General features: G+C 38.2%; 4 protein-coding genes, 1 non-coding gene and 1 pseudogene across 8 annotated transcripts; 3 read left to right on the forward strand and 3 right to left on the reverse strand.

Moving 5' to 3' along the window:
- The first annotated feature begins 1,323 nt into the window (after positions 1–1,323).
- PHT4;1 (phosphate transporter 4;1) lies at positions 1,324–6,631 on the forward strand. The gene is made up of 10 exons (XM_016310037.3): positions 1,324–1,815; positions 2,426–2,533; positions 2,646–2,801; positions 2,995–3,210; positions 3,540–3,749; positions 4,093–4,230; positions 4,734–4,835; positions 5,162–5,227; positions 5,585–5,669; positions 6,094–6,631. Exons 1-10 carry the CDS (start codon positions 1,408–1,410, stop codon positions 6,189–6,191), a joined length of 1,587 nt encoding a protein of 528 aa, XP_016165523.1. The 5' UTR covers positions 1,324–1,407; the 3' UTR covers positions 6,192–6,631.
- Positions 6,632–7,205: 574 nt separating this feature from the next.
- On the reverse strand, positions 7,206–9,198 carry LOC107608237 (cytochrome P450 86A1). The gene is made up of 2 exons (XM_016310113.3): positions 8,363–9,198; positions 7,206–8,283 (listed from the first exon to the last, which is right to left on the reverse strand). Exons 1-2 carry the CDS (start codon positions 9,137–9,139, stop codon positions 7,477–7,479), a joined length of 1,584 nt encoding a protein of 527 aa, XP_016165599.1. The 5' UTR covers positions 9,140–9,198; the 3' UTR covers positions 7,206–7,476.
- A 15,185-nt stretch (positions 9,199–24,383) lies between these two features.
- Positions 24,384–24,949, forward strand: LOC107608346 (uncharacterized). The gene has a single exon (XM_016310185.3). The coding sequence runs from the start codon at positions 24,452–24,454 to the stop codon at positions 24,731–24,733; it is 282 nt and encodes a 93-aa protein (XP_016165671.1). The 5' UTR covers positions 24,384–24,451; the 3' UTR covers positions 24,734–24,949.
- Positions 24,950–25,699: 750 nt separating this feature from the next.
- On the reverse strand, positions 25,700–32,890 carry THIC (thiaminC). 4 transcript variants are annotated; one of them, XR_002358091.2, is made up of 8 exons: positions 32,623–32,890; positions 31,338–31,652; positions 31,065–31,192; positions 29,587–30,413; positions 28,717–29,393; positions 28,175–28,281; positions 27,828–28,021; positions 25,700–26,341 (listed from the first exon to the last, which is right to left on the reverse strand). XR_002358091.2 is itself a non-coding variant. In XM_016310261.3 (6 exons), the coding sequence occupies exons 2-6, from the start codon at positions 31,646–31,648 to the stop codon at positions 28,272–28,274; spliced, it is 1,953 nt and encodes a 650-aa protein (XP_016165747.1). In that variant the 5' UTR covers positions 31,649–31,652; positions 32,623–32,890; the 3' UTR covers positions 28,068–28,271. The 4 variants fall into 4 exon arrangements, 2 of the variants coding, with proteins under 2 accessions (XP_016165747.1, XP_016165825.1); XR_015902194.1 differs by having other exon boundaries at positions 25,700–28,021; XM_016310261.3 differs by lacking the exons at positions 25,700–26,341; positions 27,828–28,021 and having other exon boundaries at positions 28,068–28,281.
- Positions 32,891–61,149: 28,259 nt separating this feature from the next.
- LOC148575606 (uncharacterized) lies at positions 61,150–61,613 on the reverse strand (annotated as a pseudogene).
- A 7,156-nt stretch (positions 61,614–68,769) lies between these two features.
- TRNAD-GUC (transfer RNA aspartic acid (anticodon GUC)) lies at positions 68,770–68,841 on the forward strand. Its single transcript has one exon. It is a non-coding gene; the product is annotated as a tRNA-Asp (tRNA).
- Positions 68,842–72,089: the final 3,248 nt, after the last annotated feature.

A 72,089-nucleotide genomic window follows, 5' to 3' on the forward strand; every position in this document is an offset into this window, starting at 1 on the left:
TCATTTTTATCCATACCTGCAATATAGGGAACATATTCTGGTGGCAAGCCATAAGGCGATCACCCCATAGTATTTATGTGAGTTGCATTTAACTCTGGATGGACATGACCAACGCCATCATCAAATGTACTTGACATGTTAATTGATACTGATTTTTCAGTCTCTGAAAACACGATTACTATGTAATCACATGCAAGGAAAAATGTAACAGCACAGACCACCTACTAGTACGATATTGTCCGTTTTGGCACACAAGGCCTCACGGTTTTGCCTTTGACGATAGGGATGATAGCCGAAACCCCCACAGTCACTCGCGTCAAAACACGTCATGCTAGGGAGAGCTATCCACACCCTTATAAGGCATGCTCGCTGGTACATTGATCCGGGCTCCAGCTCTGTTACCAGGCCTCACGGTTTTGTCTTTAACGATAGGGATGATAGCCGAAATTCCCCACACTCACTCGTCAAAACGCGTCATGCTAGAAAGAGGTATCGACACCCTTATAAGACATACTTCGTTCCCTTCCCCAACCTATGTGAAATCTTACAAAAAATCTGAAAGGATTTCGTTAGAATATTGTCCAAAAATCGCGTCAAGATTGAGGTCAGTCGTTATAATTCTTCTAAGGAACATATTGTTTATAAGCTTAGTAATAATAATTCGTCTTAGTATTAACATATACATTAACTTTTTGTGAAAATATCTTAATACACCCCAAATTGGATTCTTAATTTTTTATATGATTTGATAAGATAAGGATGGATTTATTAAACTAATATTTATTTCATTTCACAAATTTTTGTTAATTAAATGAATTATTTTGATATTGGAATATAGCTAACGACTTCACTCTAAAATTAACTTTTGGTTAGAATTATCAAACGAAATCAAATTTTAATTATTATATAGTTAATTTAAATTTTTGGTGGTTAATTTTGTTAAGATTCAGATTTTTTATGATCAAAAATAGTTATTTATTCTAAAAAAATTGTACAGTCATTTTTTTTGGTGACTCGTACAGTCATTTGATTAGCTTTATATATTTATATTTAAGTAATATTTTTAATAATAATTTAAAAATTAATTATTTATATACCATTAAAAAATATATATGTAGCAAGTAAAAATGGAATTCTTATAATGGTGGCAAAAGTGCAATGTTTTGCAATGCACACTAAGAGAGTTAATTAACGGTTGATACAACACACGTGGCATGACTAATGAGACTATGAGTCTATGAGAGTAAGAAACAGTATGTGATACGGACACGTGTCAGAACGTGAGCCAATGCTGATAAAATATCCCTCCCGCAAAAAAATCTTGGAAACCGTTTCCTTCTATCATGAAGTCCAAAAAAGAAGAAAAACGAAACCGAATAACAGAAACTAACAAACAACACTCACGCCATGGCCACCAGAGCTCTTCTTTCTTCTTTCTCCCCTCCTCCTTCTTCTTCACCCTCTTCTTCCACTTCACTTTCACGAAGATTCCCATTCAAGCACGCAACCGCAACTACTACTTCATTGCTGTTGTTTGTGTCGCATGCAGGCCGGAGGTGCTCTGTGTTTAGGGTTTCCGGCGGGAGGGACGGTGGCGGGAAGGTGTGGGCCGATGTGAGGTCGGAGAAGCAGCATCACGTGACTGAGCCTAGCAGGTTCGAGGATGAGGATGATGGTGACGTTGTGACGGCACGTGACTTGGATAATGTTGTGGGAGTAGGAGTAGAAGGAGCAGCTTGGTGGCACGTGTTCCCAAAGAGATGGGTCATTGTCATTCTTTGCTTCTCTGCCTTCCTTCTCTGTAACATGGATAGAGTATGCTCCTTCTTTCCCTTCTATCATTTAACTTGAATTTCCAATTTCCAATTTCCAAGTTAGTAGAACCTCTAGAATATGCGTAGGAGTGTCTAGGTATGTCTTGATTTTATGTTGATTTAGTTTGTTATTAAGTTGATTTTTCGTTATGATTTGATTGTATTCTTTAGCTATAAATAGGTTTTTCTAACAGAACCTATGTTAATTATGTGATTCATCAGTTGAAGGGCATCAATTATATTTGATTATCCAAATAAAATGCTGGGGTTGGTTTGTTGTCTTAGTGATAGACCTTTAATCACTCACTTCACACTGAAAAATGTTTATTTTGGGTACTCAATCTAACGCATATTCTGCCAATGATATGACCCTGTGTAAGTGTTTTACCTCTATTATCTATGTATGAATAGATGTTATATACGTCTTGGTTTTAGGTTTTTTAAAGATGTTTCCTACAGGGTTTACTGCATCTAACTATAGTTATCTTGGGTATAGAAAATATTATGGATTAAACAGAAAAAAGAATTGATTAGTATTTAGTAATACTTTCACTATAGCTGGCATTGAAGTGTTTAATGCTTAGGAACTTCCATCTGTTTCTTATTTTCAGGTAAATATGAGCATTGCCATTCTTCCAATGTCAGCTGAGTACAATTGGAGCCCCAGCACTGTCGGCTTGATACAATCCTCTTTCTTTTGGGGATACCTCCTCACTCAGGTGGATCTGATTTCACCTTGAAAAGCCTAAGTTTGATTAAAAACTTGTTTCACAGTTGACAATTTCGTACTTGAAGCCGCGCCTCTAAATCATAGATAGACATTTCTCGCAGATTGCTGGTGGAATATGGGCAGACACAGTAGGGGGAAAGCAGGTGTTAGGATTCGGCGTGGTTTGGTGGTCTGTCGCAACAGTCCTGACTCCTATTGCTGCTAAACTTGGGTTGCCTTTCCTACTTGTTGCTCGTGCATTCATGGGGATCGGTGAGGTGAGGAAAAACTATAGTTTCTAGTTTGTTGGAAATAAAGGATTATGAAGAAAACAATTGAACTGTTTATTTTGTTGTAATGAAAATTGTCTCTGATTTTAGTAATGCATTGATTTATCTGATTAGTGAGAACATAGTAGGATGATCCTTTTTTTTTTTGCATAAGGAGCTTACTTCTTTTGACCCTTCCTAGGGTGTTGCTATGCCAGCCATGAATAATATCCTGTCAAAATGGGTTCCTGTGGCAGAGAGAAGCAGGTCACTGGCACTGGTCTACAGCGGCATGTACCTTGGATCAGTCACAGGGTTGGCCTTTTCACCCTTTTTGATTCATCAGTTTGGTTGGCCATCAGTGTTTTACTCCTTTGGATCTCTTGGGACAGTTTGGTTTTCTGTGTGGCTTAGTAAGGTAAAATTTGCTCATATGAATTTGTTCCTTTGCATATAGATGCTTCCCTGCTGAACATGGAGATATTCATATACAAACATTTTCTTAATACTATTACTAGCTTTTTTTTTCCTTGATGATGCTTTACTAATGCCACCAAGGGTATGTTTGGTTGGGGAATAAGAATGAGGCGACAATTTTTCATGGATGAATTTTATTGTAATTTCACATAGAACTGCTCCATAAAATTTCCACCCGTTTTTTACATCCCAACAAAAAAATCCTGAATTTTGTGTCTCAGTCGTATTTTCACATTTTTCATATGCTTATCATGGGAGCTGCTGTTGTAGGCATATAGTTCACCTCTTGAGGACCCTGAACTGCGTCCTGAAGAAAAGAAGTTGATAACTACTAATAGTGTTTCAAAGGAACCTATTAAAATGATACCTTGGGGATTAATTTTGTCGAAACCACCTGTGTGGGCACTAATCGTATCCCATTTCTGCCATAACTGGGGAACTTTTATTCTTCTTACATGGATGCCAACATACTATAACCAAGTAAGCTTCTATTTCTTTCGGCATACTACATAGTACATACTTGCGAAATGTGTACAGCTACATCCATGTCCAATATCCTTTTTCTCAGTTTTTACATTTCCATGTAAAAATTTTTATTCGGTCTCGCAGAATATTATGTACGAGCATTGTTGTTGATAGTTGACATTTTAGCATCATACTTAGTAAATTTGTCAAGCATTGGCACTTGGCATGCATTCAAGTTACTATTGTATGTTAATACTTTGACATATAAAAAGATTTTTGATTTGTAACTTCCTCATAACCTGGAAAAAACACGTGACACAATTTGAAGTTGACATGCTAATTTCCAACATAATCCTAGGTCTTGAAGTTCAATCTTACAGAATCAGGGCTATTTTGTGTTTTGCCATGGCTTACAATGGCGGTATCTGCAAATGTCGGTGGTTGGATTGCAGACACTCTTGTGAGCAAGGGTGTGTCGGTTACAAGGGTCCGCAAGGTATGTCTCTTCAATCAATTGTTTTTCCTTATCAGTTCTTATAGTTTTGTATGTGAGTTCATCAGAAATTTCGAAGCGTATTTGGAACCTATCTCCTGTTATCTATCCTTCAATTCAAGTAATAAAACTAATGAAAGAAAACCAATCTCTAGTTTTGTCTCTGAACTACCTTGAGATATTTAAGTAGATTCTTCATTCTTATACTTTTCTTCTTTTTCTAAATAAGTTAGAACAAAATAATATTCTTTTTTTTTTTTTACATTAGTTTTTATTTGAGATTGTTCAAGAATGATAATTAATATTTTTGCTTTAATTCGTTATGTCCTATAAACTATAACGCACATTATATGTTACAATTTGATCTTTCTATTTTTGAAGAACAAAGTTTCAAATCATTTCTTTTTTTTTTTTTCCTTTTACATTTGGTGAAGGGATACCTTTCCCTTCTCTGTCCTTAACAATACCTTCCCATTCACTGTATATTTCAATGTTTTTATTTGCAGATAATGCAAACGGTTGGATTTCTTGGCCCTGCTTTCTTCTTAACACAACTGAGCCATGTTAATTCTCCTGTGATGGCCGTTTTGTGCATGACTTGCAGTCAGGTTTGCTTCTTGTTTCTATTTAATCTTGCATGGGATCTATTTTGTGTTTGCGTATGTCCTGTCCTCTTTAATATTTCTGGAGAAAGAGTCACTACTAAAGAAGTTTCTTAAATTTGACTATATTATCATATGGTTGTTAGTTCATAACTTTATGATGTGTAAATTTGATTGGCAAAGTTGAGTTTCTAGACAACAGCTAGTAATTTACCATATGAGAGCATAGCTAGAAAACTTTCCCCCCGTTTTGGTAATTTTTTTTAGACAATTAGAAATTGCTTGTTCGTTCATTGAGATTACTTAACTTGTTTTGTATTATTCCTTAATAGGGAACTGATGCGTTCTCTCAGTCCGGTTTGTATTCAAACCATCAAGATATAGCCCCTCGATATTCAGTAAGTGTTTCATTATGGTGAAGACTCACATGTAGTTGTCTTTATGTGAAATTGATAGTTGAGAACCGGTAGATGATTTGATATATTTGACTGAATTATCATCTAACCGTTCTTAGCTATCAACTTCTCATAAAGACAACTACATGTGAGTTTTTACTTTTTGTTATACCTAGATTTTTCGGCTGAAAATTTATGTTTGATATGATGCATAAGAGTGTTAGAGTAATCCATTTTTGTTTTTTTTTTCTTAATCGCTAATTCATGGCCATCTCTAATCATATCCTCACCATTTGGTTAAATTGTTACATCATTTAGGAACTGATGGTTTCTAAATTAATTTCGTAATGTGCTCCTTAGGGGATACTGCTTGGTCTGTCTAATACTGCTGGCGTATTGGCTGGTGTACTCGGAACAGCAGCAACAGGTTACATTCTACAGCATGGTAAGTACTTTTTTGCCTTTCTTTCTTGGTTACTGAATAATGACCGTTAGTTTGTGTAGTGCACAATCTGGAGAGTATCGGTGAAACTATTGGTATTGGTACTTGTAATTTAACAAGAAATTGGTGATGTGTTGATCATGTATTTATTAACTAGTAGTTTCATGTTCGAGAGCACTGCCCCTTTTGGGATATCCAATACTCTCGAAAAACATTGCTTCCAAAGTGGGATACATGTGGTTCTACCAAAAAAAATCAAACGATGATTCGAGCACATTTGATTGCATTCAATTGAAGTTATTAGCCACTTTGGTTGATTCGGAAATTAAGCAAGCTACTATAAAGTTTGAATGCCATCAATACTTGATGTAAGTCTGATCTTCTGGGTGAGAATCTAATAATGCCTTTCTATTTGATTTGTTTTCAGGTTCCTGGGATGATGTTTTCAAGGTTTCAGTTGGGCTCTATTTGGTTGGAACCGTGGTGTGGAACCTTTTTTCAACAGGCGAAAAGATCTTGGAATAACTAGAAAGCAGTTATTACAGACTATCGGTTATCGTCACACCTTATTCATAGATGAATCCTGCCCACGGAACAGGAAGGTCTATGAGAAGAAAATTAAAGGAGGTTAAATCAGGAAGCAATGCATTCTTTTGGTGCCTGACAAAATGGTAAATTTTGAAGATAGAGCATTGAAGATAGCTTATTCCTTGAAAGGTGAATTATCAAAATTTAATTCCCTGATGTTTTTCATCATGGGAGAAGTTCCTTATTTTTTCCCCATCTTTTTGGTGGGAAATTCATATTACTATATTAGCCACTTGATTTAACATCATACATGTAAATATAATTTCTATGCCATCACACCAATTTTGTGAAATTAATAGGGAAAAAAATGTGATTCAAATTCATGATGTAGTATTCAATATTCACAATTCAGCAAGCTTCTTTTGTCTCCTTTGCAATTTCCTATCTACCTTTTGTACTTGAATCGTTTAGGCAAAGTAGGCAGTGAGTATTACCAACTGATATCTTCTTTCTTTTCTTGTTGGGAACTGATTGATATATGGTTGGTTTTCTTTAGATGACTCTGTATGAATCTTGACATTTGTCCACCACCTTTCTGATTCCAAAATTTACTTCATATTCAGTACAGAAATATTTGTTTTTATTTGAAAATTTAATACGATATTATCTTGTGTTTATTTTTATATGACTGCCATGTTTATTTTTCACTATTTGTGCATATTTTTTATTTTTAGTATTAAAAATGATCAATAAAAAATAAGAGAAGATAAAAAAAAAATATTTTTTATACTATAAAAAGAAGGCCTGCAAAAAATACAAAAAAATGGTAAAAATATCATTCTTCTAAAATTATTACATGATAATAAGACGATATGAAATGTTCATGAGAAAATATATCATAGAGATTGGATATGATTACTTCTATATTGATAATACTAATTAACTGAACTAGCCCAATCATGTTTATAGATGAATGTATTTCAATAATTAAACAAGTAACATCTTTACGTTGTATAATTGTATTTATTGATGAACAATATGAATATGAAGAGAAGCCATATCTTCTGATATGGAAAACCAAATAAAACATAAACATCACAAAATGATACTTAGTTGACCCACCCGCCATCCATATGTTAATGACCCAACAAAAGCAATAAATAATACATGAAATTATAAGATTAAATTGACATATACACCCTTACAAGTATCATTAAATGACAACATTACCCTTTGTTCTGTATACTCCCATTGTATATGCAATGATCAAAACACCCTTCCTCTATGCGTACATGGCATTCTCTGGTAGAAGCTGACGCGGCTGTAAGTAAACACGGAGCCCATTCTTCATGAACAGCGTAAGCGACATCTTCTGCTCGACCTTGTGACCGGGAACCGGCAATATCCGGTACCTCAAAAGCACAGCCGCAGCCACAGACTTCATCTGAAGGTAAGCCAAGTCCTTGCCCAAGCAGGTTCTCGGTCCAGCATTAAAAGCAACGAACTTAAACCCATCTTTTGGCTGTTCGAATCGAACCCGGTTCTCCTGAACCGAAATCCAACGCTCCGGTTTAAATTCCATGCAATCCTCACCCCAAACACTCTTCATTCTCCCAACAGAGTAAATCGAATAAGTAACCGTCGAACCCTTCGGAACGAAGGTGCCATCTGGCAAAACGTCGTCGTTTAATGCGTACTTAAAATCCTCGGGAACTGATGGGTATAAACGCAGCGTTTCGGAGAGTGCGGCTTTGAGGTAAACAAGCTTCTCCGCCTCCTCGAAGTCGATAGCATTCTCCGTCCAGCGACAGCGATCCGAGCCGCGAGAGGCGGAGAGGACCGCCGTAAGCTCGCGGAGGATGCGATCTTCGACGGCGGGGTGGGAGGAGACGAGGTGGAAGAACCAGGAGAGGGCGACGGAGGAGGTGTCCCTGCCGGCGAGGACGAAGTTGAGGGCGATGCGTTGGAGTGCGGCGGCGGAGAAGGGGTTGCCATCGCCGTCACGCTTGCTGGTGAAGCGGGAGATTAGGTCGTCGGAGGATGACTTGTCACGATTGGAGACGACGACGTTCATGTAATCGTCAACGACCTATGCATGGAACAGTGAAACACATGCATATTAATTTTTCATAATAATAATAATAATAAAAAAAGTTGACTTGGCTGACCTTCAAACTGTCCATGAGCCTCTTTTCGGAACCAATGCATAGAAGCTTCTTGAACCTCCACAAGATCCCAGGGTAATACAAAAGCCTATGCAACGTAGCTTCAGTTGCAGAATCAAAGGCATTGCAGAAAGGGTTTTCAGGCAAATCCGGTGACAAAGTTTCTGGGTCCTTCCCAAACGTGAGTCCACAAATGTTATCAAAAGTCAACCTGAGAAGAAGGTCCTGAAGGTCCACCGCTACACCCTCCTTTGCTGCTTTATCCAAGATGCACCACAACCGGTTCTTGATTGTACGGTTCACCCATCGGCTCATGGCATGCTTTAGGGTTCGCGTCGTGAACTCCAAAGCCGCCGTCTTGCGCTGAATCAGCCACGTGGCACCGTCGCTGTTGAAGATCCCTTGGCCCAAGAGATCATGGAATGCTGTTTGCCAATTGGGCCCTTTCGGGTAATTATCAAATCTGACTTTGAGCACGTGCTCGATGTTCTTGGGATTGGACGTGACTGTGTAAAACCCTTGCTTACGTGCCAAGAAAGGAAAAGGGAGGATACAAGTCTGGTATGTGGCCGAACCAGAAACTTTGATTCGGCCTATTAAATTTAGGGTAATCCAATCATGAACCCGATTTCGATTCATGAAAAGGATTGGAAGGCTTCCAAGGAAAGGATACACTCTCGGACCGGTTAGGGTTCGAGAGAAAAGGTGGAACCAAAGTAAATATGCGAATAACAAAGCAATAAGAGTATAGAGTAGAGGAAGTGTCTCAATTTCAATCATGGTGATGGTAGCTAATACACCTTTCCTTAAGTAATATTGTTGATGATATATAAAGATTATGTTACTATATGGTGTTGGAAGGAAATAAAAGGGTGAGATTGTTGAATTTATAGGGGCGACATGCATGAGAGGAGTTTAGGAAGGGTTGTTAGGAATAATTAAAGGAGTACAGTGTGGTGTTACTTGTTAGGTTGTCAGAGTCACAAGAAAACTTGCAAGTGTAAGAATATATACCATCCATGCATGTACGCATTATTTTTCCTTTCATCTTTCGGTATATGCATGGGAGATTCTGATTTTAATAATTAATTTAAAATTAATTAATTTTTTAAGTTGTTTATATTGTTTAATCTTTGTGTTCTTGTCTTATATTTTCTCTTATGCTTTCTCTTTAAAAAAAATATGGTAGGCATGAAAAAATAAATCAAGTATGACGTATGTTGACAAGTATTTTCAGTGTCAACAATAGAGCTCCACCAATAATTAATTAAACTTCTTATCACTACAAAAAATACATTGAATATCGTCAGATTTAACGTCTCGAGTTACTGTCAGTTTTATCGATAGATTTATGGAGATTTTGTACTAGAATTTGTTATGTCAAATAGTTATCAACGGATTAACTTTTTCGACAATAAATTTGTGAGTAATACTTGGCGGAAAATAGAAGACAATAAGCGCGAACTTTAGCTTCAGATTTACTGTTGGTAAAATTCGATGGTAAGTCATTTTAGTTAAATGTTGCTTTTTGGTAATACGCAAGGAGTTATCGTTGGTAAATTCCACGGTAGTCATCCCTAAAATAGAGAACACGAATATCTCTTCCCCTTCATTTCGAAAAGCCTCTCTCTCTAAACTCCTCTTCTTCATTTCTCTCTCTACCCATTTCCGCCGCCGCCACTTCATCTCCCTCTGTCACCGTTAGGTTTCATGCATCTACTTCTTATATAAATTATAATTTAAATTTTATTTACATTAATTTTGGAATTTGAGATTTAATTATTATATGCTAATTTAGGATTTAGGGTTAACTTAACGTAGGATTTGCATTTTGGTTATCCTATGGTAATTTAGATTTTATTCATATTTATTATTAATTATTATAAAATAAAATTTGTGTTGATTATTCTAGTTATTAAAATTGGTTTGATGATGAAGGAATTAAAATAAATCATATGATTTAGTGTTTGTTTATTTTATAAAGTTAGATTACTTTAAATATCTATTAAATGTACTGTGAATTTGAGTTGATTAGTAAAAACGATTGAAGTCTCTTGGTGGGTGTATTAGTATTTCAATCTTTGCATGTTAGTTTAGATGAATATTTAGTTTGGATGGAACCTTGAAGGGTGAAAAAATCTGAATTTTAGCGGAGATTCTGTCAAAATTTTTATAAGATTTTGAGTGAAATTGAAAAATAAAAATTATATTTTTGAAAGTCTTAGAATTATGTTTAAGGTTGATAGATATTTGTGTTAATTGTGACATTAATTGGTTCCTCCTTAAAATTCTTATTTTAAGTGTTTTGGGTTATTTGTTATAATTATTTGTTATTCATATATACCTTTTCTTATATTTGTTATAATTATTTATTATTTCTTGAGTTTTTTCTAATATTATTATTTATTACTGTTTGTTATGTTATTAATATGTTCACTTTATTGAGTATATTAATATGTTTAGAATTGGTGAATTTAATTGTGTTTTGATTAGTGTTAGTAATATATTCGCTGTGCAGACATGACTACAGGTAGCAGAGGTAGGTCGAGTGGGTCACGTGGTCATGGTAGAGGGCGGGCTTCCACCAAATCTCTAATGACTACCCAGTCATCGCCCTCTACCCTGACTACTCCGTCAACCCCTGTGACGTCACAAGCGGGTCCTGCAGACCAGCAATTCATCATGGTCCTAAACTCAAACTACATGTCTCCTTCTGCTACACCTCCACAAATCTAGCGACGACAGAGCCCGTGGTGGGTGATTCCTTCAGTGCCCCCAGAAAGATGCCCTCCACCACTGCCCGTCATCCGACTGAGGATTTGGCCTAATGGCATGCAGGTGTGAGTACATACAATTTTTTAATCTTATGTTTGTTAATCTTAAGTTTATGTGTTTCTATGTATTTGTTATTGTTAGTTTTTTTCTTTGCTACGTTTGCACCAAACCCCAATGCTTGCACGCAGGAGATCTCCGACGTCATTAAGTCGATATACGACCACCCGTGGCCAACCTACACGCAGATCCCAACTAAGACAAGAGATCGATAGTTTCAGAAGTGGGCGGTAAGAACCCAATAATGTTAAATTAATTAACTGTATTTTATTCCGACTAACTAATGCTGGTGAATCACTTTGTGAAGTTAAAATTCATATGGGATTCAGAGCATAATCTCATGATCAGGAATATCTACAACCACTGGGCAGCTAAACATTTTCATCCACAGATGATGAGCGACGTTGTAATGACCGCGACCATCTAACGTCGTGGATCTGTCCAGCTATCAAGAAGGATCTGGAGGCCTATTTTACTCATGATGATGAGGGGTTCAAGCATCGCCATTTGACGAACGTCGCTAACAGGGTTTCGCCTAGGTTGTCAAAGTATACGGGTGGGTCGCCAACCTTCATGAAGACGAAGAGTAGACCGGTAAGAATTTTGTCATTGTTTAATGTTTTAGTAGTTACTTTAACTAGTTGTTTAATTTTTTATTTATTTTATTGGTTGATATATTAATTTGTAGTCTAAGTCGTTAGATTGTGAGGCGACACTGGCAGATTCCTTCAAGTATACCTATACTTTGAAGGCCAACAAGGAGAGATTTGCTAACGAGCAGTCAGCGGCCCATTATATGAGTTTAAATTAACTCTAAGTTTCAAATTTATATATTTGCTTGGTTTCAAGACAATTATTTAACTGTTATCCTAATCACGACGTGTGTGACACAGAAGGATTATATGCAGAGGTTGGAGGCCGTGACGTAACAAGCTCAGCCGCCTAGTGGGAACGACGAAGCCAGCTCCGAGACCTCAGTGGTAGATCCTAATAGGATTTGGCGTGAGACCACCTCTGAGCCTCACAAGAATCGCCGCTTCGGGTTGGGGTCGTTCTTCGCCAGTGACCTTCACTCCTCCGCGTTGGTGGCTTCCTCTGCCTGTACCTCTACTTCTGCCACCAGCCCTTCCAATCCCCAGAAAGTTGTCGACTTGAAGGAAGAAGTGCAGAAGTTGATATAAGAGCTTCACTAGCAAGCGAAGCAGTCTGAGCAGAGGTACAATGACCTTCTTGCACGCGTGGGAGGAGGCATTGCCATTATCTCAGAATTGAAGTTGGAGCAGCTAGATCAGTTGTGAGAGCAGATGGAGGTGTACAGCTAGCAGATGCGTGTTGGAGGTAGCAGCAACGCTGCTGGTGGGGCACCGACATTAGCACCTACTCCACTGCCTCAGCAGGGGGACCACGACGACGACGATTACCGGGATCTGTAGGGATTTCATTTCCTTGTTTTTCTAATTCATTGTATTCTACTTCTGTGATATTTTATTGTATTCAGACTATTTATTTTTAATAAAATAATTTGTTAATTTCTGCTACTTTTAGATTTCTGCTAACAATTTTGTTAATAAGAGTTTTAATTTGACTACTAATTATGGCTTAACTGTGCCAAAAAATTAAAAATATTATCGTAGGATTTACTGTCAGATATATCCGACGGTAACTTGTCGCCTAAGCACGAGAAATGGCGCCAAAGTTACTGTGGGATTAATCTGACGGTAATCATCAACTCAGTCTCGACAAATCCATTAAAAATACCGGCGAAAAGTTCGCCAGTAATTAGTATCGGACGAAAAAAATCTGCTGGTAAACAATTTCCAGCGATGTTTATACCGTCAACTAGGACAACAATAAATTCGACGATCACTTTATTATCGGCGGATTTATTTTTTGATGAATCCAACAGTAAATCTGATGATACTTAACATTTTTCTTATAGTGCAAGTATAACAATTGACTATTAAAAATATGATCTTAGTGATATTAAAAATGAATTCTGTAGTGAGTTAATTATGTAAACTTTTTAAGTAAAAACATTAAATACTAGTGCATCTATAAAACTAAAGAACTTATTATTTATACATATAATATTATATTTTTTTGAAAACTAAATAATAATTTGTTTTAAATTTAATTTGTTTATATTTATTTGATTAAACATAAATTTGATAAGTCACCAAAAAATATGGAGTCACAACAAAAAAACATAAAATTGATAGTATTTATTGGAATCACAACAATAAAAACGTGACGATCAGAGACTATAAAATATATGTTGTATATGTACAATTACATACAGTACACCTCTGAATCATTCATTTATGTAAAACATTATATATTAATAAAAGTATACAAAAATTAAGTGACATGGAGTGACACTGCAATAATCATTTTTGGTGTGGCAATATGTTACTATAATTATTCAAGCCATCCAAGATATATATATATATATATATATATAAGAAAGTCAACAAGTGCACAAACATGGCTACTTTGGTAAATATGCTTGCCAACCTTTTCTTTTTCTTTCTTTCATTGTTGTATTAGTAGCTGGCAAATATAGTGTAAAGTGCAAGAGAAAGAGTAGTTAGAAACGGTTTATCCAAAATGAGAAATTATGAGTTTGTTTCAAAATTTGGGAAAATATAACCAATAATAGAAAAAAAAAATTCTATGTACCAACCCATATACTATTATATGGACTTGTCAACCTGAGAGAAAAACATGTGCAAACCACTAAATAAAAAATAACATAGGAAACTTATCGTATATGGTCCCTTTTTCTATGGCAAACTACATGCACCAACCCATGATGTTCCTTTCTCAGCCCTTTTCTTCTGGAAGCTAACTAATTAATTCGAAATACAAACTAAAATACTATGTCCACGAATAGAGTTGGGCTGTAGAAATTTATGTTAAGAAATTGTATAGAAAATATTATGTGTCATAAAATTATTTATTTTTCAAAAATTTAAGTTGTTAAGTAGATTGATATATTATTATTATTATTATTATTATTATTATTATTATTATAAAATAACTTTTAAATGATGAATAGTAGTTAACCAATTATGATAAGTGTATATTAAAAATTAATCACAAAATTAATCACCTTAGATATTAAAAAATAAAATATATATTAAAAATAAGTTAAGCATTACCTATAAGAAAAAGATTAACGTATATAAATTGAAAAAAATAATCCTATTATTTTTTATAATCCTCCTCTTATTAACTATTGTTTTTTGTTTATTAACTATAATTTAATTTATTGATATTAACTATAATCAATATCCCTTTTTAGATATCTCATTTTTATATCTTATTTTTTCTAATGTTAGATATAATTGAAAGTTTACTAACAATGAATTAAAGCTTTTAAAAAATAATAATTTATATCCACTAATATTATTACAGTTCTATTTATTATTTTAATTTGGATCAATTTTACTATTATTATGAGTATCTGAATGTTTAAAAGCAAATTTATTATTGGCATGAGATTAATATATTTTTAAAATCTATTAATGTATTCAATAATATTAATAAAAATGAGATAAGAAGAGAAAAATGGGTAAAAGGTGAAGGATAACAGGTGAAAATTACGTTAAGGTGGTCAAGTGGAGTAATGAGAGTTTTTCATAAATGAATAACTGACATTAAGTGGAGAAGTTGATTAAAAAGGGTAATACTGGAAAGAAATCTTGGACACCAAATTCATATATTGCCATTATATATTGTTATAGATATTGGTACAAAATTATTGTGTAATTTAAAAAAAAAATATTGCCCTGTTAAACTATTTTACTTTTATTCTTTCAAAAGCATATCCATCGCAAAAATTCTGCATGAATAATTTACATCCAATAAAAAAATTTTAATGAAGCAACGATAAAAGATGCATAGAAATTTTTTTATTCAACATATTTGACGAATGTACGAATTTTTTTTTAATAATAAATCTATTTAAATTATTTTACTTTTATTCTTTAAAAATTCACAACAATGATTTACATCCAATAGAAAACTTTTGATGAAGTTGCTGTTTGAAATGGGTGGAAGTTTTTTTTATATTAACTGACGATTGTACAGGACAATTTCTTTTAATAACAAACCTCTCCCATCAAGAGCAATATTAAAACTTATCATTATACATGTCATGTTATATGTTACCTGTAACAAATTGAGGATCGTTAGTGACTCTGGTCATTTGTCTAATTGTAGTTAATCGGACTACACCTATATTTATAGTTAATCGGTAACTTTAACTGTGCTTGACAATGGAGTTGGGATAGGAGTTGTAGATATAGCAACTTATTTTCTTTGTCGAATCATCTCTCGATAAGTTGCACGTCTTCTATCTAGGTGTTGTTGTTGCTTATGTTTTGTCTTCTTCGCCTAGCATATTCTGTCCAAATGGGTTGACATTGCCATAATTGTTGATTTATTGAATTTTTTATTTCTATTTGTCTATCAAAACATAAGGTAAGAAACGAAAAGAAAAACAAACAATTGCAAGTGGAGCAGTTTTTATAATCTTACTTTACGATTGAAAGTGAGCAGTTTTTTTAAATTTCTCTCACAATTAAAAATGAAGCAGTTACATAATTCTCTCGTGGGTTAATGCAGAATTTACAGAACGTGGTTACGTGACTGAATATGTAATTTTAGATTCTAAAGATAAGGGTAAAATAGGAAAAAAAATTGGATACCAAACTTCTCTATTCGCTTTATATATTGTTATAGATAGATATGTTGTCAACTGCTGTCTAATTCAAATGCTATGTATATAAGCGGAAAAGTTTTCACACTTCAATTCACATATCATAGTGGCTGTAGGTAGCGGTTCCTGGAAACTTAGGCAGTTAGGCTGCATAAAGTTTAAACGAGTCTTGCAAACGAAAATAAAAAATTTCAACTAGTTAAATAGGGAGTTATAATTCTAATATTATTGCATTTAATTTGTGCATTTGTAAGATACTAAACAAATCATGTGTTGATACTAACCAAAAAATTGTTTGAAAACCATAGTCGTCTAAACCTTATTATTAAAAATCTGATTAACTAAGGTTGTACACTGCGAGACCCTGCCAACCACCGCTGGACCATCGTTGACGGCCGCCTAATTTCTACCACTAGTATTCACGTGTACGGATAATTTAATTACGGACTAAGATCGATCTGATTCGATTAAATCTGACCTTAATTGATTCAGGTATTGATTTTAAAATTGTAAAATTCGAATCAACTCGATTGATTCTCCAATTAGGTTTGTATTAATTTTAAAAAAAGAATAATAATATATATACAATTTTATTTCGTTTTAATCCAAATTATGATATATATTTAAGTATAACTTTGTTGATGTATTGCTCTTTTTTTTTTTACTATTACATATTATTTACATAATTTTTTTTCTATATGTTTTTCAGTTGGAATTTTAAATTTTATTTCAATCAGGTAGGTACCCGATTACCCAATGTGATCCAACTTGGATTCCTTACAAGAAAAACGTTGCGTGTCATCAGATTTACTAGCGAAATAACGAAAATATCCGCCGACAATATATTTATTGATAAATTTTCCATTGGAAATAATCCGACGGTATAACCCTCACCAGTAACAAATTACTGTTGGATTTTTCAATTTGTCGGTAGTTACCGTCGGATTCTACGACGGATTCTTTTTTTATTCCTCCGATAATTACCGACAAAAAATTTTCGCCGGTAATTTTGGCGCTCCACTATTTTCTTTCCCGCCTAATTACTGTCAGATTATTTTCCGGTAAATTCGACGGTAAATCTAGTTTTTTTTTTAATACAATAGGTGGTCAATTTTTTTATTTAAATTTGTTTTTCGCACAATTAGTGTTCAGATTTTAAATAATAGGAACCAAATATGGTAAATTAAATATCAATTGTACAAAAAAAATTAAAGGTCAAATAAATAAAATACAATGAAACAATCTAAAACAAAACTCTAATAAATAAATATCCTGATAGTCGTCGTCGTTGTTATCTCGCTGGTCCTGCTGAGGCGGCAGACTAGACGGTGATGTCAGTGCCCCTCTAGCAATGCCGCTGCCACTGGCATGCATCTAATCTTGGTACATCGCCATCTGTTGCTCCAACCGCTGAAGCTACTCCAGCTCCCACGTCCACTCCAGCCTGAGGGAATGTGTGTCTAACACGCATGTGACGAACTCCTGATACCTCTTCTCAGACTGCTGCAGCTGCTGAGCCTGTTGGTGAAGGCTCCGGGTGAGCTCCAGCACCTGCTCCTTCAAATTGACGTCGTCCTTGGGATCAATGGGTCGGCTGGTGGCAGAGGCAAATGAAGGTCTCATTGTGGAGGTGCAGAGGTTGTCAGCGAAGAACGATCCCACCCCGTAGACATGGTTCATGTACGGCTTAGATGCGGTCTCGCGCCAAACTATGTCAGGATTGACTTCTGATGCAATGGAATTGTTGCCGTCCTCTCCAGTCTGCTGAGATTACTGGATTGTGGCCTCCAATCTTTGTGTGTATGACTCTTGTGCAACACATGCTATGATTAGGACTGCAGTCATTTGAAAATTTTATACCACATGATATTTACTCACATAATGATCCGCAGACCGCTGAAAAGCAAATATCTCCTTGTTCTCCTTCAAGGTATGAGTATACTTGAAAGTCTCTGCCATTGTCGCATCACGACTCAATGGCTTAGACTATGCAGGTTGATACAACATGTTAAATCAAGTAATAATTATATTATATTTCAAAGACAAAACGAACTTAATAACAAAATGAAACAAGTTACTTACCAGCTTGGCCTTTGTCTTTATGAAAGTCGCTGACCCACCAGTATAATTTGACGACCTGGCCGAGACCCTGTTAGCTCTGTTTGTGAGACAGTGACGCCTGAACCCTTCATTAGTCCCCCAATGAACATACAGTTGCTGAAGTCGCCTAGCCATCCGATGGTCGAAGATCTTCCTGATCATGGCATCGTGAGTCTTGTCCCATATAAATTTCTCCTACACAAAGAACATTTAGCACTAGTCAATCGAAATTAAATATATAATTAAACAAAATAGAAGATATAAACTAAAGTTTGAACATGTTGAGTTTTTACTGTCCACTTTTGAAATCATCGCTCTCTGGTCTCAGTAGAGATCTTCTTGTAGCTCGACCATGGTTAGCTGGATGACATTAGTACACTCTTGTGTACATGCATTGTTATTTGGCACAAACCTATAAATAAAAAACTTAAGATTAATAGTTTACTAAAAAAATATTTGAAGTAATCTATAAACTTCAATTATGTTTAGATTTTTTAAAAATTTCAACAGAGTTTCATCTATAATTAGAATGCGTCAAAAACTCTATCCATCAACAATTCACTTAAATAATTCACAAACAAACAAATATGAAATTATATTACTTAAGCAGCAACATCCATCAGCAATCAAGAATTCTCAAATACTTTCAACAATTCAAACCTACTAATCTAAATCGAACCTATCTTAACAACCTAAATCTACTAAAACTAGAAAATTGAGTGTAACTAAATTAAACTAACTAACTAAAATAAAAAACTTAAGATTAATAACCACATATGTTGAATAATCTCCACAAAGTAGTTTGCATATAAAAGATTTAAAATAGTACTCATGCTATCAAACCATCAAGCCAAATTGTCATCCGTATGATAAAAGGTGGTGGAGGGACATCTGGTTGGGATCCGTGAGAGGATTCTGACACCGCAATGTCTATCACTGGAGGCGTCATCGTCGAAATAGTGGGCTGCTGATCGGATGGAGGTGGTGGAGGAGTCCACTCTGGTGAAGCAGCCAGATGACTTCCTGGTTGTGTGGGTGGCGCATCAGAAGGAGCCACGTAGTTGGGGTTAGGGACCACGATAAACAGCTGGTCCTGTGCACCCATTGCCTGTAACGTCACAGGGGTAGTCGAAGTAGAGGGGGACGACTGAGAAGTTTTAGGGGTACCAGTAGAAATCCTCCCACTACTACGACCACGAGATCGATTCGTGACACGTTTACCTGTCGTCATGTTTGCAAAGAGCATACCAATAATACAAATCTCCCCACATTTATACTTTTGAAAAAGATTTTGACATAACCTCCCCTAAAAAGTGCTAACCTTCATAGTAATAAACTGCACAACAATCAAAACAAACTCTAAGAAGAATTAATTATAAATTAAAATTCAAAAACAACCACAACACATGAAAAATAACTTAACAAACAATAATAAAATACGAAATTTTACAAAGTTAGAACCCTTCAGTCTAAACCTAACTAATCCATTAGAGAATCTATTCTCAAACTTTAGAACTACTAAAGCATGCATATCATCAAGCATTGAAAATTCAATAAAGATTTTAATTTAGAACATTTCCATTTTCAATCCTTAGTTACTTAACCTTAAGGATACCAAATTACCAATCATTTTAGTCTAATATCAATATTGTTCTCTTTCTAACTCCACTCTCAAGATTAGATTAAATATTATCTAAGTATAAAGCTTTTATTCTAACCAAAATATTAAACCAAAGGCCTAAATCACTCTAAAACCTATTACTTCACATACTTTTATAAATTCAAATCAACACTTTAAATTCTAGTTTGTATAAATTACTAGATCTTATTAAACTAAAGTTGAAAATATGTAGTTATCTCTAAATTTAAGTTCTATTAGGACTTATATGATTTATTTTGTTAACTAATTAGTTGAATACCTAATTAATTAGGTGTTTTAATTTGTTCATCATCAAACTAATTTTTATAAGTTTGCTAACTGATCCTAAATTATCATCTTAGCTCTTATTACCACTATTTACTAAACATAGAATTCAAACAACACAACAAACAAATCAATTTAGAATCTATTCTCAACTTCCAACACCATCCAATATCAATGGTCATAAAAAAATTCATAATACCAAGCCAGAACCAATTTTAAGAAGAGGGAGAAGGGGGTCTTACCAGGAGGGAGCAGCGACAGCAGAAGCGGCACCAGCAATGACGATTCAGCGAAAACGACACAGAGAGACGAAGAAGAGGAGAGCCGAACAACGAGAGAGGGCCATCGGAAGAGGCTGATAGAGAGAATATTGAGGGAGAGATGAGAGGGATAGAGAAAATGGGAGGCGAGAGGGTGAGTAGAAAGAGAGTAATTCAAAATAAAGGGGAAGAGGGTTCGGAGTTCGAATTTAAGGCACGTTTACTATCGGATTTATAGGCGGATTTATTTGACGGTACAACTTCGTGAACACATAACGTTTCACTAATCAAGGTTACTGTCGGATTTATCCACCTATAAATCCGACGATAATCGTGGCGTTTATTTTTCGCTATTCCCTTCAATTATTACCATCGAAGTTACCATCAAAAAACAGAATCCGATGATAAATATGCGGGTAATTTCGTCGCTAACATGAGCTGCTAAATCCGACAAAAAATCTGACGGCACTCAGTATTTTTCTTGTAATGATTTAATCGATTCGATATTTATTTAGATTTGCTTACAAAAAAATTTTAAATTCAAACCAATTAAAATTTAATCAATTCGATTCTCATTCTTATCCAAACCCAAATCAATTCTACCTGCAATCAAAAACTTTTATCTACCACCTTTTTTTCTCTAAACTCATTTTTTTATATATATATATTAATACCTAAAAGGTAAAAAATAACTTTTTATATTTTTAACAACCAAATCATTGCAATTTAAATTAAATTATGTAAAAAAATAAAGAGATTTGAGTTGATTATCATAGAAATATTATGGATTTAGTGATTTACAAATTAATGCAATTCTTATTTTTATTCATTCTAAACAAAGAATTTAATTTTAAAATTAAATCAATTTTAATTTCATTTTGATTCAAATATTTTTTTTATGGTCTACAAGTCTATAACATACTATTTACTTCTTAATTTAACTAGGATTTAAACCTGTGTACATCTCTCAAGGAGGCCAATAATTCCTCCACTGTACCATTACATCAACTGCAATACATCTTTAAGAATGTGTTTAGTATGGAGTATTGAAATTAAAATTGGGATTTAATATTATATTTGGTAGTTAAAAATTGAAATTTTAGTCACATAAAATTTCAGTCTTTTTGATACCTGTAAAAAGTGAAAACAAAACTCAAATTTTTTAAAAACGAGATTAAAATTTTAATGACATTTTATTTGTTAAAGCTCTCATTTTTTATTTTTCAAATTTATCCCGTTGGTAGGGCTCAGATTAGGATTTCTTTCTCTCAGAAGATCGTTCTTCTCATTAGAGATTCTTTCCTTTGTGTGAAGAATTAGCACAGATTTTAGAGAGGAATTCGATGTCAATGAGCTGGGAGTCCTTTCGGAGGGCCGCGACGATGAAGTGGTGGCCAGAATGAGAGAGCGGGTGGATGCGTGGAGGGCGGCGGCAACAGCGATGTGGAAGGCTTGAATTGCGTTTTGGGAGGTGAAGGCGATGGTGGAGAAGGATTGGAGAGAGTGAGAGAAGAGGTAGGAGACGAATAGGGATGGCAATGGGTCCCCATGGGGGCAGGGACATGCCCCCCGTCCCCAGCCCCCGCCACCCAAAATCCGTCCCCCCTCCCCCGCGTCCCCGTGACGGGTAACGGGGACCCCGTATCCACCGGGGATCGGGGTCTCTGCGGATATCTACGGATTTAAAAAAAATTCAAAAATATTTAAAAAACAGAAAAATTGAAAAATAAAATATAATTAACATTTAACATAGTCTAAACCCTAAACTGAGTATTATAATCCAATTTTCCATTTTTCCAGTAAGAAATCAAACTCCAAACCCTAAATCCGATTTCACAGTAACAAAATTCTCTAAACCCTAAATCCAATTTGACAGCAACAAAATTTATCTCTAAATCCAAATTTATCAATTAACAGAATTCAAAACTTAATCCTAACTCCAATTTCACATTAATAGAATTGAAATCGTAGCAATTTCATCAATTAAAAATCAAAATATACATTAAAACGAAAGAGCAGAGGCGGACCAGAGGCAGAGGCAGAGGCGCCAAAGCTTTGAGCAGAAAGCAGTGAGCGACGCAGTGAGAGGAGGAAGGTGAGCGGCAGCGGCTCTCCTCTGACAGCGATGAAGGACGGCTCTTCTCTGGACGGCGACAAAGGCGGATCTCCTATGAACGGCGCCAACCAAGACAACTCTCCTCTGGACGGCGACGAAAACTGCGACGGTTCTCCTCAGGCGTGTGCCGTGAAGACGGCTCTCCTGTCCTCTGGACGGCGACAAAGTGGTGACAGTTCTCTTCTCCTCAAACGCACGGCGTGAAGACGGCTCTCCTCTCTTCTGGACGCATAGGCATAGTTGGTGATGACAGATCTGAATAAGCTGGTGATGGCAGAAGCATGGCTGGAGCAGCTTCGTCTTCGCGGAGTAGAAGCGACAATGTGGGTGCAGCGGCGACACGGGTGCAGGCGGCACCAACACTGTGAGAAGCAAGCACAGAGCAATACCGGCGACTCAGTGAGAGGAAGAAAGTAAGCGGCGGCAAGGGAGAAAGAAAAAGGAAAAAAGACGGAGAGGGTGAGACTTGAGAGAGTGAGAGACTGAGAGTGATCTGATGAGAAAGTGAGGGAGAGACGTGAATTAAGTTTTTGTTTCCATCATAATACATACATATATATATATTATAAGGATATTTATTTAATTCCAGCTATACGGGTATTTTACGCGTATCACGGGGTGGATACCTCTCTTCCTGCTTCCGCCCCATACCTGCTCCGTCAGAGAAAATTGCCATCCCTAAAGACGAAAGAGGACGATGTGGGTTGGATGGTGAGTGTTGGGCACCAAAGTACCTTTCGACGTAGTTGGGAGGAATGTGGTGAATGCCACAATGGGGTTTTGTTATGTGCTTGTGGATCTACACTTGAATGTGGTGGTGATGGACGTGGTCCTCAACTTTTTACTTCTTACCGTAGTTCTGGGCTTTTTGGCGGTTCATTTCCGCAGTTTGAGCAAAGCAAATGGGAAAAAGAGAGAGGGGAGTGGATAAAAACAAATATTAGAAGGGTATTTTAGTAACTTTAAATATATCAACCTTTATTTTCATCTTAAACAAAATATAATACTGAAATATTTTTCTCATCACATCAAGTTACTACCACCCTAGAATTGGACCGGTCATAGTTACATTTTAGTTTTTGGCAATGCGGTACTAAAATTGGATTTTGGTATTTCCTTTCTCAATATTTCTATTTTGGCCAAATGTTGAGTTACAAAATTGGTAGAAGAGAAGCTTGATTTGGAGGCCCATATTGAAGTGGCCATTTCAACGTACGGAGACCAAAACACAAGGGGCAATGGTTCTGGTTTTGTCACACGGCAAATTCAATGCCTCGTGAATCATGAAAATGAACCTCGACCAAAAACAACGAAAATGAGCACTCTACTTGGAGGAGAAATATAAAATATTTGCGTGGTTATGGCATATTCAGTTTATGTAATCACAATTAATAAATTTAGTTAAATGAGCTTTTTATGGTTTAAAAGTTTTCTACTTTTCTTACAGTAAATATATTGAATTTTTTTAAGAGTAAATCACCTAAATAAATTATTTCCTACTTAATATTATACTGTTGTTCTAAATTAATTTTTGTTACACATATATCTTATAAAAATCATTCTCAAAACGAATAGTAAATCAGAATGATTTTTATAAAATATATACGTAACAAAAATCAACTTAGGATAATGGTGTAATAGTGAATGAAAAATTACTTATATATGTGATTTATCCTATTAATATCTTTAATAAACATCCTGAAAACACTTATTACTAATTATCTTCAAGTAAAAAAAATAAATTTAATATATAACTCACTCCTTATTTATCTACACTACAAAAAATGAGAAAACTCTTATTTTAATTAACATTTTTTTATTAGTCACCAACATCATGCATTTATGACATTTGAGAAATCTCGTTAAAATTTCTCATCAACTCGCCAAAAATGTTTTGCTTTTTATTTAAAAAGAAAAAAAAAGTAGAAATATAATGAAGATAAGACACTTGTGGAGAACTCGTGCCACATAAACACACAGCTCCCATCTCAACCATTCAAAATCCAATCCAACGGTCCAAATTGACCTTCCACAACCAACCACAAACACATACAATATTATCATTGCCACTATCCAAAAAACCAAACTTTCCATAATTTCCAACCACCCCATTTTCCATTTCTATCAAAATTCATCAATGGCTTCAGTGATCATGTCATTTGCACCAGCAACAGGTAGAGTCTTTGCAGCAACAGCAGCAAAAGGTGCTTCTGGTGGCAACAAAGAAGAGAAGGGTTTGCTTGATTGGATCCTTGGCAATTTGCAGAAGGAAGATCAGCTTCTTGAAACTGATCCAATTCTCAAGAAGGTTGAGGACAAGAGTGGCGGAGGAACCACTAATGGCGGCCGCAGGAACTCCGTCACCGTGCCGCAGAAGAAGAAGAATGGTGGATTTGGAGGCTTGTTTGCTAAGAACTGAAAATTAATTGAAAAAAGGAAAAAAGATGAAGCATTTTAATTTCCATTGCTATATAATTTACCTTGTTTAAAGGTTATGTTAAATTCTCTTGACCATTATGGAATATTTTTATGCTGTGTGTCCTTTTTTTGCTCTTATTGGTCATTTGTATTTACAGAACAAATGGATTCATTTTTGGATCAGTTAGAATTGCCAGGTACATTCTGTTTTCAACAATTTGGATTGTTTGAAGTCTTTAGGCCAATTTGGTAATTTAGTTTACTTATCTTGGCAATTAACTTGAATTTATGTGATACATATAGTTTGTAATAGAGCAAATTCATCATCTTAATTATCTTTCTAATACTTAAACGAATAAAAATTGAAATATATACATTGAAGACAAAAAATTCAAAAATTTTCTTTATTTAAAAATAATTAAAAAAATAAATTAGTACTCCCAATATGAAGATAAAAAAAAATTAATAAATAGTTTGAAACCAGTTATTATGTAAGATATCCACAATTTCATTTTCATTTTCACTTTGCAGATGACCACCCAAAATGAGATTCATTGTCAAATGAGATTTACTAAATCATACAATTAGCTAGTTAGCAAGTGATGTTGTTGGTCTATGCAATGTTAGTGATACACTTAAGAAAATAAAGAGATTTCTTGCTCAAGAAAATGTCAGTTTAAGATCTATTAGCCTAGCTATGGACTTAAATAAATAAATAGTTGCAATCTCTAGCATCCTCCCATTATCAGATTAAATATTCCACAATACTGTGATGTTTATATGTGGTCATGGTTACAGTTTACTACAGTTGATTTAAGCATGATCTGCTGTGAAATATTATCGCATAGCTTGATTCATGTATCCAACCTAATAGAACAAACTTAACTTGTTATTGTATAGTTGATTAAGCATATAAAAGTTGGCTTTCAAATTGATAAGAAGTTTATCTATATTTAAAAAATAATAATAAAAAATAATAAACGCATTCATATACAACCATACATATACAAACAAAAGCAGTGTCAAAGGTTTAGAGCTTCGAATCCCATCAAAATACTACACAGCTAGTTCTGCTGATACAAACACAAAATACAACCATACATATCCAACATAGTAATCATCAGATGGCACCATCGTTTTTGTGAAACTAAACACATTCAAAAGGTAGACACACACACAGCAGCAAGAACAGGTTAATAGCTTCACACATTCTGTGATTCAAAGTTTCTCAAGAAAGCATGCATAAATTCATCCCTGGAAGGAGTTGGTGCAGCGGTTAAAGAATTTGATCTTGAGAACGAAGTGTGGATGAACTCAATGCAGTCTTCAACTGCAGCTGCCCTATAATAATCAACAGATGATGCCGCCGTCAGCTTCGATTTTCCTACAGACGTCGACAACCCTTGGTTCAGGGGTCGTCTTCTACTGACAGAACCACAGCACATAGCCCTTGTCAATCTTTCAGCAACACCCTTAAGAAACTCAATGGGAGAGAACTCCGTATGCCAACAAATCCCAAAGATGCATCTCGGCTCGCGCCGAATTCTAGCCGGTTTAGTCCTCCTAGAGTTGTTCCTCAAGGACAAGCTTTTGTTCTCAAAGTAGTAGCCTGTGTGATTCATTGTGTTTCATATAACTTTAATTTTGGGTACTAACCATCAAGATTTTTATATATGTGAGGTGATTTTGAAAGGAATACAGGTAAGACCCAGAGAAGCACAGTTGTTGAAAAAGGTTTGAACTGTGAAAATGAGAGAAGGTCTTGAAGTGTGCTTGAGTGAGGAATGAAACAAGTTCATACATTTGTGTTTATCATGTATCTATGATTACAATAGAGCTTGTTTGTAAGGATACAAGGGCATGTGCCAAAAGGGTGGGTTAAGGAGGTTAGAAAAAGGCATTTTAAGTAATGTGTGAAAAGTAAAAGCTAATATGAGTAGATACTGTTGCTTTTCTTGCTGGGTTTGCTTCCTGTTTCTGATGCACTATCACTCATTGACTAAATGACTATGTTGGTAATTGTTGACAACCCTTTCAAAACAACAACCCTATCCAGGCATAGAAACACCTATGTGGGTCCCATAATTGGTAATAACACATTTTTGAGAAGTTGAATGTATAATGTAAGATAGTTTTTAGTTTTATGGATAATTGCAATTCACCACTTCGATTTTTACACCATGTGCACTTTAACTTCTGAAAAATTCGAAAACTGTGCAAATCAACTACCTAAACTTTCCCAAATCTGCAAATCAAATATATTGATATGATAATCTTTTCCGTTCTTTGTTAACAATAAAAAGACACTTTTAACAAAACATGGCGTATCAAAGTTGTACAATTTAGGAAATTTTAGAGAGGCAATTCACACAAAAACCAAAGTTCAACAAGGCATAATACATTTGTTTTAGTTAAAACGCATGTTTATAAAAGTTTAAATGACTGATTTGCACATTTTCAAATTCCAAGGAATAAAATACAACGTAAAAATCTTTAGAAGTAAATTGGCACACAGATCCCAGTCCCAACCCAATCGCGTCCGCGATCCCATAATCCTAGCACAGTCCCAAATCTTTGGGAATCCAACCTCCGATCCTGGCCCAATATTGCAATCTCATCCTCAAACTGCACCTTCGATTCCTTAATCCTAATACAATACCAAATCTTCAGGAGACCCCTAGAATAACACCTTGATGGAGGCCTTTGAATCCTATAAACAGGTAGAGCTAAGACAAGCAAGGGAATTAACCCTACCACCTTTATGGTACCATCATGAGATGGATGTAACCCTGCAGTCTATATTAACACACTCCAATACCCTTAGATATCAATATGACCTCCATTCCAATACTCACTTTTATTTTTCACCTCTAAATCTTGATGATGTCAAATGGACACCAACTTTGGATGCCCAAAAAATTCCTTCTATTCTAAAATACATGATTAGGAGGGAGAGTAAAGGTTATATGCTATATTTTCTTATCTTAGCTATATATTAACAAACTAATAACTTCAGATCTTTGTATTATATTTTCCAGTTTAAAAACTTTCAAACCCTTAGAAATTAACATGGCCAACAAACTGAATCTGCTTACCAGGATTGGCTTAAGTCCAAACCATTGTATATAAGGCACACTCCCTGCAGAAGCATACAAAAAAAAAAGAAAGAGAAAAATGCACGCTCCCTACGCAGGCATCACCCTGATCAGGTTCAAAGGGACTATCTCAGCCTGATCTGCTAGCATCCTAGCTTTAATAATAGCCAGTGCTCATGCAGATTCAGGCACCCCTGGTGCATCTTGGGTATTAATAAAGTTTCCCAGAAAGATAAAAGATGATACCAAACAAAATACTATTACACAATTTATTCCTGACAATTGGATAATTCACAACAAAAGTAAAGTTGAAGATAGGAGTCTAAGATATTATCAACAAACTGAACTTTGTATTGTTCTCCTACAGCCAGCTTGAAAATGTTTCACACTATCCTTATAGATAAGGCCAGTTGTGTAGCCAATTCTCCCGTTGATTTGCTTCATTTATATAGTCCTGTAATATATGATAAAAGTAAAATAAGTACATTTTCACGTAAACCTATAAAATTAGACTAGATAATACATATTCTTGAGAAAAATGAAGCACTGCACAAGCCACAAAGCAAATCGATGCATGAGGCTCCCACTTGATGAGGCCTCAAAATAGTTACATGTAACAATGAATTTATGTTTGGATACTTCAGCTGATAAGTTGTTTTAAGATAATCTGTTGTATTTGGGATGTATGAAAAAAAGCTGCTTTTATATGATAGCATTACTAAAAAGGGTATAAGATGATCAATATAAATATAAAATATTTTATAGTTAGGTCAATCTGGTTAAAAACTCAAATAGTGTGTATTGCACAGAAAGCCTTTTTCACATAATGCTCAAACATGAGCTCATTAATTGGAACTTAAGTGATAAAAATGTACGGGGATAAATTCACCTCTCTTTGGAACTTAAGTATGTTGCTGGCAAGTAAATCTCTCCACCAGCTTCACCATGCTGCTCCCCACTGATAGTTTTCTTGGCAGCTAGAAATTCAGCACTCATAGCATCCATTCCACGCTTCAAAGCCTCCTCGGCGTCGCCATAGCCATGTTGCTCAGCATACTTTCTGACATCCTCAGTTATCTTCATAGAGCAGAATTTGGGGCCACACATAGAGCAGAAATGGGCTACCTTTGCGCCTTCAGATGGCAATGTTTCATCATGGAAGGACATGGCCGTCATTGGATCCAAAGACAAAGCAAACTGATCCATCCATCGGAATTCAAATCTCGCCTTGCTCAGTGCATCATCCCAGGCTTGAGCATGTGGATGACCCTTTGCTAAGTCAGCAGCATGAGCAGCTATCTTGTAAGATATAACTCCGGTTTTCACATCATCACGATTTGGTAGACCAAGATGTTCTTTTGGAGTTACATAGCAGAGAAGAGCTGTACCAAGTGCCCCGATATTGGCAGCACCAATAGCAGAGGTAATGTGATCATAACCAGGGGCAATATCAGTTGTTAGTGGACCAAGAGTGTAGAAGGGTGCTTCGTTACACCATTCTAGCTGCTTCTGCATGTTTTCAGGAATCTTGTGCATTGGAATATGTCCAGGTCCTTCATTCATCACCTGTAAAGTAATTCAAAGTAAACAAATGCACTGGTTTCTTAAGATCATATGAAATAGATAAGGTCGCCATCTAGCCCAAATAATATTTAGAGTCGATACAAAATTGAAGCTAAGGAGTAAGTTACTTCACCAGGCTATTAATTTATCAGAACATTAGTATGTGCATATCAAGAAAGTATGATGATTTTATCACCTGAACATCCTTTTCCCATGCTTTACGTGTCAGTTCTCCTTGCGTCAAGAGCTCAGCAAATTGAGCCGTGTCATTCGCATCATATATGGATCCAGGTCTTAGCCCATCACCAATGGATAGTGCTATATCATACTGATTGCAGATGTCAAGTATTTCGTCCCAGTGCTCATAAGCAAAATTCTCTTTGTGATAAGCAAGGCACCACTTTGCATGAATGGATCCTCCTCTGGAAACTATTCCTGTCATGCGCTTCGCTGTTAAGGGAATGTACCTAAGAAGAACACCAGCATGGATAGTGAAGTAATCAACACCCTGCTCGGCTTGTTCAATCAGTGTATCCCTGAAAACCTCCCAGCTAAGGTTTTCAGCAATGCCGTTAACTTTTTCAAGTGCTTGATAAATAGGAACGGTCCCAACTGGCACGGGGGAGTTGCGCAAGATCCACTCACGAGTTTCATGGATATGGCGACCTGTTGAGAGGTCCATGACTGTGTCAGCTCCCCACATAGTTGCCCACTGAACCTTGTAAACTTCCTCTTCGATAGAGCTAGCAACTGCAGAATTTCCAATGTTTGCATTTACCTTCACCAAGAAATTTCTTCCAACTATCATAGGCTCCAACTCCAAGTGCTTCTTGTTGGATGGGATGATAGCTCGTCCACGAGCAACTTCTGACCTCACAAACTCCGGGTCAAGCTTCTCACGAGTGGCACAATAAAGCATCTCCTCAGTAATGATCCCTTGCTTAGCATAGTACATTTGAGTGAATCTTGGTGTACCAAGTTTCTCTCTCCTATCAACCCACTCTGCGCGCAACTTGGGGAGTCCTAATTTATCCATGAAAAGAAATGAAGTAAATGAATGTATTTTCTAATGGCTTAGTGTAAGCGTATAGACAATCAAAAATTAGATTCTTCAATGACAATAATAAGTTAAATAAATATATACAAAAAATTGTTAATCTGGCTAGGTGTAATGTATAACCTTGGATTTAAAAAACACAGCATAACCAAGATACATATTAGTGTAGAAATTTGCAATTCTGTGAAATTTAGCCTTAATTAGTTGATCACATATCAATAATAGTAACAAATTGGAGAAAGTGAAGCTAAGCATAAACTGATGCTAAAACAACAATTTACAAAAGGACAAGTAAAAACATCTTGGAACGAGATTATATATCATATATATGACCTGTTAATGAAATTCAATCAAAATAAGTTTCAAAGAGGAAGATGTAGTTCAAGTAATCTCAGTTTGAAGCACCTAGCAAAGCTAGCAGAAAAGAAGTGAACGAAGAAAAGACAGGACTAAATGTACTTATGATTTTCCTCAAAGCTGGTGATGACATCAATGATTATATCATAGAACATATGCATGAAAGGAATTATAGTCCTTGTTATCCCAACATTATGCATAAGAAAAATGTACTGGTTTCCATTGGCAAAGAAAAATGACAACATGCTTGATTGCCATACCAATACTTGGGCTTATATTTTGGGGACCACTTGTATCATAGTTATCAAAGTGTTCTTCATCCCCAGAGAGGTGAACTCGTCGAAATGGAACTCTGAGAACATGACTAGTACCTTCATGAATGACTTCCCTGTAAACATTGGTAATAGAATGAGCTATCCAAGAATATGCTGTGTGCTTATTCAGATTACCAACAATGGGTTGGAAAGCCATATATTATCTGAAAGCAAATCACATTGGTTGCATAACTTTCTAAAGGAGAAAACAAGTCAGACCTGTATTCTTTCGTGCTCTTAGGAAAGCACTGTTCGAAGGAAGGAAGAGGCTGAAAATCGGGGGAAGCAGGGTCAACGGTGTGCTTCTTTTGTTTGGTTTTGTCCGAATTGGTTGTTTGAGGATCAAATGTTAATGTTGCTCTAGGTATCGAAGCCACGTAGGAAGGGACAACTTCCTTCTTCCAAGCACTTGAAATGCATCCAGCGACATCAAACCCAGGCAAAAATGTAGTACTTGGGAACTTCGGTTGAGAAGCATTGTTGCCACTTTTGCAAACAACTGATGTCACATTGGCATGCAAGGATGCCATCTCACTGCAGAAATATAAAATTTCAATGTTTGAAAGGTTAATTTTCAGTTAAACAGCAAGCAGGCATGTATAATGACAGAATATATCTGTATACTCATATATGGAGAGATTCCCTGTTAAAAGAATCAAATTATGTAAAATTTTGACATTCACAAATTGCTTATCTAATTAACTACATATTCATGAACTTCAGAATCTCCAAGTTAGCTATGTGAAAAATGAATCTGAGCCCAAAAAATTTAATATCAAATGTCACAAAAGTTAAAACTTATCCAACTATTCAAAATTTTTATCCATCTGTTATTCTGTTTTTAATTAAAATTATTTTTCCTTAAAATAAAAACTTAAACAAACAGATATGAGTCAAGCACAGAAGTTTATTAGTTAACCAAATACCAAAATCTCATGTTTTCCAAAGAGGTTTACATAAAAATAAATAAACAATAACAAAAGTTCCATTCCGGAACAATTTCAAGCACATCATGCTCAATGGAGACATTCTTTTGTACATGCAAAGATATTTATGACAACCACAGAAGCCATCATGAGAGATATCAAAAAATCTCATAACCAGAAAGAATCATTTAAAAAAAATAAAAGAAATTATTAAGGGTTCAGTAAATAATAAAGGACACAAAGTATATTCTCTCAATTAAAAAATCCTCTTCGAACATGACAAGCTTAGATTTTTACGATTCATATTTAAATTTGGACCACAATGGGTCCTACAATGATAAAAATGGATTTTTTTTTTAAGTGAGAAAAATCCATTCCCATAAAGCACACCATATCATCTCAGGTGATAATTTTACACGATCCAATCATGCACAAACCTCAAGCACAAAAAGTTCGTCTTTAATTCACCTTTTTTAAAACCTAACAACAATCAATTACAAAAATCAATCTATTTACAATCGAACTATGTCAAAAAAGAATAAAAATGTATTGCGGAGAGAGAGAGAGAGAGAGAGAACCTTGAAGGAAAAGCTGCGTGGATTGGGAAAGGTAGGGTTGGGTGTTATCTGGAACGGAATGGAGAAGAGTGAGTGAGTGAGTGAATGTGATGAAGAATAGCGGGTTTATATAGAGAGTGAATTAATAGATACTTATAAGATAGTAAGATACTGATGATACAAACCACACCACAAAATTCCGCATTCATGGTAGCATAGATATTTCGAGAAAAAAATCGCTTCTTTAGTCTTTACTCTTTACATTTGCATCTTACCAAATGTGGGGACTAAGTAATTAAGGTGTACAAAAATGTATATTAAGATTCATAAATATTAAAAGGTGGATACTAAGATTTTATAATTGTCTTCCTATAAAGATGTATCTTTTTTATCACTAGATGATAAATTGAAGAGTTTAATTTGATATATTATAAAAATTTTTTTTTTAAATGTGACCAAACAAATAAAATACACTTTTAATATAAGACTCTTCATAAAAATATGTTTTTAACATCTTTATTTAAATAAGTGTCATATTAAAATATAATTTAGTTATTATTTTTTATGAATTTGTAAACATTAAACTTTTTAAATGGTATGACATCTTTATTTATTGAAAATAATTTTTAAGATATATTTTGGTATTTATTAATTTTTTTTAAGTAAAAGAGCTCAACACAACAAAAACTAACGAATAGAAAAAGCCCTACAATTAAAAACAAAAAACACAACCTATAATCATGTCGGGCAATGTCATCAACAATTATTAGGTCTAATATTATTTCATTCGGTGTTGTTAGGTTTTTTCTCTCCTTTGTGAGGTTCAAACTCAACATTTTGAGGGTGTCTCTTTGTATCTATTGTGTCACAATCCTAATCAGATTTTGGGTTCAATTTGAGAGAAAGAGAGTAGCCACCAAAAGAGAGAGAAGAGGGAAAAACAGAATTTCCATTTTTTTGTAAAGCAGCAAATTTCAAATGACAGTTTCTCATTCGTTCACCGTTGGATCGGCTTGAAATTTGAATTTCGTGTTTCTATCATCTTGTTCTTTATTCTGGTCGGTGAAGATGTTGATTGGAGGTTTGCAGTAGGAGAAATTGGCTTCACAAGAGAGGAATTAGGTTTTCCGTTTTTACACAGAGCAGCAATCTTTGAATAACAGTTTCTCATTCTTTCATCGTTGGATCGACGTGAAATTTGAACTTTAGATTCTTCACATCTTGTTCTTCATTCTGGACGGTAGAGATTTTAATTGGAGGTCTGCAGAGGGAGAAATTGGCTTCGACAGCAGCTCTATTTTTTGGTATATTTCATCTTCTTGCTTCTCATTTGTAAGTTTTGGTGATTTGATATTTTGGCTGGTTATATGTACGTTTTTGTGCTTTGTTTGAGACTCTCTTGTACCTCATTTGATTATAGTGGAGCTATTTCATTGGTCTATACGACCCGTGATTTTTACCTCTCACATTGAGGGGGTTTTCCACGTTAAAATATCAGTGTGTTCTTGTTATTGCTTTACTTGCTATATTTGCTTGTTATAGTTGCTGCTATATTGTATTGTGAGTGCTTTCATATTATTCTTGTGTTGGATATTTGTGTCGTTTCCGCTGTTAGGCTCTTTCATACTGGCATCAGAGCTTGTTGGTATTTTTCTGGGCTTGTGATTCTATGAACAATGGAAGCTAATACTAATACTAGTAGGATGATCACTCTTAATGGTCCTAATTATGATTTGTAGAAGTCAAAAATGGAAGATTTGCTTTATGTCAAGAATTTCATCAACCAGTTTTTGGTACAGAGAAGCCTAATGATAAATCTGATGATGATTGGACTTTGTTGCATAGACAAGTCTGTGGATATATTAGGCAGTGGGTTGACAATAATGTGTTGAACCATATTATTGGAGAGACATATGCTCGAACCCTTTGGATTAAGCTTGAACAGTTGTATGCTCGAAAAATTGGGAAAAACAAGATGTTTTTGATCAAGCAGTTGTTGGCTTTGAAGTATACAGATGGGACATCAATGACAGATCACTTGAATAATTTCCAAGGAATTATGAATCAGTTATCTTCCATGGGTATCAAGTTTGATGAAGAGGTTCAAGGATTGTTACTTCTTGGCTCCTTACCTGACTCGTGGAAAATTCTCAAAATGTCATTGTCTAATTCTGCTCCTGATGGTGTAATCTCTATGAATCTTGCCAAGAGCAGTGTTTTGAATGAAGAAATGAGAAGAAAGTCACAAGGTACATCGACTACACATTCAGATGTTCTTTTTTCTGAGTCTAGGGGGAGAAACAAAAGTTGAGGTCCTAAAGGTAGAGATCAAAGCAGAAGCAAGTCTCGAGGAAAGTATAAGAATATTGAGTTTCATCATTGTGGTCAAAAGGGACATGTGAAGAAATTTTGTTGGCAGCTAAAGAAAGAGAAAGTCAAGGCAAGTAAAGGCAAGAGCACAAATAAAGATGATGGTAGCAATGAAGACAAGGTTAATGTAACTCATGATGATTTTCTTCTTGTTGATAATAGCACTAGTTGGGTGATTGATAGTGGTACTTCTATTCATGTTACATCTAGGAGGGATTTGTTTACATCTTATACTCTTGGTGATTTTGGTGATGTGAAAATGGCTCATCAAGGTGTTGCAAAATGTGCCGGTGTTGGACAAGTTTGCTTAGAAACCTCCAACGGTACTAAGTTGACTTTGAAGCGTGTGAAGCATGTTCCAGATATTCGGTTGAACTTACTTTCTATTGGTAAGTTGTGTGATGAAGACTTGGATAGCTCATTTTCTCGTGATAGCTGGAAGTTCACCAAGGGTTCCATGATTGTTGCTAGAGGTACTCGACACTCTACTCTTTATTTAACTCAAGCAAAGATTGTGAAAGATGTCGTTAATGCTGCTGAGTTTGTTGATGAAACTGATTTATGGCATAAGAGATTATGTCATATGAGTGAGAAAGGCATGAATATGTTATCCAAGAGGAATCTTTTATCTGGTTGCAAGGTTGCTTTGCAAAAGTGCAACCATTTCTTTGCTGGAAAACAAAACAGGGTTTCTTTCAAGAGCCATCCATCTTCAAGGAAGCCGGAGATACTTGACTTGGTGCATTCTGATGTGTGTGAGCCGATGAAGACAAGAACACTTGGAGGGTCTATTTATTTTGTAACCTTTATTGATGATCATTCTAGGAAATTATGGGTTTACACTTTGAAGACCAAAGATCAAGTTTTGAATGTGTTCAAGCAATTTCAAGCTTATGTTGAAAGAGAAACTGGGAAGAAGTTGAAATGCATTCGTACTGACAGTGGTGGTGAGAACTCAGGTCCATTTGATGCTTATTGTAAAGAGCATGGTATAAGACATCAAAAGACTCCTCCGAAAACTCCTCAGTTGAATGGCTTGGCTGAAAGAATGAACAGAACATTGGTTGAAAGAGTTAGGTGCTTATTGTCCCCTTTTATAACCAAGATTTCTGCCCTAACTTCTTCCTCTTCTTCTTCTACCCACTTTTCCTGGTTCTTCGTCTTCTTCCTCACTGTGCAGCTTTTTGGGTTTAGGATCATGAGTGCAAGTGGGAGCCAGAGTTCCCTGCGGTCAAACAGAAGGGTCTCCAGAAGAACCAGTAGAGAATCGAGTGTTCCAGAGTGGTGTGGGTGTGGCTGCCGCCCTGTTCTCTGGTGGTCCACAACAGAGGCTAACCCTAACAAAGTCTCAACTAATAAGAATTATACATAAATAGATATGTAATAAAAGCATTAAATTTTTATGAATAACTACAAAGTGATTTCTATCTAATCCTTGAAGAAATTGCCAAAAGAAATTACCAATAACCCATGAACTTGATAGATTTCATTATCACAGGAAATGGTGGATGATGGAAATTGAAAATACCTGGTATCCATGAGAAAGATGTCCACCATGAGGAAGATCAAGTGCCATGATTCTGTCATGAGGTTTTAGCAATGCAGTATAAACTTGAAAATTTGAAGGAGACCCAGATAGAGGCTGAACGTTCACTGCAGTTTATGAGTAATAACATATGAGAAAAATTGACACCTAAATAATTTAAAAGAATCTACTGAATATCAAGAAAGCTCATGAGCATTCATTTTGAAATTTAACCAGCAAAAAGTCTACAAGAGAATTCAACCTAAATGCTACTTCTGAATTCTGAACAAAAACTCGTGTGCCTCAAGTGGTAGAAGAAGAAAGGAAAAAAAAAAGGTAATTACAAAGAATAGATCATGTCCACCTGAAAGCTTAGAACAATTAGAACAACAGGACAATGACCAACAAGATGAAATAATGTGCAATCAACAAAGCCAAATAAAAGGGTATACCAATATAGTTATTGTGCAGTTACCTCCCCATTTAGCTGGATCCAACCTAAATGCCTCGAGGGCACGCTTCTGACATAGTCTTTCTGCCATATCAATGTACCTTGAGGAAGAAAGGCAACAATTTTTTAATTGGACTAGAAGCAGGAGTCCAATAATAAAATCCAAAATGCTAGCCACTATATATTATTGTGTTTGTTGAATTATCGAGAGGTGAACGAACACAAAGAAGAAAAGTGAGTTCCAATCCTTATGTAATGTTCTCCCTAGGTGCGGTAATTTTGAACAGAACCACGATTAAAACAGAAATAATTTTGTTGTTCCATGATCTCTGCAATCACATTGCACGCAACAATTGTAGCTGCATAAATGAAGAGTCTCATGACCAATAACATGTATGTAAATAAATTACCTTCCATTGCCTAGCTTTTTCGAGCTCAATTATATCAGCAATCTAAGGATCAACAACCTCAAGTGGGGCATTCAATTACTTTGGCCACTGAAAATCCCAACAAGGAATTATGAATCAGTTATCTTCCATGGGTATCAAGTTTGATGAAGAGGTTCAAGGATTGTTACTTCTTGGCTCCTTACCAGACTCGTGGAAAATTCTCAAAATGTCATTGTCTAATTCTGCTCCTGATGGTGTAATCTCTATGGATCTTGCCAAGAGCAGTATTTTGAATGAAGAAATGAGAAGAAAGTCACAAGGTACATCGACTACACATTCAGATGTTCTTTTTTCTGAGTCTAGGGGGAGAAACAAAAGTCGAGGTCCTAAAGGTAGAGATCAAAGCAGAAGCAAGTCTCGAGGAAAGTATAAGAATATTAAGTTTCATCATTGTGGTCAAAAGGGACATGTGAAGAAATTTTGTTGGCAGCTAAAGAAGGAGAAAGTCAAGGCAAGTAAAGGCAAGAGCACAAATAAAGATGATGGTAGCAATGAAGACAAGGTTAATGTAACTCATGATGATTTTCTTCTTGTTGAGGAGTTTGAATCTGTTAACCTTGTTGATAATAGCACTAGTTGGGTGATTGATAGTGGTACTTCTATTCATGTTACATCTAGGAGGGATTTGTTTACATCTTATACTCTTGGTGATTTTGGTGATGTGAAAATAGCTCATCAAGGTATTGCAAAATGTGCCGGTGTTGGACAAGTTTGCTTAGAAACCTCCAACGGTACTAAGTTGACTTTGAAGCGTGTGAAGCATGTTCCAGATATTCGGTTGAACTTACTTTCTGTTGGTAAGTTGTGTGATGAAGACTTGTATAGCTCATTTTCTCGTGATAGCTGGAAGTTCACCAAGGGTTCCATGGTTGTTGCTAGAGGTACTTGACACTCTACTCTTTATTTAACTCAAGTAAAGATTGTGAAAGATGTCGTTAATGCTACTGAGTTTGTTGATGAAACTGATTTATGACATAAGAGATTATGTCATATGAGTGAGAAAGGCATGAATATGTTATCCAAGAGGAATCTTTTATCTGGTTGCAAGGTTGCTTTGCAAAAGTGCAACCATTTCTTTGCTGGAAAACAAAACAGGGTTTCTTTCAAGAGCCATCCATCTTCAAGAAAGCCGGAGATACTTGACTTGGTGCATTCTGATGTGTGTGGGCCGATGAAGACAAGAACACTTGGAGGGTCTATTTATTTTGTAACCTTTATTGATGATCATTCTAGGAAATTATGGGTTTACACTTTGAAGACCAAAGATCAAGTTTTGAATGTGTTCAAGCAATTTCAAGCTTCTGTTGAAAGAGAAACTGGGAAGAAGTTGAAATGCATTCGTACTGACAGTGGTGGTGAGAACTCAGGTCCATTTGATGCTTATTGTAAAGAGCATGGTATAAGACATCAAAAGACTCCTCCGAAGACTCTTCAGTTGAATGGCTTGGCTGAAAGGATGAACAAAACATTGGTTGAAAGAGTAAGGTGCTTATTGTCACAATCTGCATTAGCAAAATCCTTTTGGGGTGAAGCTTTGAGCATTGTTGTTCATGTCTTGAACCGGACACCATGTGTTCCCTTGCAATTTGAAGTGCCAGAGAAGGTATAGTCAGGTAAAGATGTTTCTTATGATCATTTAAGAGTCTTTGGATGTAAAACTTTTGTTCATATTCCTAAATATGAGAGATCTAAGCTTGATATAAAGACTAGGCAGTGTATTTTTATTGGCTACGGCATGGATGAGTTTGGTTACAGGTTTTATGATCCTGTTAGCAAGAAGTTGATTCGGAGTAGAGATGTTGTCTTTGTTGAAGACCAAACACTGAAGGATGTTGATAATGCGGAGAAGCCAATGGTTCAGCCTAGTGATAATTTTTTTGACTTGGATATTACTCCTTCTACGCCTGTGGTAAAGGATGGTAGAGTTGAAACTCAAAATAATGAGCATGATACAAGTGCAGGTGAAGATGGAACAATTGATCCAATGCTTGATGAAGTTGGTGATGATGATCAAGATGAACAACCAACTTTGGAAATTCCTGCAAATGCACTCATAAGGTCTACAAGAGAGAGGAAGCCTTCGTCAAGGTATTCTCCACATGAGTTTGTTTTGTTGACTGATGAGGGAGAACCTGAATGCTTTGGAGAGGTTGTTGAAGATGAAAGCAAAGCTCAATAGCTTGAAGCTATACAAGAAGAAATGAAGTCCTTGCTTGAGAATGATACCTATGAGTTGGTGAAGCTATCGAAGGGTATGTGAGTTTTGAAGAACAAATGGGTATTCAGAATCAAGAATGAAGAACACAATTCTAAGCCTCGGTATAAGGCTAGATTGGTTGTTAGAGGTTTTAGCCAGAGAAAATGTGTTGATTATGAGGAGATCTTTTCTCCTGTTGTGAGGATGTCATCCATTCGTGCTGTGCTTGGATTAACAGCGTCTCTTGATTTAGAGATTAAGCAAATGGATGTGAAGACAGCTTTTTTTTCATGGTGATTTAGACAAGGAGATCTACATGGAGCAACCAGAGGGCTTTGTTATTAAAGGAAAGGAAGATTTTGTGTGCAAGCTTAAGAAGAGTCTTTATGGGTTGAAGCAAGCTCCAAGATAGTGGTACAAGAAGTTTGAATCTGTTATGGGGGAGCATGGTTACCGTAAGACAACTTCAGATCATTGTGTATTTGTGCAAAAATTTTCTGATGATGATTTTATCATTCTTTTGCTTTATATGGATGATATTTTGATTATGGGCAAGAATGCTTTGAGGATTAATGAGTTGAAGAAACAGTTGAGCAAGTTCTTTGCTATGAAGGACTTGGGTCCTGCCAAACAGATTTTGGGCATGACTATTACTCGTTATAGAGATTCCAAGAAGCTTTATTTGTCACAAGAGAAGTACATAAAAAAGGTGCTTCAAAGGTTTGGTATGAATGATGCCAAATATGTTACTAGTTCTTTTGCTCCTCATTTTAAGTTGAGCACCAAGCAGTGTCCAACCACTGATGAGGAGAAACAAGCAATAGATGAAATTCCTTATGCCTCAGCTGTTGGAAGCTTGATGTATGCTATGATATGTACTAGACCAGACATTGCTCATGCGGTTGGTACTGTGAGTTGTTTTCTCTCTAATCCAGGTAAAGAACATTGAAATGCTGTTAAATGGATTATGAGATATCTCAAAGGTACAACTAACTTGAGTTTGAGTTTTGGTGGTGAGAAACCTTTGCTAGTTGGATTTACTGATGCAGACATGGCAGGAGATATTGACTCTCGAAAGTCTACTTCAGGTTATTTGGTCAAGTTTGCAGGGGGAGCTACTTCATGGCAGTCAAGGCTATAAAAGTGTGTTGCACTTTCTACCACAGAGGCAGAGTTTATTGCAGTAACTGAAGCATGTAAAGAGTTGTTGTGGATGAAGAAGTTTCTTGCAGGACTTGGTTTTCAGCAAGATCGTTATGTGTTGTTGTGTGATAGCCAAAGTACTATTCATCTTGCCAAGAATTCTACTTTTCATGCAAGATCTAAACATATTGATGTTAGGTATCACTAGATACGGGATATGTTAGATTCTAAGTTGTTGGAACTTGAGAAAGTTCACACTGATGACAATGGTGCTGATATGATGACAAAACCATTGTCAAGAGAAAAGTTTGAAACATGTTGTTTGATCGCCGGAATGGCGAGAGCCTCCACCTAGTCGAGAAGGGGGAGATTTGTTGGGTTTTTTCTCTCCTTTGTGAGGCCCAAGCCCAAAATTTTGAGGGTGTCTCTTTGCACTCATTGTGCCACAACCCTAATCAGATTTTGGGGTCAATTTGAGAGAAAGAGAGTAGCCACCAAAAGAGAGAGAAGAGGGAAAAACAGAATTCCTGTTTTTTTGTAAAGCAGCAAATTTCAAATGATAGTTTCTCATTTGGTCACTGTTGGATCGGCTTGAAATTTGAACTGTATGTTCCTCTAATCTTGTTCTTCATTCTGGTCGGTGGAGATGTAGATTGGAGGTTTGCAGTAGGAGAAATTGGCTTCACAAGAGAGGAATTAGGTTTTCCATTTTTACATAGAGCAGAAATCTTTGAATAATAATTTCTTATTATTTCACCGTTGGATCGACGTGTTGAACTGTAGATTTTTCACATCTTGTTCTTCATTCTGAACGGTGGAGATTTTAATTAGAGGTCTGTAGAGGAATAAATTGGCTTCGACAGCAGCTCTATTTTTTGGTATATTTCATCTTCTTGCTTCTCATTTGTAAGCTTTGGTGATTTGATGTTTTGGCTGGTTATATGCATATTTTTGTGCTTCGTTTGAGACTCTATTGTACCTCATTTGATTATAGTGGAGCTATTTCATTGGTTTGGATGACCCATAGTTTTTACCTCTCACATTGAGGGGGTTTTCCACGTTAAAATCTCGGTGTGTTCTTGTTATTGCTTTATTTGCTATATCTGTTTGTTATAGTTGCTGCTATATTGTGTTGTGAGTGCTTCCATATTGTTCTTGTGTTGGATATTTGTATCGTTTCCGCTGTTAGGCTCTTTCAGGTGTAACTTATAAACGAGCTTTCAATAATATTCGTTATTTCAGCCTCTTGACTTTTAAATAATCTATTATTCCTTTCCATATATGTATTTTAAATAATAAAAAAAAACTCATCAACCACTTTTTTCTTTCTTCTTTTCTTGCAAGCACCCCTGACCAACTCCCAAAATGTTTAATTGACCCTGAAATAGTCCACAACCTGTCTTGGGCAATTAGTTATGCCCACCACACTTGTCAAGTAATCTCACAACTAATAAACAAGTGGTAAATAGTTTCAACATCCTTTTTACACAACATACATATATTATCATACAGATCGATAACGCCTGATTTTCATACTCTCTTCTTAGTATTAATCCTACCAACTAATACAAACCAAGTAAATAACTCAATCCGAGATGGTACTAAGCTCCTCCAAATAGAACTAGTAAATTGTAACTAGTAATATCTCCTAGGAGAGTTGCCGCCTGCAAAACACATAAAAGAGTTAATGGAATAAACGTCTGATTTATCAAATTTTCGTACAAGATGGTCCTCTCTCTCAGTCGATAATTTGACTGACTATAGAACCCCATGAAGTTAGTTAACTAGTTCCAACTTTCATTAGAATAGTTCCGTCCTCCATTGAAAATTTCAAATCCACTCCAATCCATCCCAAAAACCCATAATCTCCTATAACAGATCTGTTTTGGTTTGAGACCGAAAAAAGCCTTGAAAAGGAGTCTTTCAACATACCACCTGATAACCAATTGTCCTCCTAGAACTGGATACTTCTATTATTCTCCACCTCCAAAAAAGTCTACGGATCATTTTATCTCTCACCTCGTGCTCTTTAACCTGTAATTGACATATATCCTTTCATGGACCCCCTCTTATAGGTAGAGTCTGATGAGAAAGCAAAACACTAGGATTTAACCTATTGTAAGAACACACAATCTTCTTTCATAATCGACAATCTTCCTTTGAGAATCGCCACCACTTAAATAAAAGGGTCACATTTCGAATTACTATATCCTCCACTCCTAACCCTCCTAACTTTTTTGGAGTTTGCACGATATCTCACTTTACTAAGGGAATTCCATGCTTACAATTCTCATTACTCCACAAAAATTTTCTTTGCAATGAGATTAACTTTTCTGTCACTGCTCTTAACATTTTGTACAAACTTATATAATATACTGACAAACTATTAAACACTAATTTAACAAGGATCAGCTTATCTGTTTTATTGAGGTTTTTTGTTTTTCATAAATTTAATTTTTCTTTCATTTTGTCTATTAATTTTTAATATGTATTTTTGTCTATTTATTCTAATAAAAATAATGGCCAAAATAATTATTAAGAATAGACACTATCTTGATTCTCAACGAATTTTTTATCAAACAATTTAAATTTTGATAAATTGCTAGAAATTCTTGAGGATTATTCCACAAATTGGTTCCTCTATAAATTTTAATTAAATTTTTAATATATATATATATATTAAAAATAATTATAAAATAATTAAATTTTTAAAAAATTTTATTATAAAATAAATTAATACAATGGAAGGACTAATATCTTATAGGAGTAATTTTTAAGAATAAAAATTTATTAAAAGTAAAAATTTGTTAAAAACTAATTTAGTTATTCTCTCAAATCTCAATAATTAAAAGCTAGAGTCATTTGGTGATTATAAATATGATTATTATGTTAGTTATACAATTTTAAGAATATTTTTACTTAAAAAATATTATTAAAATTAATGTCAAACTTTTTTTTTATGTTTTTGTAATATTTTTATTTTTATTTTTATTTTAAAAAATTTTAAAAATGTTAGCATAGCTACTATAACTACGGATAAACTACCTAGATAAACTAAATGAATAAAAATATTATATATAGGTATATCTCCCAAAATCTATTTCTATGTAAATTGAATTAGGGGAATTCGAATTACAATTTTCAATAGTAATTTAAATTAGGCTGATTAAATTTACTAAGGGACGTTGAGATGGACATAAATCGAATTAGTCAAATTCAATTTATGTATGCAATAGGTAAATCGAATAAGGGTGATCAAATTTATACATGACTGAGATTTTTTCAAGTAAATCGAAGTAGCTTAATTCAAATTACCTTGTTGGAGACTTACATACATAAATCGAATTAGGTAAGACAGATTTATGCTGATTTTTTTAATTAGACACTCTTCACCTTACGCCATTCTTCATTTTCTGTAACTTTTTTAAATAAATTAAATAATATATATTTATACATAATTATATAATAATTAATTTTTAATATATATTTTGTATTATAATATATATTTTATACAAAACTATTAATTTAAAAACCAATTTTTTATTACATATAGTATAATTATTCGTGTATAAAAATTATATATTATTTTACAAATTTTTAAAAATAATATATATTTTAATATATAATTTGTATTTGTGATAAATTTTTAATGTACATACAATACAGTTAGTAAAAAATGAGAATTATTCAAATAAAAAATAAATAAGATATTAATTATCTAATATTTATAATTTTTTTATATTTGCATGTTTAATTAATAATAAAAATTCATGTGTAATTATTTTTATAAAAAATTAATAATTAAAAATTATTAAATAATAATTTAATTTGTATAAAAATAACTGACCGTAAATTATTACTTTTAAAATAATTTTTTAATTTTATAATTTTGTAAAACACATCCTCTATTTTCTTTTTCATTACTTGTGTTTGGGGTGGTAAGATAGTCTAGAATATTCTATTCAGAAAATACAATACACCAGTAGCGGATCGGCAAATTCGAGGCAAGCCTGGGCTGGAACTGGAGGAGGGGGAGATTTTGGTAGATGTATTGATTCAGAATGGTAATGGACAAGAGGAAGGAAGCGAGAATGGTGCAGAACCAGATTCAGATTCAGAGATGGATGATCGTTTAGATGATGATAGGAAACTAGACCCTGAGGAACAAAGGCCGAGTTGGAAAGAAGAGATGGCTGAGAACAAAGAAGCTTGGAAACTAGCTATAGAGTCAGGTGCTCATTGTAGTGATGAGGACTGAGGAGGATATTATGGCTATTTTGCAAGAACAGAATGAAGCTATTGCTATGAAACGACGACAGGCTAAGCAAAAAGAAAAAGTCCGAGAAGCCAGCCAAAAAACCGTAAACATGTGTGTAATAATTTGGTTAAATGATTTTCAGTTCTTGGAATATACGGGAGTTGGGAAGTGCTACAAAAGTTAGTATGCTAAAGATTTTCAAAAATAAGTTTAGGTTGGATATGTTGGGCCTGATAGAAACAAAAAAGGAATTAATAACTAAATTTGATGTGGTGCGTATCTGGGGGAGTGATAGAACATGTTGGGAGTCTGTGAGCTCTATTGGGACTTCTGGAGGGTTATTGCTAATATGGGATGAAACGGCTTTTAAACTGTATAATTGCTATAAAGGGGATAGATGGATATGTATAGAAGGAGTTGTGGTAAAAGATAACTTTCATTGTGCTATTTGCTTAGTATATGGACCGCATGAGAGAGCTGAGAAGATCTCCATGTGGGAAGAATTGAGTTATATCGCAGGATTGTGTCAGGTGCCATTCTTTTTTTTAGGGGATTTTAATGAGATTTTGCATTTGAAGGAAAGGAAAGGAGGAACTACATTATCAGCGTCTGCGGTAGATTTTAGGATATGGATAAATGATATGGAGTTGATTGATTTGACACTTAATTACCGAAAGTATACATGGTTTAGAGGGCAGTCGTGCAGTCGTATCGATAGGAGCCTAGTCACCTTGGGGTGGCTTGATATGTACCCGGAGGCGCGTCTAAGGAGTGGCCCGAGAGGATTATCGGATCACTGCCCTTTGGTTATGGATGATAGCAGAAGATTTGAGGGTCCAAGACCGTTCCGTAGCTTGGACTCGTGGTTCACGCATGAAGGGTTCTTGAGAATGGTGAAGGAAGAATGGAGGGAACTAGGCGATGTACAATTCTTACAGAAGATGAAAGCGATGTCAGAACCACTACGTAGATGGCATAAGCATCATTTTAGGGATATGGCTGAGCGGATTAAGAAATTTGAGGAAGAAATCAGGAAGGTGGATGATTTGGTTAGTAGCGGATGGTATGACAGTACAATAGAGGCGAGAAGAAGGGCATTAGTGAGGTGCTGCGAAAAGTGGTATCTAAGGCAGGATGCGCATTAGAAACAGATGTCAAGATCCCGGCATGCCAAGGAGATGGATCGGAACACAAGATACTTCCATAATATAGCCTCGGCGAGAAGAAGGAATAACCGGATTGAATCATTGGTGATTAATGGGAGGCTAGTGAGGAATCAAGCAAGAATAAAGGTTGCGGTTCGGGACTTTTACAAACGCCTGTACCAGCAGGAAGCGTCCCCAAGGGTGAGCTTTAGGGATGGATTAGCTAATCGATTGATAGGGAGGAAGCGGACACCTTAGAGGCACTACCATCAGTAGAGGAAGTGAAGGAGGCAGTTTGGGATTGTGAATCTTATAAGGCTCCAGGGAGTGACGGATACAACATGAATTTTATTAAAAAGTGCTGGGAAGAGATAGGAACGGAATTCACTGCAGCTGTGATGGATTTCTTTGAGACAGCAAGATTACCGGCAGACGCTAATGTCACATGGGTAGCATTGGCTCCGAAATTCATTGGGGCGAAAGAGATAAAAGACCTCAGACCCATTAGTATGGTTGGGTGTGTTTATAAGGTTATCTCTAAAGTGTTGACATGAAGAATGAGGAGTGTTATGCCAGGCTTAGTTGGAGAATCATAGAGTGCCTTTGTGAAGGGGAGAAAGATACATGATGGAGCTTTAATTGCATGTGAAACTGTGCAATGGTTGAAACTAAAGAAGAAGGCATCAGCGATTATTAAGCTGGACTTCCAAAAGGCATATAACAGAGTCAAATGGTGCTTTGTTGATACTGTACTGGAGAAGATGGGTTTCGGAAGAAGATGGAGGGCGTGGATTAGGGAGTGTGTTACATCGGCTTCTATTTCTATACTGGTTAATGGGTCACCATCGAAACCTTTCAAAATGGAGAGGGGACTCCGTCAAAGCAGCCCATTATCGCCATTTTTGTTTGTTCTGGTGGTGGATGTGCTTAACAGGATGATCGGGAAGGCAGTTAGAAATGGTCGGATATCTCCACTCTTAGTCGGTAGGGATAATATAGAGTTATCACATTTGCAATTTGCTGATATTATATTATTCTGTCCGCCGGAGGAGTTGACACTATGAGAAATTACAAGAGGCTTCTGAGGTGCTTTGAAATGATGTCTGGTTTGAGCATTAACTTTGAGAAGTCTAACTTGATACCAGTAAATTGCAGCTAGGAGTGGGTTAACCGGATGTGCCAGCTACTAGGTTGTCAAGAGGCAGCTTTACCGGTGAGGTACCTTGGCATTAGCCTAGGAGCAAATCTGCGGTTGGTAAAAACTTGAAAGCCGGTAATAGATAAGGTAGAAGAGAAGCTCAGCTTGTGGAAAGCAAAGATCCTTAGTAAGGCTGGTAAGCTGATACTTATAAAGTCAGTTATTAACAGCCTACCTATTTATTATCTGAATTTGTACAAGATGCCTAATGCGGTTGCACGAAGAATTATCTCCTTGTAGAGGAGGTTCTTTTGGGGAAAGGATGATGGTTGACCTGGTATGGCCCTTGTGAAGTGGGAGCTGATCCAGGCACCAAAGAAGCTAGGAGGATTGAGGGTAGGTGATGTGGTGATCCGTAACACGGCTTTACTATTTAAATGGTGGTGGAGGTTCTCTAAGAAGGATTGTTGGTATGCGAAATTGTTACTCTGAGGTTGTAAAATTTGTTGTTCGTTCTCTCCCTGGTAATGGCGCCAACAAACTGGTGCATAATACCATGGTCCAAGCATAACTTCACAACTTCGCACAACTAACCAGCAAGTGCACTGGGTCGTCCAAGTAATAAAACCTTACGTGAGTAAGGGTCGATCCCACGGAGATTGTCGGCTTGAAGCAAGCTATGGTCACCTTGTAAATCTCAGTCAGGCGGATATCAAATAGTTATGGAGTTTTCAAAAATATTAATAATAAATAAACAGAAAATAAAGATAGAAATACTTATGTAATTAATTGGTGGGAGTTTCAGATAAGCATATAGAGGTACGTTCGTTCCTCTGAACCTCTGCTTTCCTGCTGTCTTCATCCAATCAATCCTACTCCTTTCCATGGCTGGCTTTATGTAAGGGCATCACCGTTGTCAATGGCTACTTTTCATCCTCTCTGTGAAAATGGTCCGATGCGCTGTCACTGCATGGCTAATCATCTGGAGGCATCACCGTTGTCAATGGTTGCATCCTATCCTCTCTGTGAAAATGGTCCAATGTGCTGTCACTGCATGGCTAATCATCTAGAGGTTCTCGATCATACTGGAATAGGATTTACTATCTTTTTGCGTCTGTCACTACGCCCAGCACTCGCGAGTTTGAAGCTCGTCACAGTCATTCAATCCCTGAGTCCTACTCGGAATACCACAGACAAGGTTTAGACTTTTCGGACTCTCATGAATGCCGCCATTAATCTAGCTTATACCACGAAGATTCTGATTAAGAGATCCAAGAGATACTCATCCAATCTAAGGTGGAACGGAAGTGGTTGTCAGGCACGCGTTCGTTGGGGAATGATGATGATTGTCACGTTTATCACATTCATATTGAAGTGCGAATGAATATCTTAGAAGCGGAATAAGTTGAATTGAATAGAAAAACAGTAGTACTTTGCATTAATTCATGAGGAACAGCAGAGCTCCACACCTTAATCTATGGAGTGTAGAAACTCTACCGTTGAAAACACATAAGTGATGAAGGTTCAGGCATGGCCGAATGGCCAGCCCCCAAACGTGATCAATATGATCCTAAGATGAACTAAAAATCATAAGATGATCCGAAGATGAACTAAAAATCATAAGATGATCTGAAGATGTAACTCAGGATGTCAATACAATAGTAAAAAGTCCTATTTATACTAAACTAGCTACTAGGGTTTACAGAAGTAAGTAATTGATGCATAAATCCACTTCCGGGGCCCACTTGGTGTGTGCTTGGGCTGAGCTTGAAGTTTACATGTGCAGAGGCTTCTTCTGGAGTTGAACACCAAGTTGTAACGTGTTTTTGGCATTCAACTCTGGTTCGTGACGTGTTTCTGGCGTTTAACTCCAGACTGCAGCATAGAACTGGCGTTCAACGCCCTTTTGCATCGTCTAAACTTGGCCAAAGTATAGACTATTATATATTTCTGGAAAGCCCTGGATGTCTACTTTCCAACGCAATTGGAAGCGCGCCATTTTGAGTTCTGTAGCTCTAGAAAATCCACTTTGAGTGTAGAGAGGTCAGAATCCAACAGCATCAGCAGTCCTTCTTCTACCTCTGAATCTGATTTTTGCTCAAGTCCCTCAATTTCAGCCAGAAAATACCTGAAATCACAGAAAAACACACAAACTCATAGTAAAGTCCAGAAATATAAATTTAACATAAAAACTAATGAAAACATTCCTAAAAGTAACTAGATCCTACTAAAAACATACTAAAAATAATGCCAAAAAGCGTATAAATTATCCGCTCATCAATTGTCCTCTACGGAAGAAGATTGTATGCTCCTGCAATAGCTTGGACCCAAATCACTTGTTGTCAACTCAGACTTTACCAAAGAGAGGGGGTCTGTGGAGAGACATATGTCAAGTACAAATAAGGGAGCAACATGTAAGGCAGAAGATGATTGATGGCCTGGCTATGGAAGTAGGTGATGGAAGATCCACTAGATTTTGGGAGGATACATGGCTGCAAGTGGAAAAGCTGAAAGACCCCTTTCCGAGACTCTTCTTGATTTCAAACTAAAAAGGATCAGTGATTGGGGATTGTGGGTTCTGGAATGGGTTAGAGTGGGTTTAGCACTTCCAATGGAGAAGAGAATTACGACAATGGGAGACAGATACATTGAAGCAACTATTCCTTGTTTTGCAATCTGTTAGACTGATAGCAGATGTACAAGATAGAGTGGTATGGAAATTTGATAAGGAAGGCGTTTATTCTACTAATTCATTTGTGCAGGTTTTGCAGGAAGAGACTTTGGATGAGGAGCTTCTGAAATACAAGTTCACTAAGGAGATCTGGAAAGGCCTAGTTCCGTCTCGAGTGGAGTTATTCGCTTGGTTTGTATTGGTAGGCCGGGTCAATACAAAAGACCGGCTAAGTAGACTGGGAATCCTACAACAGAATGATGTGTTGTGCGTGCTGTGTAAGAAAGATGTTGAAAATATACAACATTTATTTATTACTTGTGTGTACTCTTGGCAGGTGTGGTGTGCTTGGATCTCGGCGTTTGGACAGACGTTGATTGTTCCTGGTACTTTGAAAGAGCTTCTTGAGAGTTGGAGATCCGTGCCAATGAGAAAAAAGAGGCGCAAGTATTGGCTAGTTGGATTCTTCTTAGTTATATGGAGTATTTGGTTATGCCAAAATGATGACATATTTCACAGTAGGACAGCAGAAATTAGCGACTGTCTGGAGCAATCATTTTCATGTGCTAAGGAGTGGTGTTGTAAATAACGCAACTCATATTATTGATGACTATGCCGGAGATGACATAGGAGTTATTTTGCCTGTATTGTTTTTAACTTTGTCTTACAATACTCCACTTAAATATTGAGCTCTTACTTTTAAAAAAAAAAAAACATGCGCATGAAATATCGGTATTTTTTATTTTACCTTGCCTTTAAATCATAATCAACTGGTGACCTGTATAAACTAGACTTGCTCTATGTGCAGGGTAAAAGACGTGTACTAGCAATCGACGAATGGTTGCGAGTAAAAGGATGTGAAGATGTGTATGTTGTTGGTGATTGTGGTACAATAGATCAACGAAAGATCATGGTATCGTTTCAATCCTAAGTGTATTTTTGAATATTAAGCTTGTATGGAGGAAAATACAAGACCTTCTTTAGACATATATAAATCGAATTATTTGTATTATATATATTTTTACACTACCGCCTACGAAAAATAACATACAATAGTTTGAGCCTTAGTTTAGTAAAATTTGTAAAGAAGTCATGTTTTGTAGTTGATAAATAAAAAGGATTATATATTTATATTTATAGTTTGTAAAAATTTAAAATTAAGTATTATTTTAATTTTTAAAATTGTTGATAAAAATTAAAATCTAAATTCTTAACTTTTTTTTTCAAAATCATCTTTTGCTACTCAAATCTTAGTTTTTGGAAAAAATTACCACTAATAAAAATAATTATAAAACAAAAAAATCGTTTTCAAATTTCAACTCCACCCACACCCATTCCAAACCTCCAACAGCACCCATTTCCAACCTTAAACCTGCAACTAACTACCATTTTACTCCGGTGAACAGGAAGAGACCAAGAACGACAGTGAAAAAGCATATTCTGATGATAAGTTTTGGTAGTAAGTAGTAACCGTTAGAAAAATTGAAGTTCAATAAAAATTAATTTAATAGTAGAAGTATCAAAAATAATTTTTTTATAATTTGTGCAATTAAATAGACAACTTTAAATATATTCAAACAACAAATATAATGACAGAAATTAAATAATTAAATACCGAAAATTTTATCGTAAAAAAACTTTCAAAAGAGAAAAAAAAACTCATAGAACTTAGTCCATTAAAATCTTTTACTATCAAAATAATGGATTCCAATCAGTCTTCCTGTTAACACTAAAATATTTCAACAATCAACAAATTAAAATACTTTATTAAAATTGATAGATCAACATATACCCTCCATAAAATTAGGTATCTAATCAAACGAAAAAAACAATACAAATAATAAGTTATATTTTAATGTTCATCTCTATGCAGAAAATAATATACTAAAATTTCATAAAAAATAAAACAAATTTACTAAATCAATAAGATCAAAATAACACCACCATTTTTCTCTTTTCTTCTTCTCTTCTCGTCGACAAACCCTCTCTCTCATCCTCGGTCTTCTTTTCTTTCCTTTTCAAATGAAATATTCAAATCTCTCTCTCCCTCTCCCTCTCACCGTGGCTTAAAGGCCACTTTCTTTTATTTATTTATTTATTTTTTATTTTAAAATTATGTAAGTCTTACTTGAAATTTGAAATTCACCAACAATAACAACGACAGTTTGACGGCAAAAGGGTCCATTAGCGGCCTTCTCTCCTTCTTTGCTACACTAGTATGTGTTTATATTTATTAAAAGAACTTCGTTAGGGAGACAATGAAAAATCTTGACAATATGTACAATGGACTTTGAATTTGGCCTAAATACATATAAAAAAAAAAACACTTCACAAATTATCTAAATAAAAAAACCCACTCAATTATTCCAAAAAAATAACCATATCAAACTCTAATTTATCAAAACATTTCATTCCAATATCCTCTTCTATTCCAACCGGCTGCCACCCCACCTTCATCAATAATCATCCTACTTCACTGTTGCTACTTGGCTTGCCACACGCCACCACCGGCGTTGTTCACCCATAGTAAAAATAACCATCCATACTATGATAAAAATAATCATCCGCATACCTAATAAATTGAACATCCAACATATTTTAATTATATATAACTAAACTCAATCCAATCAAAATAATAATCCATATAACAATTAAAATAACCATCTGCATACCTACTAAAATAACCATCCTCCTATAATATGCTCAGTTGTGTCCGTGGTCATTAAGCATCCCAAAGTCCAAATATCCTCCATGCAATGATAATGAAGGAAGCATACCACATGTAAATTACCCAAGGCAATCAAACCCATAAAAGCGGTAAAGAAGATAAGAAAGACAAAGAAGAAGCACAAATGGAACGGTCAATTGTTGGACGCACTAATTGGAATGCGTATGGAAAGAGAGAGAGACAGCGGTGGTTGAAAACGACTTCGATGTTGGCTTCCGACACGGGAGAGAGAGACGAGCCTGGGGACGCGCGACGGGGAGGTAGGACTTGCCGTCCGCGATGATGGCTGCCGGGAGAGTGGTGCGAAAACAGCGGCAGAGGGCATCAAGGCGGTGTCGGTGGGAGACTGCGGCGGTGTCGGTAAGGCCGGCGGGGAATGCAGCGGCGTGATGTGAGAACCAGAGAAGATGATGACAAGTTTTAGACATGTATTGGAGGTTATGGTGAGACTAGGAATAACCGTAAGTAGTGTGAATGAGTTTAAATGCTAATTCTAATTTTATTAATTTTAAAATTCGAAATTAAATAATTAATGATCTAATTTTTAATTTTAATTTTATTTTTCTTTTTTATTTCCATTGTATACATTGTATAATAAAATCATTGTCTCCCCATATTTTCTCTTATTAAAATTTAATTTAACTTGATATATTAAAAAATATTTAAATTTTTTTATATTTATATTTTTTTCATTTTTAATTTTAAAAAATATTCTGACCCAGCCCAACTGGTCCAATGTCCCAACCCGTCCAGCCGACCCGACGGGTATACAAAACCCAAACCGGGTGGGAACCCAAGACACCTCCTCCCCTCCCACGGGGTACATGACAGCTGGAAAAGGAAGTTTTCTGGAAGGTGGATCTGCTCCCGTGGGACCCGCCCTAGGTGCAGACTATATAAGGGGATGGTCCTACCCTTCCTCCGAGGTACGTCACTTAACCCTCACTTTTCCTGCCACCTTATACGGATTCTGACTTGAGCGTCGGAGCCCCTTTTGCAGGTGGCTCCCCCCTCTTCACATCATCAGCTCGGGAGGTCCAATCACGCACGAGAAACCCGCATCCGGGTCTCCTGTCCCCCCGTATACACAGCATCTCTGACCCGTTCAAGAACCAACCGACCGAACATTGGCGCCCTCTGTAGGGACCTGGCCTGAATGGATTTCCTGTTGGGCCCAGTGGAAGGACAAGAGGGAGGCGAGCCGCGCGTAGAGGAGAACACTCACCGAACCAGTAGGGTGGCCTCCTTGGCTTCTTCCCACGAACGCACGAGATCTCCCTCCCGCGAGGATGAGCTTCCCTTCCGTTCCCGGAAAAGACGCCCTTTCGGAGGAACGGGAAGCGACAGCGCGAGAATAATGCAAGAGTTACGCCACAGGGTGCAAAACCTTAAGAGGGAGCTGGCGGCCAGGGAGCGCTACCAGCCCGGCCCGAGTCAACCTCGTTCCAAGTCTTCTCAAAGGAGAGGGGAAGCCTAAGGAAGAAGCCCCCAAAAAAACCACGCCAGGCGCACACCGGGCTCCCGGTCCCCACCGACCCGTGTGGAGTCTGAGGGCCAAGGGAAAAGTAGGGAAATACTGAGGAGACGACAAGACCCCATAATCTGTCCTTAGCGAGACACGCTGAGGAGGAAGACCGAGAAGAGAGCATGGAGAGACCGAGAAGGCGACTGACGTAGCGGAAATTGGCGAGTAAAGAAATTATTATAAGAGCTGCGTTGCAAGTATATTTCTCAACCAACTAAAATTTCGCTTATCAATTTAGAAGGGTTGTCACAAAATTAGAATTAAAATACTGGGAGTATGAATCCCAGGTCGTCTCCCAACGAGTTGCAGAAATATGTGCTATTTTATTAATCAGAAGTTTTCTAAAAATGGTTTGAGTTGATAAACAGGAAATTAAATCAGAGAATTTATGTAATTTAAATAAAAACCTTGACTGGGAGTAGATTAGTTAGAAACCCTATCCTTGATAGAGTTCTCCCAAGATTAAAATGATAATTGAAGGTTATTCTGCTAAGTTATCCTTTACTAGGTAGAGGAAAGTCAAGCAAGTTGGAAGGCAATTTCTATTCACAAGTCCCAATCCTCTCCCTTGGGAAGGACTAGTGTCAGTGACTAGAGGGCGATCCAACAATAAACACAATTACAATTTTTCTCTTGAGTATTCCAACTCAAGGTTCTCCTTTCAATCATCTCCCAATCAAGTATGGAACTACTCGCTCATTATGGATGTAAATTTCGCAAAATAAGGAAGGGAAATATTGAAAGACATGATAAATAATAATCAAGGAAACCAATTAAAAATAAAAATAATTCTTGTATTAATAAATTCTAAAAATAATCCAATAGTAACTCTGAATAATTTAAGGACATGGAAGAGTAAGTGACAAGTAAGGAAACAAACTAGAATGACGAAGTCTTGACGGAAGTAATAACTCTTCTCAATATCCCAATCCAAAAAGCAATAAAATCAAAATCCTAAGAACTATGAATGTGTAGAGAGAAAACCTAGAGGAGGAGTAAAATCAGATCTAAAACTAAAATTATGCGGAATAAATGTTGTGTCCTCGTCTCTGCATGTTCCCTGGCTCTAATATGCTCTTCTGGGCCGAAAACTGGGTCAAAACAGGGCCCAAAATCGCCCCCAGCGAATTCTGCAGATTCAGCAGATCGAGCACGTCACGCGATCGCGTCATTCACGCGTTCGCGTCATCCGGCGTTTTGCCTTGCCACGTGTGCGCGTCTTCCATGCCTTCGCGTCACTTGTGCAGTTTCCAATCTGCGCGGTCGCGTGAGCCATGCGTCTGCGTCATTTCTCGCTGGTCATCTCCTCAATTTCTTGTGTTCCTTCCATTTTTGCAAGCTTCCTTTCTAATCTCTAAGTCATTCATGCCCTATAAAGCCTGAAACACTTAACACACAGATCATGGCATCGAATGGAATAAAGGAGAATTAAAATACAAAATTAAAAATCTCTAGGAAGCAAGTTTTCAACCATAAAGTATTTTTATGAAGGAATTATAAATGCATGCTAATCAGATGAATAAGTGGGTAAAGATTTGATAAAACCGCACAATTAAGCACAATATAAACCATAAAATAGTGGTTTATCAACGACGAAACCCCATAATCATGGGAGCAACCCCTTTTCACCACTCCATTCTCGAGGTCCAGCTGCAGAAACATTTCGACAAGCCAACGGACATGAGATACGACAGAACCCATGACCCCCAGGAACACCTAACGGCCTTTGAGGCTAGGATGAACCTGGAGGGTGTGGGCGACGAGGTGAGATGTCGCACTTTTCCCGTGACCCTGGCAGGACCGGCAATTCGATGGTTCAACGCTCTCCCTTAAGGGTCCGTGACGACTTTCACGGACATAACTCGTGGCTTTCTAGCACAATTTACCACGCGTATTTCCAAAGTCAAGTACCCGATCAACCTTCTAGGGGTGACCCGAAGAAGTGGGGAATCGACCAGGAAGTATCTTGACAGGTTCAACGACAAATGCCTAGAGATTGACGGCTTGACCGACTTAGTGGCCAACTAGTGTCTAACAAACAGGCTGTTGAATGAAGACTTCAGAAAATACCTCACTACCAAACCTGTGTTGACCATGCAGGAAATTCAAAATATGGCGAGAGAGTACATCAACGACCAGGAGGTCAACCAAGTGGTGGCGGCCAACAAACGGCAGCCCGCCCATCTTCCTACTCGCACATCCTAGAAACGGGGAAAGGCCCAAGGAGCACTCCAAGGATGGTGGGCCGACTAAACCCTTCAAACCGTTCCCCCAAGTAGGAAAGTTCATGAACTATACCCTTCTGACGGCCCCGATCGTTGAGGTGTACCAACAGATAGCCACAAAGACATCTTGTCGAAGCCTCGCCAGCTCAAGGACAGAACTGGCAGAAACAAGAATCTCTACCGTGACTACCACAAAGGTTTCGGCTATAAAATCCAAGATTGCTTTGACTTGAAGGACGCTTTAGAATAGGCAATTCGTGAAGGCAAACTGGTGGAGTTCTTAAAGTTCATAAAAGAACCCAAGAGGCGAGAGCGCGACCGATCTGACGACGACAAAAGCATGTTGTGAAGCCAAGGCAAGAGCCCGAAGAAGACAACGACTGCAGCCTCATTGCCGTGAATGTCGTAGTCGGAAGGGACGTAGCACCGAGATCGAAGTTGGCAGCAAAGAAAGACGCTAAGGTTATGGCCATATCATCAACTAACCATGGACCCTCCCTCAGGAAAACCCCAACGATATCATTCGGACCGGAGGACCAATGGTTCTACGACACACCGGAGAACCCTGCCATGGTAATCACGGCAAGAATGGAAACAGTTTTGGTCAAGCGAATTCTCGTTGACACCGGCACCGACTCTAACATTATGTTCCGAAACGTGTTTGACGCTCTGGGCTCCCACGAGCTGACTTAAAAACTCATCAGCACGAGGTGGTCGGCCTAGGAGATAATTTTATAAAACCTGACGGGATAGTCTCCCTCCCGATCTCCATAGGAGGATGGCAAGGAAAGAGGTCGCTAATGGTGGAGTTTTTCGTTCTGAGGGGCTCTACGGCTTACAACCTCATCTTGGGGAGGAAAACAATCAACGAGTTCTATGCGGTAATATGTACTAAGCTGCTGATAATGAAGTTTGTAGCCGACGATGGATCGGTGGGATCCATCAAGGGAGACCTGGAAACAGAGGTCGCGTGCGACAATGTCAGTCTCTCCCTAAGGAAAAAGTCAAAGGAAGCGTCTGGGGTCTTCCTAGCCAATTTGGACGCTAGGATTGATGACAAACCGAGACCAAAGCCTGAAGGAGATCTGGAAAAGTTTAGGGTTAGGGATTCGGAGGACAAGTTCACTTTCGTGAATAGAAACCTCCCCCACAACCTGAAAGAGCCTTTGATAGAGATGATTTGAGCAAATGGAGACTTGTTTGCTTGGACACCAGCCGACATGCCGGGATCGACCTCCAGTTCATATCACATCACCTGGCCGTGAAGGCAGATGCAAAGCCCGTAGCCCAAAGACAAAAGAAGATGTCCCAGGAGAGAGCCAACGAGGTGGCCAAGCAGACAACCAGCTTGTTAGAAGCAAGATTCATCCGGGAACTAGACTACTCGACCTGGCTGTCGAACGTAGTACTGGTTAAGAAGGCCAACGGGAAGTGGAGGATGTGTGTAGACTACTCGGACCTAAGGACTCGTTTCCCCTCCCCAACATTGATGTTTTAGTGAACGCGGCCGCGGGATATTGTTTTCTGAGTTTCATGGACGCATACTCTGGTTATAACCAGATACCGATGCACCGGCTAGACGAAGAAAAAACGGCCTTTATAACGCCAGGTGGCACTTACTGCTACAGGGTAATGCCATTCGTTTTAAAGAATGCGGGAGCGACTTATCAAAGGTTGATGAGCAAAGTTTTCAGCGACCTTACCGGGAAGTTGGTAGAGGTGTACGTGGATGACATCCTGGTAAAGACCAACCAATCGAAAGACCTAGTTGGTAACCTAAAGACTGTGTTTGCGTCCTTTTGACGACACAATATGAGGCTTAACCCCCTCAAGTGCGCTTTTGCCATAAAGACCGGGAAGTTCCTGGGTTTCATGATAACCCAGAGGGGAGTTGAAGCCAACCCTGAGAAGTACGAGGCAATTTTGCGAATGACGAGCCCGGGATGCATCAAGGACGTGCAGAGGTTGGCCAGAAGACTCACAGTCCTATCCCGTTTTCTCGGCGCGTCGGCGGCCAAAGCCCTTCCATTCTTTAGCTTGATGAAAAAAGGAATAGCTTTTGAGTGGACTCCAGCATGCAAAGAGGCTTTCAACCACTTCAAAAGCATACTCTCGGCACCCCCAGTTCTCGGCAAGCACAAGGATGGTGAGACGCTGTTTCTGTACTTGGAAGTAACGGATGAAGCCTTGGCAGCCATTTTGGTACAAGAGGAGGGAAAAATCCAACAGCCGATCTACTTTGTTAGCAAAGCACTGCAAGGGGCAGAGTTAAGATAAAGTAAATTTGAAAAGCTAGCATATGCGCTCTTGACCTCGTCCCAAAGGTTGCGGCAATAGTTCCAAGGACATCGGGTAATCGTCAGAACGGATCAGGCGATCCGCCAAGTCTTGCAAAAACCGGACCTGGCTGGATGAATGATGACTTGGGCAGTCGAGCTATCTCAATATGATCTGCAATATGAGCCCAGACACGCAATTAAAGCCCAGGCAATGGCTGATTTCCTGGTGGAAGTAACTGGCGAGAAACGACCCTCACGAGATCCCGAACACGCAGTGGAAACTCCATGTGGACGGAGCTTCCAACCAAACGTTCGGGGTAGCAGGGATAATCCTAGAAGGCCCGACCAGAATGGTATATGAGCTTTCCATCAAGTTCGAGTTCTAGGTCTCTAACAACCAAGCAAAATATGAAGCCCTCATTGGTGGCCTGCTCTTAGCAAAAGAAGTCGGGGCGACCAAAGTGGAGGTAAACAGCGACTTCCAAGTCGTCACGTCCCAAATCAATGGAACATATCAAGCCAGGGACTCCTTGCTGCAAAAATACTTGGAAAGGGTAAAAAATTTGACTGAAGAATTTGACGAGGTCGTGGTGCAGCACGTTCCAAGAGAAAGAAATACCCGAGCTGACCTCCTGTCAAAGTTGGCGAGCATGAAACCGGGCACAGAAAACTGATCCCTAATCCAAGGACTAGTAAAGGAACCAATGGTCACTTTACATATAACCCAAGCAGCCGACATCCCCTCATGGATGGATCCAATTACCGACTTCTTGGAGAAGGGGACACTCCCTGAGGATGAGAAGGCTTCGAAGGTGGTGAGGAGGGAAGCGGCCAAGTACGTGATAGTACAGGGCCAACTATTCAAGAGGGGACTAAACCAACCCCTGTTGAAATGCCTATGCCCCGACCAAAGGGACTATGTCTTAAGAGAAGTCCATGAGGGGTGCTGCGGCCACCACATCGGTGGAAAGGCTTTAGCCCGGAAGCTCGTCATGGCTGGTTACTATTGGCCCTCGATGATGGCGGACTCCCAAGAATTCATGAAAAGATGCAAAAAGTGCCAGGAAAATGCCAACTTCTATAGGACCTCAGCAATAGAATTGAGTTTGCTTTTGGCCCCCGACCTTTCAGCCAGTGGGGGGTTGACCTTCTGGGGCACTTCCCGGTAGGCCTCGGACAGATCAAATACCTTATCGTGACCATTGACTACTACACCAAGTGGGTTGAGACGAAGGTCCTGGCCAGCATATCGTCAGCAAATTGCCAAAAATTCATGTGGCGGCAAGTGATCTCCCGGTTTGGAATCCCGGAGGTCGTGATATCGGATAATGGGGCACAGTTTGCAGACAAGAAATTTGGTGAGTTCCTTATCGGCCTAGGGATAAAACAAAGGTTCTCGTCAGTAGAGCACCCGCAGACCAATGGCCAAGCGAAAGCAGCAAGTAAAGTCATCCTCCAAGGCCTTAAGAAACGACTTGACTAGAAGAAGGGAGCATGGGCAGACGAACTCACATCAGTTTTATGGTCCTACAGGATGACACCACAATCCTCCACCGGGGATACGCCTTTTCGGCTTACCTACGGGGTCGATGCAGTGATCCCTGTGAAAGTGGGAGAACCGAGCCCACGACTACTCCTTGACGGAGTCAAGGAAGCAGTGGAGAAGGATCTGGTTGACGAGACCAGGGAGATGACCCACTTGTCAGAAACGGCGTTAAAGCAGAGAATAGCCCTGTGGTACAACATCAAAGTTCTAAAAAGGAGTTTTGAACCAAACGACCTGATCCTACGACGCACGTTGGCCTGCAGACCCCCGGAGAAGGGAAGCTAGCAGCCAACTGAGAAGGCCCATACCGGGTAAAAAAAGTAGTCGGCATCGGAGCATATAAGCTAGAGCGACTGGACAGAAAGGAGGAACCCAGAACGTGGAACGTAGGGAACTTAAAAAGATTCTACTCTTAGAAGCCTCAGCGGACCCGGCGGCCAGCCGGTACCCCGATTTAGTAACACCCATCTCGTTTCATGTTCACTTGCCATTATTTACTTACCTTGTTTGTTTAGTTCATGAACTCAGCATGCTCTAATTACACTTTGTTGAATTTTACGCTTTGTTGAATTTTAATCATTTCTTTCTTATTTCTGACTTACTGCCTTTAATACATCATTCAGTTATTTTAACCGGTCAGTTCGATAAGATTGCGGCATCATGGGACTGATCACCCCGGGAGCCATCAAAATCGTGAAGCACCACACTGAACAGCTACGAAAATATGGCCATAATCCAAATGCTTAAACATAAAAGCCACTGGTTGGCTTCGTTTGTTGTCAGCATTTGACAAAACGGTAAATTGTTTTACATAAAACTACAAACTACTAGTTCAAAGTACATAACACAAAGCCACAACGGCAAAAGAGATAATACAAAATCCACAAGTCTTTACATTTCACTTCTTCGAGAGGTCGACAATCTTACCATCCTTGATGGTCTTGAAGGCGCTAACGGGCGAGACATCAAAGTCGGGAGCCAACAGCTTCACCTGCGCTTTAATCGCCTCCTCGGTGGCCCCAATGGAATTCCGGGCATGCTTCACAGTCTCCTTGTTTTTCTTCTTCAGTTCGGCAACCTCAACCTTAGCGGCATTTGCCAACGAGACAGCATTGTCGCGCTCCTTCTCCAACTCCTTCACCCGACCTTGAGCAACGTTGAGTTGACCCTTCAGAGTAAGCTCTCGCTTGGTAAATCGGGCAACTGTCACATCAGAAGTCTTCACCTTTTCTTCAGAAGTAGCCAGCTGCGCCTGCAGTAACTTCACTTTGATTTTTAACTTCTCCGCTTTCCTTGCTATGGTGGCAGCCCGGAGCAAGGTGCGATACACCCACTTGGCTTGGGAGGCAAGATCCCCACCATGAAAGAAGTCCTCTGTGCCGGGTAGGAGTTGGGAGTCAATAAAGTTTCCGGCATCAAAGTTCTTCTCCATTACGGTGAGAACTCCCTCAAGGCTCGAGGTCGGTTTCCTTTTCCTCAGATTATCAACGACGACGACCTTGGGTCCCGCCCCCTTTCCTCGACCTCTGGCCGGGGGATCGGACCGGTTCTTGTACCGACCACCTCCCCTTGGGGAGGTTGGGATTATACTTCAGCAACAGGGGAATGCGGCGCCTCATTGGCATGTGTGGTGGAGCTATCATCGCTGTCCCCAGGGAGGAACATCGAAAACCAGTTGTCAAGTCTGACCTGTTTGCCAGCCATTGACACTGAAACAAGGAAACACATAAGAGCTCGTTAAGTGGGATGCTAAATAAATAAATAAGTTGAGCATTAGAAATCAGGAAGCTACGACCAGCCGACTACTCATCTATGTAACCCATACCCATCTCGGGATCACCCATAAGAAGGTGTGGGTTAACGTTATTTTTGCCAAAAATAGCCAATAGTACATTGGCAACCTTTTTATTCTGTGGGGTCAGGCATTTGTAAGTCACTTTTGTGAATGCATTGGCCTCGGCCCCAAAGCTCCAGTAAGTCGGGATGTGGCGTTCTCCCTCCAAAGTTAACCAGAAGGGATACTGACCTTTGACGAATGGATTTTTGATGGTTTAGAATTTCACAAATGAAATCTCGTTGAAGTATAGTCTCTAAACCAACAATAATCCTTTCATGCAAAAATTTGTTTGTCACAAGTACAAACCCCTAAAATCTATAAACCGAAGTATTGGACCTCGGGTCGTTCTCCCTAGGAATTACAATGAAGTGTCTTGTTATTGGTTATGAGTTATTTTGGGGTTTTGGATAAGAAGCATGAAAAGTAAATGGCAATGAAAATAAACTAACAACTATAAAAAAGGCTCTTGACAAGGTATGAGAACTAGAAGTCCTATCCTAGTTATCCTTCTCAATTGTGATGAGAATTGTTCATTGCTACCACTTAGTTAACCCTTACTAAGTAAAGGAAAGTCAAGTGGATGAATCAATTTGATTCCTCAAGTCCTAATCAACTCCTAAGGAATGGCGAGTTTTAGAGGCATTCAAATCAATTAACAACTTCTAATTATCAATCAATCAAAGGAATTAGATAACTCAAGAGTCACTAATTACTCTACCATAGCCAAGAGGAACAAAATCTACACTAAAACTAAAAGAAGCATTTCAACAAACACATAGAGTGCAATAGAAGTAAACATTATTAATTGCAAGTATTGAAGGAATCTACAACTACAAAAGCAAGAGATCAACAATAGAAAAGCAAAGAAAGCACATTTATTATGAATTACCTCTTATTGAATTGAAAGAAAATGGAATGAACAATAGTAGATCTACAACAAAACATAAGAACAACATAGAGGAAATTACAATCAAAGGAATAGAAAAAGATTGAAGGTAACTACGAGGAATTGAGAGATAGAAGTAGAAGAACATGAATCTAAATCTAGACCTAAGAACTAAACCTAATCCTAATCCTAATTCTAGAGAGAAGTGAGAGCTTCTCTCTCTAGAAACTAACTCTCAAAACTACACTCACTAAAAAGTGATTAGTTTCAAGTCATCAAAATCCTAAGTGATAATGATGATGATGATGCCTTCCCCTTAATCCTTCATCCTTTTTTTCCTTTCCCTTAGCAATTTGGCGCCAAAAATGGGTTCAGAAACCCTCTCAAATCGCCAGGCACGTGTTGCATTAATGAGGTCATGTGCCAGCATCGGCGCGTGCGCGCATGGTACGCGTGTGCGTCCCTGGTCGATTCTGCAATGTGCGCGCGAGCGCCTTGTGCGCGTGCGCGTGCATGGCTGACTTTGCTTCTTTGACTTTTTATGCTTCTCTCCACTTGTATGCTTCCTTCCTTGCTTCCTCTGATCCATGCCTAGCCTATTTCAACCTGAGGTTACTAGCAAACACATCAAGGCATCTTATGGAATCAAATAGAAACTAGAATTCACCAAAATAAGGCTTAAAAAGCATGTTTTTACACTTAAGCACAATTATGGAAGAGATAACAAAACCATGCTAATTCTTAGGCTAAATGTGACAAAAGGTTATCAAAATGTTCTAAATTCAATGCAAAACAAACCGTCAAATTGGGGTTTGTCAACCTCCCCACACTTAAGCCTTAGCATGTCCTCATGCTAAAATAAGAAGGAACTAAGGGGTATGGCATTTATTGAATGCAACTAAACTATATGAGTCCTATCTAAATGCAACTATCTAAAGCAATTGGAAATGCTTAGTTCAAACAAATCAATTCCCAAGAGAGCATGTGTAAGTACAAGAGCTAAGTAATAAGGACCAAGTCCAAACCACAATTGTATTGAATTGTTAAAAAGAGTTCAAACTTGCAAGAATATAGATAATGTGGGTGAACACATGTGATTGAACTTTTGAACCCTCACCGGATGTGTATCCGCTCTATTCACTCAAGTGTTTAAGGGTTAATTCACTCAATTCTCTTCTAATCATGTTTTCCAAAATTTGATTTTCTTCTAACAATCAACATTTATTCAATGCATGCATACATTCATCATGAGGTCTTTCATTTAGGTTGTAATGGGGTTAGGGTCAAGGTAGGATCATTTATGGTCAAGTGGGCTAGGATTTGAATCTTTGATTAGCATAGACTTTCCCACCCAACCTATCTAATGACCTATACAAATGCGAGCTATTCTAACTACCCATTCTTCACTTTTTCTTACATACTCATGCATTTTCTTCTCATTTCTCAACACTTATGCATTGATTCTTAGTGAGCTTCACTTTGGGCATTTTGTCCCCTTTATTGCTTTTCTTTTTTTTTCCTATACACAATTTTTTTTTCTTTTCTTTTCATCATCATTTTTTTTTCTTTATATGTATGATTTTTTTTTTCTTTCAAACTAAATACGAGAACATCAATGCATAAGGTCTCTACATTTAATCAATACATGAACATGTGCCCAATTCCTAAACATAAAAGTGTATTGCCCCTTTTTATCCCATCCAATGTTCCCAAGCCTCACCAACTTTGAATAATAAAACACTCTCACTAGCCTAAGCCAATCAAGGATCCAAACAAGGACTTTTCATTGGTTTTCCGCCTTGGGCTTGTAATGAGCTAAAATAAGGATGAGTTGGTTAAGCATAGGCTCAAAATTGGCTAACAATGGAGAGTAAAAGGTTGGCTATTTGGGTAAGTGGCAAATGAAATAATGGCCTCAATCATATAAATGCACATACACAAGAATTAAACGGATATATAGAATCAAGCAAATTAAGGGTCATAATCATGGAAAGAGAACAATTTCACACAAGAATGGAAAATAGGTGGTTATAAAATGTAACCACATCAATAGGCTCAAGTCTCACAAGCTTGTGTTCTCAATTCAATACATGCTTCACAAGGTATGAAATTCAAGCAAGTTCAAAAATTCTCTTTCAATCAATTGGGTTAATGCCCTATATTTAAACTTCTTGAAAAATCTCAATGTTTGACTAAGCATTGTTGTGATTGAAAAGTTCAAAGATTTTCTTAGTTCACCCTTTCCTTTTTCACTCAACCAATTTCTTATGCAAAAAGGGTGACTAAATATTTGCAATCCAAAGTATGATTTCTAATCACAACTATGAACTAAAAACAAAGATAAACAAAGTGTATAAAAAAAAAGAATCCAACTAAAAGTACGGAATCTATCATCCAAAACATCTAAAAATATCCAAAAGCATCCAATAATATCTAGAAGCATCAAAATATCTAAAATCCAAAATAAGCAATAAAAGTATCCAAAGCAAACTAGAAATGCAAATGCATCAAAATATATACAAGGATGTGCAAAATGAGATAACTAGGCCGAAAAAGTTCACCGGTTCCCAAATAATGCTACCGGTGCCCTCCCCACACTTAAAACCAAGCATCGTCCTCGATGCTAAACCGGAGGATCAGTGGGAGGTACAACGATAGGCTCTGGCTCTAACTGTGGCTGTGGGACCGGCTGAGTCTCCTGTGTCTGAGGTGGTGCCTCCATGTGTGCTGGCTCTGTAGTGTCAGGGGCATCCTGCTGAGCTGGTGCCTCCGCGTCCTCCTCCTGATGATCCTACTCATCGGAGGCCAGAGAATCGGGAAGCGGAGGTAGCTCAACGCCCAGAGAGATAAGGGCCTGGTCCATCCGATCCAAACGGCGTCTGACATGGTGTCGCTCTCGCTCTAAGAACCGGAAGAGACGCTGGACCAGGAGATAGGTAGGCTCAGGTGCTGCTGGAGGGTCTGTAGATGGTGAAGGAGCTGCGGCTGTAGAAGAGGATGGGCCAGCTGCAGGGGCTGGTGGTGAAGGTGTCCCTATGACAGCCCTAGCCCGAGAGCGGCGGCTAGCAGGTGGCTTCTCGTGCACCCAAACACCCCAGGGGATAGTAATCTCCCTGTCATCTGCATCAGCTGGTGGTGGTCGCACATCATCATCTGACCACGGGACATCAGCCAAGGCTGCCATACTCGTGACCAATGTAGGAAACGGAAGTAGGCCACGAATATGCGCCCGCCACATGCACTGTCGGATAAGTCTAGGGAAGGAGACATCCTTCCATTCCATAACACACCCGATCAGCAGAAGCATCTCCATGGGGACCTCAGAAAAGTGGGTGGTAGGCAGGACGTAGTGGGTGAAGATCATCTGCCAAGTCCTGGCCTCCCTAGTCAAATGAGTGAATAACATCCCCTTTGGCTTGGTGTTGCTCGCATCCATAACCCATGAAGCCTCCGGTATCCCAATCACGCGCCGAAGCGCCTCATAATCAAAAGTCATGGTATGGATGGCTATCTCAGCCTGATGATGGGCACACTGGTCATGCGGGATGTGTCGGCAATGTAATGCCTCCCCAATGGCGGCCTCGGTGAGCATAATCTCTCTACCCCTCAGCTGAACTGAATCCAAGGTCGGACGGAAGAAGTTGCAGTAGAATTCCTTCACCCAAGATATATTAATGTCACCCAAATCCCGGTCAACAAAGTCAATACCTAACTCAAGGATCCGACCATTAATGCGCCGTCTCACATCATTAGGTAGGAGCAACTTCTTCTCAATATTTAGCTTCGTGGTTCGATATCTAGAGAACCGAAGCTCACAGTAGAGATTGGGGAATTTGCCAGGATTGGTAGAAGGCAACTGCTGATTCTCTTTATCCTCGTCCTGCAATGGATTCCTAGCATAGTTCTTGTAGATGGAAGGAATGGAGGGGGTAGAGTGTTTTCTCTTCTTGGAGGCGGTGGCTATGGCTTTGCCTTTATCCGTCATCCTAAAAAAGGTGATAGAATATATAAAACATTTAGCATGTAACAAAAAAAAAATGGTCAGGTCATAACAGACAAAGAACAATCATGATGTTGCAATGAATATGCAAAAGTGAACAAGTAAACCAAAAATTGCAAGCTTCATTAAAGTCAACAACTCACATTCACCAGGCAATAATATCATCATATAGTTGAAGGAATTTGTTAAAGATGGTTAAAGGTGAGTGGAAGTGGAAAGGTGAAAGGAGTTAGTAAGTTAGAAAAGTAGGCGAGTGATATGATGATATTTATGCGTAATGAAAAGAAAAGTTGTGGTTTATGTTCACGATGATTTTGCAAATCCGAGAAGTCAAAAAGGAAACGGAGATTATGCCCAAAACTGAAATAAAGATCAAAATGAAACTAATTTCTTTGAAAATCGGGCAGCATTCCGGCTTAAAATTGGACGTTCCCGGATAGCAAAATAGCATAATTGGCATGGAGAACAACATCAATTAGGCAAAGTAGTGGTTGTATGACATTCAGTCGACAAGGAATGCATAAAAACAATCCAAAATCAGCATACAACATTCAGAGAAACAGACAGCGAGTAAGCACATACGGAGCACTTATCAGGCCTAGAATCCTCTATCCAGCCCTAGCTACCTAACCGCAATTATTTCTATCTAACCTAACATGCAAAATTGGAATTTAGCTAATTAACATGAAATTCTAGGAAGTAACATAATTGAACAAATAAAAAGGGAAAATAGAAACAGAGATAGCAGAAATGGAGCAGGAACCTGGGAGCCGGGAAAACTGAAAATGGAAAAGGGGGGAACGACGATAGGGCAGCAGAGACAGATTGGCACCGCCGTGAACGGTGGCGCGGTGGTTCGAGAAACTGAAGGGTGGAGGGACGGCGATGGTGAGAGGGTGAGTCGGTCAGAGGAGTAAGAGAGAAGGGAAGAGAGAGAGAGAAAGGCGGTGATGGTGGCGCGGAGGCGGAGACGGTGGCGCGGTGGGAGTTCGGCCGGGAAGAGGAAGAGAGGAGTGAGAGAGAGAGAGAATGGGTGGTGGTGAGAGGGGGAAGAGAAGGTGATGATGAGGGGGGGCGAGTCGCCGACGGTGAAGATGGCGCGGCGGCGGCCGGTGTTGCTGCTGCGATGACAGTTGGGGCGAGGAGAAGAAGAAGATGAGGTTGGAGGTTGGGGTGCGCGACTGCGCAGTGTGCTTCGCGAGCTAGGGTTATCCCTATTTTTGAATTGGCACGCGCGCGCACCTTGCGCGTCCGCGCCCATTGAGAGAATGTGGACCCTACGCGTGCGCGTACAACGCGCTTAAGCGGGGATGAGCAGAAAGAGGAAAGGACGCGTGCGCGTACCGTGCGCGCACGCGTGCATGGAGTTGGGCCAGGGGCTTAGAGTTGGCCCAACTCAGGCCTAACTCTCTGGAGAATGGCCTGGGAGTCGCGCCACGAGGTTTGCACGCACGCGGCATATACGCGTCCGCGTGAATTGAGGGGGATGGAGATCCACGCGTGAGCGTACAGTGCGCGCTAACGTGGGGTGGCATATGAGGCAGGGGCGCGTGCGCGTACCATGCGCGCACGCGTACATGAGATTGGGCCTTAGGCTTAGAATGGGCTTGAGGCACGCCCAACTCTCTAGTCCATGGCCTAGTTTGGTGGCACCACGCAAGGACGTGCGCGCGGCAAGTGCGCGTCCGCGTACATTGACGAATTAGTGAAATGGCGCGCTGGCGCGATGCGTGCGCTCGCGCAGATGGGGTTGGGCCTGGGGTCTAGAGCTAGCCCAGAAATGGCTTAACTCTCTGTCGTTGTAGTATAGTGGTGAGTATTCCCGCCTGTCACGCGGGTGACCCGGGTTCGATCCCCGGCAACGGTGCCATTTTGACGAATGGATTTTTGATGGTTTAGAATTTCACAAATGAAATCTCGTTGAAGTATAGTCTCTAAACCAACAATAATCCTTTCATGCAAAAATTTGTTTGTCACAAGTACAAACCCCTAAAATCTATAAACCGAAGTATTGGACCTCGGGTCGTTCTCCCTAGGAATTACAATGAAGTGTCTTGTTATTGGTTATGAGTTATTTTGGGGTTTTGGATAAGAAGCATGAAAAGTAAATGGCAATGAAAATAAACTAACAACTATAAAAAAGGCTCTTGACAAGGTATGAGAACTAGAAGTCCTATCCTAGTTATCCTTCTCAATTGTGATGAGAATTGTTCATTGCTACCACTTAGTTAACCCTTACTAAGTAAAGGAAAGTCAAGTGGATGAATCAATTTGATTCCTCAAGTCCTAATCAACTCCTAAGGAATGGCGAGTTTTAGAGGCATTCAAATCAATTAACAACTTCTAATTATCAATCAATCAAAGGAATTAGATAACTCAAGAGTCACTAATTACTCTACCATAGCCAAGAGGAACAAAATCTACACTAAAACTAAAAGAAGCATTTCAACAAACACATAGAGTGCAATAGAAGTAAACATTATTAATTGCAAGTATTGAAGGAATCTACAACTACAAAAGCAAGAGATCAACAATAGAAAAGCAAAGAAAGCACATTTATTATGAATTACCTCTTATTGAATTGAAAGAAAATGGAATGAACAATAGTAGATCTACAACAAAATATAAGAACAACATAGAGGAAATTACAATCAAAGGAATAGAAAAAGATTGAAGGTAACTACGAGGAATTGAGAGATAGAAGTAGAAGAACATGAATCTAAATCTAGACCTAAGAACTAAACCTAATCCTAATCCTAATTCTAGAGAGAAGTGAGAGCTTCTCTCTCTAGAAACTAATTCTCAAAACTACACTCACTAAAAAGTGATTAGTTTCAAGTCATCAAAATCCTAAGTGATAATGATGATGATGATGCCTTCCCCTTAATCCTTCATCCTTTTTTTCCTTTCCCTTAGCAATTTGGCGCCAAAAATGGGTTCAGAAACCCTCTCAAATCGCCAGGCACGTGTTGCATTAATGAGGTCATGTGCCAGCATCGGCGCGTGCGCGTCCCTGGTCGATTCTGCAATGTGCGCGCGAGCGCCTTGTGCGCGTGCGCGTGCATGGCTGACTTTGCTTCTTTGACTTTTTATGCTTCTCTCCACTTGTATGCTTCCTTCCTTGCTTCCTCTGATCCATGCCTAGCCTATTTCAACCTGAGGTTACTAGCAAACACATCAAGGCATCTTATGGAATCAAACAGAAACTAGAATTCACCAAAATAAGGCTTAAAAAGCATGTTTTTACACTTAAGCACAATTATGGAAGAGATAACAAAACCATGCTAATTCTTAGGCTAAATGTGACAAAAGGTTATCAAAATGTTCTAAATTCAATGCAAAACAAACCGTCAAATTGGGGTTTGTCAACCTTCAACAGGCCGCACTTTAAAGTACTTCTCTTTGAAACCATGAAAAGAGTCTTTGAACAACCCGAAAATCCATCTACCCTGGGCCGTCCGGAAAGACATGTAACCCTTCTTGGCTTTCCCTTCCTTGGAGGGGTTCGTCAAGACAAAAAATCACAAGAAAACCTCCACTGAAACCGGTAGTTCGAGATATTCGTAGACCATCTCGAAGCATCGGATGGAGGCCCAACTGTTCGGGTGTAGCTGCGACGGCTTCACGTCACATCAGTTCAGTAGCACCAGTTGGAAGGGGGGGAAGGGCATGCGAACCCCCAGGCTGGTGAACATCACTTTGTACAACCAGATCCAATCAACAACCCGGGGGTGTTTAGATTAAGGTGGCATATTCGTTCCCGGTCCGTGGGAACAAACACGTCGTAGTGATCCTCCTCGGGACCTCCCCTGCACAACTGGTCGGTTTGACGAAACTTCGTGAGCTCCTCCAGAGTTATTTGCGAAGGAGTACCCTTCACATCTGATGTCACCCAGGCATACCGGTCCACAGGAGCCCTCGTAACAGGACGCTGTGCCATACCTACAGTGGGGGCACCACTTAGTCAATGAGTTCGGTAGGTCGGAGAACCGGGTAAGCCAGAACTAGCACTACGTGTCACAGTAAGTCTATCTACAGTTAAGCAAAATGAAAAAGGGCTAGAAATACGGTGGTAACCCCCCCTAAAAGCCTAGCTAAACAACGGCGTAATCCAAACAGATAGGCATACACAACCTATGAACTACAAAAGCAAAGCAGTGGCAACAACAACAATAGCGGCATTGGGATTGAGAAAGAAGTGCTTACCAGAAAAATTGTTGTCAAGAAAAGTTGGAAAAATCTAAGGGAATGCAGTTGAATTGGAAGCAGAGCAAGGCAATAGAATCTAGAGGGCTTGAAAGGGAGAATGAGAAGGAGCAGCGCAGGAGTAATTGAGAAATGAGAAAATGGAACGCGAAAGTGGGGGGAAAAAACTGGAAACTGAGGAATAACTGCCACTATAGGGAAGCGCGAAAGTCAGGGGTATAACAGACTTTTTCCCCAAGCTTTCAAATCAGTCATAATGGCATTAATGATAAGCACGGAGAACGAGGCGACGAATGACACTCCTTCGAAACGGATGAAACTCACTCGCGCGTAGGGGGCACGTCCCTATCACGAGCGGCTGACCCTGCGAGGACCCAACCAAAGAGAAAGTAGAATAGAACGCGCCAACAACGGCGTTCACGACCGTAGCTAGCGCGTTGGGGACACTGTTTCTGGCCCAGCCCAGCTGGTCCAATGTCCCGGCCCGTTCGGCCGACCCGACGGGTATACAAAACCCGAATCGGGAGGGAACCCAAGACACTTCCTCCCCTCCCGCAAGGTATATGACAGCTAGGAAAGGAAGTTTCCTGGAAGGTGGATCTGATCCCGAAGGACCCGCCCTAGGTGCAGACTATATAAGGGGAGGGCCCTACCCCTCCCCCGAGGTACGTCACCTAACCCTCACTTTTTCTGCCACATTGTACGGATTCTGACTTGAACGTCGGAGTCCCTTTTGCAGGTGGCTCCCCCCTCATCACACCATCAGCCCGGGAGATCGTGAAACTCCTTTCCTCTCTCTTCAACGTTTGCCCGGGAGGTCCAATCACGCACGAGCAACCCACATCCGGGTCCCCTGTCCCCCCGTATACACAGCATCTCCGACCCGTTTAGGAACCAACCGACCGAACA

This window comes from Arachis ipaensis, chromosome B1 (genome assembly GCF_059453495.1).
Source record: "Arachis ipaensis isolate K30076 ecotype BB chromosome B1, ASM5945349v1, whole genome shotgun sequence".
NCBI classification, from domain to species: domain Eukaryota; kingdom Viridiplantae; phylum Streptophyta; class Magnoliopsida; order Fabales; family Fabaceae; genus Arachis; species Arachis ipaensis.

What these genes read in the sequence shown, in the direction of transcription:
- LOC107608237 (XM_016310113.3), bottom strand. Translation starts at nt 9,139, where the DNA reads ATGATTGAAATTGAGACACTTCCTCTACTCTATACTCTTATTGCTTTG. An exon ending in GGCTCATGGACAGTTTGAAG is followed by an intron (nt 8,284 to 8,362) that starts GTCAGCCAAGTC and finishes TTCCATGCATAG; the next exon opens with GTCGTTGACGATTACATGAA.
- LOC107608346 (XM_016310185.3), top strand. Translation starts at nt 24,452, where the DNA reads ATGGCTTCAGTGATCATGTCATTTGCACCAGCAACAGGTAGAGTCTTT.
- THIC (XM_016310261.3), bottom strand. Translation starts at nt 31,648, where the DNA reads ATGGCATCCTTGCATGCCAATGTGACATCAGTTGTTTGCAAAAGTGGC. An exon ending in AAGAGCACGAAAGAATACAG is followed by an intron (nt 31,193 to 31,337) that starts GTCTGACTTGTT and finishes CAATGTTTACAG; the next exon opens with GGAAGTCATTCATGAAGGTA. An exon ending in AAATATAAGCCCAAGTATTG is followed by an intron (nt 30,414 to 31,064) that starts GTATGGCAATCA and finishes TGGATAAATTAG; the next exon opens with GACTCCCCAAGTTGCGCGCA.